We start from the raw sequence: 72,089 nt of genomic DNA on the forward strand, positions 1-72,089 counted from the left end.
TTTGATTGGCATTAGAAAAAAACATAATAATTTGATTGGCATCATTTTTATTGGAATTATAAATAAAACCATCATCATTTTGATTGGCATCATAAAAAAACATAATAATTTGATTGGCATCATTTTTATTGGAATTATAAATAAAACCATCATCATTTTGATTGGCATCATAAAAAAACATAATAATTTGATTGGCATCATTTTTATTTGAATTATAAATAAAACCATCATCATTTTGATTGGCATCATAAAAAAACATAATAATTTGATTGGCATCATTTTTATTTGAATTATAAATAAAACCATCATCATTTTGATTGGCATTAGAAAAAAACATAATAATTTGATTGGCATCATTTTTATTGGAATTATAAATAAAACCATCATCATTTTGATTGGCATTAGAAAAAAACATAATAATTTGATTGGCATCATTTTTATTTGAATTATAAATAAAACCATCATCATTTTGATTGGCATCATAAAAAAACATAATAATTTGATTGGCATCATTTTTATTGGAATTATAAATAAAACCATTATCATTTTGATTGGCATTAGAAAAAAACATAATAATTTGATTGGCATCATTTTTATTGGAATTATAAATAAAACCATCATCATTTTGATTGGCATTAGAAAAAAACATAATAATTTGATTGGCATCATTTTTATTGGAATTATAAATAAAACCATCATCATTTTGATTGGCATTAGAAAAAAACATAATAATTTGATTGGCATCATTTTTATTGGAATTATAAATAAAACCATCATCATTTTGATTGGCATTAGAAAAAAACATAATAATTTGATTGGCATCATTTTTATTGGAATTATAAATAAAACCATCATCATTTTGATTGGCATTAGAAAAAAACATAATAATTTGATTGGCATCATTTTTATTGGAATTATAAATAAAACCATCATCATTTTGATTGGCATTAGAAAAAAAACAATAATTTGATTGGCATCATTTTTCTTGGAATTATAAATAAAACCATCATCATTTTGATTGGCATTAGAAAAAAAACAATAATTTGATTGGCATCATTTTTCTTGGAATTATAAATAAAACCATCATCATTTTGATTGGCATTAGAAAAAAACATAATAATTTGATTGGCATCATTTTTATTGGAATTATAAATAAAACCATCATCATTTTGATTGGCATCATAAAAAAACATAATAATTTGATTGGCATCATTTTTATTGGAATTATAAATAAAACCATCATCATTTTGATTGGCATTAGAAAAAAACATAATAATTTGATTGGCATCATTTTTATTGGAATTATAAATAAAACCATCATCATTTTGATTGGCATCATAAAAAAACATAATAATTTGATTGGCATCATTTTTATTGGAATTATAAATAAAACCATCATCATTTTGATTGGCATCATAAAAAAACATAATAATTTGATTGGCATCATTTTTATTTGAATTATAAATAAAACCATCATCATTTTGATTGGCATCATAAAAAAACATAATAATTTGATTGGCATCATTTTTATTTGAATTATAAATAAAACCATCATCATTTTGATTGGCATTAGAAAAAAACATAATAATTTGATTGGCATCATTTTTATTGGAATTATAAATAAAACCATTATCATTTTGATTGGCATTAGAAAAAAACATAATAATTTGATTGGCATCATTTTTATTGGAATTATAAATAAAACCATCATCATTTTGATTGGCATTAGAAAAAAACATAATAATTTGATTGGCATCATTTTTCTTGGAATTATAAATAAAACCATCATCATTTTGATTGGCATTAGAAAAAAACATAATAATTTGATTGGCATCATTTTTATTGGAATTATAAATAAAACCATCATCATTTTGATTGGCATTAGAAAAAAACATAATTTTATTGGCATCATTTTTATTGGAATTATAAATAAAACCATCATCATTTTGATTGGCATTAGAAAAATACATAATAATTAGATTGGCATCATTTTTATTGGAATTATAAATAAAACCATCATCATTTTGATTGGCATTAGAAAAAAACATAATAATTTGATTGGCATCATTTTTATTGGAATTATAAATAAAACCATCATCATTTTGATTGGCATCATAAAAAAACATAATAATTTGATTGGCATCATTTTTATTGGAATTATAAATAAAACCATCATCATTTTGATTGGCATTAGAAAAAAACATAATAATTTGATTGGCATCATTTTTATTGGAATTATAAATAAAAGCATCATCATTTTGATTGGCATTAGAAAAAAACATAATAATTTTATTGGCATCATTTTTATTGGAATTATAAATAAAACCATCATCATTTTGATTGGCATTAGAAAAAAACATAATAATTTGATTGGCATCATTTTTATTGGAATTATAAATAAAACGATCATCATTTTGATTGGCATTAGAAAAAAACATAATAATTTGATTGGCATCATTTTTATTGGAATTATAAAAAAAACCATCATCATTTTGATTGGCATTAGAAAAAAACATAGCCAGTTGATTGGCATCATTTTTATTTGAATTATAAATAAAACCATCATCATTTTGATTGGCATTAGAAAAAAACATAATAATTTGATTGGCATCATTTTTATTGGAATTATAAATAAAACCATCATCATTTTGATTGGCATTAGAAAAAAACATAATAATTTGATTGGCATCATTTTTATTGGAATTATAAATAAAACCATCATCATTTTGATTGGCATTAGAAAAAAACATAATAATTTGATTGGCATCATTTTTATTGGAATTATAAATAAAACCATCATCATTTTGATTGGCATTAGAAAAAAACATAATAATTTGATTGGCATCATTTTTATTGGAATTATAAATAAAACCATTATAATTTTGATTGGCATTAGAAAAAACATAATAATTTGATTGGCATCATTTTTATTGGAATTATACATAAAACCATCATCATTTTGATTGGCATTAGAAAAAAACATAATAATTTGATTGGCATCATTTTTATTGGAATTATAAATAAAACCATCATCATTTTGATTGGCATTAGAAAAAACCATAATAATTTGATTGGCATCATTTTTATTGGAATTATAAATAAAACCATTATCATTTTGATTGGCATCATAAAAAAACATAATAATTTGATTGGCATCATTTTTATTGGAATTATAAATAAAACCATCATCATTTTGATTGGCATTAGAAAAAAACATAATAATTTGATTGGCATCATTTTTATTGGAATTATAAATAAAACCATCATCATTTTGATTGGCATTAGAAAAAAACATAATAATTTGATTGGCATCATTTTTATTAGAATTATAAATAAAACGATCATCATTTTGATTGGCATTAAAAAAAACATAATAATTTGATTGGCATCATTTTTATTGGAATTATAAATAAAACCATCATCATTTTGATTGGCATTAGAAAAAAACATAATAATTTGATTGGCATCATTTTTATTGGAATTATAAATAAAACCATCATCATTTTGATTGGCATTAGAAAAAAACATAATAATTTGATTGGCATCATTTTTATTGGAATTATAAATAAAACCATCATCATTTTGATTGGCATTAGAAAAAAACATAATAATTTGATTGGCATCATTTTTATTGGAATTATAAATAAAACCATCATAATTTTGATTGGCATTAGAAAAAAACATAATTGGATTGGCATCATAAAAAAACATAATAATTTGATTGGCATCATTTTTTTTGGAATTATAAATAAAACCATCATCATTTTGATTGGCATTAGAAAAAAACATAATTGGATTGGCATCATAAAAAAACATAATAATTTGATTGGCATCATTTTTATTGGAATTATAAATAAAACCATCATCATTTTGATTGGCATTAGAAAAAACCATAATAATTTGATTGGCATCATTTTTATTGGAATTATAAATAAAACCATCATCATTTTGATTGGCATTAGAAAAAAACATAATAATTTGATTGGCATCATTTTTATTGGAATTATAAATAAAACCATCATCATTTTGATTGGCATTAGAAAAAAACATAATAATTTGATTGGCATCATTTTTATTGGAATTATAAATAAAACCATCATCATTTTGATTGGCATTAGAAAAAAACATAATAATTTGATTGGCATCATTTTTATTGGAATTATAAATAAAACCATTATCATTTTGATTGGCATTAGAAAAAAACATAATAATTTGATTGGCATCATTTTTATTGGAATTATACATAAAACCATCATCATTTTGATTGGCATTAGAAAAAAACATAATAATTTGATTGGCATCATTTTTATTGGAATTATAAATAAAACCATCATCATTTTGATTGGCATTAGAAAAAACCATAATAATTTGATTGGCATCATTTTTATTGGAATAATAAATAAAACCATTATCATTTTGATTGGCATCATAAAAAAACATAATAATTTGATTGGCATCATTTTTATTGGAATTATAAATAAAACCATCATCATTTTGATTGGCATTAGAAAAAAACATAATAATTTGATTGGCATCATTTTTATTGGAATTATAAATAAAACCATCATCATTTTGATTGGCATTAGAAAAAAACATAATAATTTGATTGGCATCATTTTTATTAGAATTATAAATAAAACGATCATCATTTTGATTGGCATTAGAAAAAAACATAATAATTTGATTGGCATCATTTTTATTGGAATTATAAATAAAACCATCATCATTTTGATTGGCATTAGAAAAAAACATAATAATTTGATTGGCATCATTTTTATTGGAATTATAAATAAAACCATCATCATTTTGATTGGCATTAGAAAAAAACATAATAATTTGATTGGCATCATTTTTATTGGAATTATAAATAAAACCATCATCATTTTGATTGGCATTAGAAAAAAACATAATAATTTGATTGGCATCATTTTTATTGGAATTATAAATAAAACCATCATCATTTTGATTGGCATTAGAAAAAAACATAATAATTTGATTGGCATCATTTTTATTGGAATTATAAATAAAACCATTATCATTTTGATTGGCATTAGAAAAAAACATAATAATTTGATTGGCATCATTTTTATTGGAATTATAAATAAAACCATCATCATTTTGATTGGCATTAGAAAAAAACATAATAATTTGATTGGCATCATTTTTATTGGAATTATAAATAAAACCATCATCATTTTGATTGGCATTAGAAAAAACCATAATAATTTGATTGGCATCATTTTTATTGGAATTATAAATAAAACCATTATCATTTTGATTGGCATTAGAAAAAAACATAATAATTTGATTGGCATCATTTTTATTGGAATTATAAATAAAACCATCATCATTTTGATTGGCATTAGAAAAAAACATAATAATTAGATTAGCATCATTTTTATTTGAATTATAAATAAAACCATTATCATTTTGATTGGCATTAGAAAAAAACATAATAATTTGATTGGCATCATTTTTATTGGAATTATAAATAAAACCATCATAATTTTGATTGGCATTAGAAAAAACCATAATAATTTGATTGGCATCATTTTTATTGGAATTATAAATAAAACCATCATCATTTTGATTGGCATTAGAAAAAAACATAATAATTTGATTGGCATCATTTTTATTGGAATTATAAATAAAACCATCATCATTTTGATTGGCATTAGAAAAAAACATAATTGGATTGGCATCATAAAAAAACATAATAATTTGATTGGCATCATTTTTATTGGAATTATAAATAAAACCATCATCATTTTGATTGGCATTAGAAAAAAACATAATAATTTGATTGGCATCATTTTTATTGGAATTATAAATAAAACCATCATCATTTTGATTGGCATTAGAAAAAAACATAATAATTTGATTGGCATCATTTTTATTGGAATTATAAATAAAACCATCATCATTTTGATTGGCATTAGAAAAAAACATAATAATTTGATTGGCATCATTTTTATTGGAATTATAAATAAAACCATTATCATTTTGATTGGCATTAGAAAAAAACATAATAATTTGATTGGCATCATTTTTATTGGAATTATACATAAAACCATCATCATTTTGATTGGCATTAGAAAAAAACATAATAATTTGATTGGCATCATTTTTATTGGAATTATAAATAAAACCATCATCATTTTGATTGGCATTAGAAAAAACCATAATAATTTGATTGGCATCATTTTTATTGGAATAATAAATAAAACCATTATCATTTTGATTGGCATCATAAAAAAACATAATAATTTGATTGGCATCATTTTTATTGGAATTATAAATAAAACCATCATCATTTTGATTGGCATTAGAAAAAAACATAATAATTTGATTGGCATCATTTTTATTGGAATTATAAATAAAACCATCATCATTTTGATTGGCATTAGAAAAAAACATAATAATTTGATTGGCATCATTTTTATTAGAATTATAAATAAAACGATCATCATTTTGATTGGCATTAGAAAAAAACATAATAATTTGATTGGCATCATTTTTATTGGAATTATAAATAAAACCATCATCATTTTGATTGGCATTAGAAAAAAACATAATAATTTGATTGGCATCATTTTTATTGGAATTATAAATAAAACCATCATCATTTTGATTGGCATTAGAAAAAAACATAATAATTTGATTGGCATCATTTTTATTGGAATTATAAATAAAACCATCATCATTTTGATTGGCATTAGAAAAAAACATAATAATTTGATTGGCATCATTTTTATTGGAATTATAAATAAAACCATCATCATTTTGATTGGCATTAGAAAAAAACATAATAATTTGATTGGCATCATTTTTATTGGAATTATAAATAAAACCATTATCATTTTGATTGGCATTAGAAAAAAACATAATAATTTGATTGGCATCATTTTTATTGGAATTATAAATAAAACCATCATCATTTTGATTGGCATTAGAAAAAAACATAATAATTTGATTGGCATCATTTTTATTGGAATTATAAATAAAACCATCATCATTTTGATTGGCATTAGAAAAAACCATAATAATTTGATTGGCATCATTTTTATTGGAATTATAAATAAAACCATTATCATTTTGATTGGCATTAGAAAAAAACATAATAATTTGATTGGCATCATTTTTATTGGAATTATAAATAAAACCATCATCATTTTGATTGGCATTAGAAAAAAACATAATAATTAGATTAGCATCATTTTTATTTGAATTATAAATAAAACCATTATCATTTTGATTGGCATTAGAAAAAAACATAATAATTTGATTGGCATCATTTTTATTGGAATTATAAATAAAACCATCATAATTTTGATTGGCATTAGAAAAAACCATAATAATTTGATTGGCATCATTTTTATTGGAATTATAAATAAAACCATTATCATTTTGATTGGCATTAGAAAAAAACATAATAATTTGATTGGCATCATTTTTATTGGAATTATAAATAAAACCATCATCATTTTGATTGGCATTAGAAAAAAAACAATAATTTGATTGGCATCATTTTTCTTGGAATTATAAATAAAACCATCATAATTTTGATTGGCATTAGAAAAAAACATAATAATTCGATTGGCATCATTTGTATTGGAATTATAAATAAAACCATCATCATTTTGATTGGCATCATAAAAAAACATAATAATTTGATTGGCATCATTTTTATTGGAATTATAAATAAAACCATCATCATTTTGATTGGCATTAGAAAAAAACATAATAATTTGATTGGCATCATTTTTATTTGAATTATAAATAAAACCATCATCATTTTGATTGGCATCATAAAAAAACATAATAATTTGATTGGCATCATTTTTATTGGAATTATAAATAAAACCATCATCATTTTGATTGGCATCATAAAAAAACATAATAATTTGATTGGCATCATTTTAATTGGAATTATAAATAAAACCATCATCATTTTGATTGGCATTAGAAAAAAACATAATAATTTGATTGGCATCATTTTTATTGGAATTATAAATAAAACCATCATCATTTTGATTGGCATTAGAAAAAAACATAATAATTAGATTGGCATCATTTTTATTGGAATTATAAATAAAACCATCATCATTTTGATTGGCATTAGAAAAAAACATAATAATTTGATTGGCATCATTTTTATTGGAATTATAAATAAAACCATCATCATTTTGATTGGCATTAGAAAAAACCATAATAATTTGATTGGCATCATTTTTATTGGAATTATAAATAAAACCATTATCATTTTGATTGGCATTAGAAAAAAACATAATAATTTGATAGGCATCATTTTTATTGGAATTATAAATAAAACCATCATCATTTTGATTGGCATTAGAAAAAAACATAATAATTAGATTGGCATCATTTTTATTTGAATTATAAATAAAACCATTATCATTTTGATTGGCATTAGAAAAAAACATAATAATTTGATTGGCATCATTTTTATTGGAATTATAAATAAAACCATCATAATTTTGATTGGCATTAGAAAAAACCATAATAATTTGATTGGCATCATTTTTATTGGAATTATAAATAAAACCATTATCATTTTGATTGGCATTAGAAAAAAACATAATAATTTGATTGGCATCATTTTTATTGGAATTATAAATAAAACCATCATCATTTTGATTGGCATTAGAAAAAAAACAATAATTTGATTGGCATCATTTTTCTTGGAATTATAAATAAAACCATCATCATTTTGATTGGCATTAGAAAAAAACATAATAATTTGATTGGCATCATTTTTATTGGAATTATAAATAAAACCATCATCATTTTGATTGGCATCATAAAAAAACATAATAATTTGATTGGCATCATTTTTATTGGAATTATAAATAAAACCATCATCATTTTGATTGGCATTAGAAAAAAACATAATAATTTGATTGGCATCATTTTTATTGGAATTATAAATAAAACCATCATCATTTTGATTGGCATCATAAAAAAACATAATAATTTGATTGGCATCATTTTTATTGGAATTATAAATAAAACCATCATCATTTTGATTGGCATCATAAAAAAACATAATAATTTGATTGGCATCATTTTTATTGGAATTATAAATAAAACCATCATCATTTTGATTGGCATTAGAAAAAAACATAATAATTTGATTGGCATCATTTTTATTGGAATTATAAATAAAACCATCATCATTTTGATTGGCATCATAAAAAAACATAATAATTTGATTGGCATCATTTTTCTTGGAATTATAAATAAAACCATCATCATTTTGATTGGCATTAGAAAAAAACATAATAATTTGATTGGCATCATTTTTATTGGAATTATAAATAAAACCATCATCATTTTAATTGGCATCATAAAAAAACATAATAATTTGATTGGCATCATTTTTATTGGAATTATAAATAAAACCATCATCATTTTGATTGGCATTAGAAAAAAACATAATAATTTGATTGGCATCATTTTTATTGGAATTATAAATAAAACCATCATCATTTTGATTGGCATCATAAAAAAACATAATAATTTGATTGGCATCATTTTTATTGGAATTATAAATAAAACCATCATCATTTTGATTGGCATCATAAAAAAACATAATAATTTGATTGGCATCATTTTTATTGGAATTATAAATAAAACCATCATCATTTTGATTGGCATCATAAAAAAACATAATAATTTGATTGGCATCATTTTTATTGGAATTATAAATAAAACCATCATCATTTTGATTGGCATTAGAAAAAAACATAATAATTTGATTGGCATCATTTTTATTTGAATTATAAATAAAACCATCATCATTTTGATTGGCATCATAAAAAAACATAATAATTTGATTGGCATCATTTTTATTGGAATTATAAATAAAACCATCATCATTTTGATTGGCATTAGAAAAAAACATAATAATTTGATTGGCATCATTTTTATTTGAATTATAAATAAAACCATCATCATTTTGATTGGCATCATAAAAAAACATAATAATTTGATTGGCATCATTTTTATTGGAATTATAAATAAAACCATCATCATTTTGATTGGCATTAGAAAAAAACATAATAATTTGATTGGCATCATTTTTATTGGAATTATAAATAAAACCATCATCATTTTGATTGGCATCATAAAAAAACATAATAATTTGATTGGCATCATTTTTATTGGAATTATAAATAAAACCATCATCATTTTGATTGGCATTAGAAAAAAACATAATAATTTGATTGGCATCATTTTTATTTGAATTATAAATAAAACCATCATCATTTTGATTAGCATCATAAAAAAACATAATAATTTGATTGGCATCATTTTTATTGGAATTATAAATAAAACCATCATCATTTTTATTGGCATTAGAAAAAAACATAATAATTTGATTGGCATCATTTTTATTGGAATTATAAATAAAACCATCATCATTTTGATTGGCATTAGAAAAAAACATAATAATTTGATTGGCATCATTTTTATTGGAATTATAAATAAAACCATCATCATTTTGATTGGCATCATAAAAAAACATAATAATTTGATTGGCATCATTTTTATTGGAATTATAAATAAAACCATCATCATTTTGATTGGCATTAGAAAAAAACATAATTTGATTGGCATCATTTTTATTGGAATTATAAATAAAACCATCATCATTTTGATTGGCATCATAAAAAAACATAATAATTTGATTGGCATCATTTTTATTGGAATTATAAATAAAACCATCATCATTTTTATTGGCATTAGAAAAAAACATAATAATTTGATTGGCATCATTTTTATTGGAATTATAAATAAAACCATCATCATTTTGATTGGCATCATAAAAAAACATAATAATTTTATTGGCATCATTTTTATTGGAATTATAAATAAAACCATCATCATTTTGATTGGCATCATAAAAAAACATAATAATTTGATTGGCATCATTTTTATTGGCATTAGATAAGGCCATCATTTTGATGAGTATTAGATGAAATGCTTAACATTAGATAAAGTGGTCAATAAAACAAAGTGTTTTCTTTTCCATTGCAACCCCCTTTGCCTGTTATCGCATGGCACCCCCATAAGTGTCGCAAAGGAAGGTTTGGGTGCCACAGTGTGTGGGTTTCCTCCTTGCAAGTTGATGCCCACCCTAAACAAATTCATATGCCAAATGACTTTTCCTTCTTTCCTCTGGTTTGATTTTTTCTCTCTGCTACAACAAGATCAGCGGCGACAGGACAAGTGAACAGGTTTTGGCAAAACTCGGAGCTCCTAGTCTTGAACTGCAGGCTAGCGGTGAATGCGTGATGGTCGCCCTATATTGGAACTATGACTATCCGGAGGTTCCAACCTGCGTCTACGACAGGGCAGGCCTATTGAGGACAACTGTTCCCCACCCTGAATAGGGAAGGCTCTAGAAAATGTTGGCTAAAAATCGGAAGTCACAACTATGCCTGCCTGGAAAGTCGCATCCAGTGGGACACCCTATTTTGCAGCCGAAATCAGAAAAATTCAAAAAACAAATCCTTATATCTTACCTTTGGTGCATGGAACACAAGAACCCTGCTAGATCTCAATGACATGCACATATCAGCACGATGAACTGCCCTGGTTTTAAAGGAACTCGTGGCTCTTTACGTGGACATTGCTGCACTAAGCGAGATCCGACTCTCAGAGGAGGGTAAGCTGGAAGAAAAGGGCTCAGGATACACCTTCTTTTGGAAGGGAAGGGATAAAGATGAAAAAAGAATACACGGAGTTGGTTTTGCTATAAAGTCACATATCGTGCATGATCATCAGCTCACACCAACAGCTGCAAATGAGAGACTTATGTCTCTTAGAGTCCCACTGTCTTCTGGATATGACCTTAAACTATATTCGATGGTGAGACCCCAGCTTGCAGGCTTTGGGGAGTGTGGAGCCACCCTTTAATTGCCATTGCTCCCAGATCCACTTTGACTCGGAGTGGTAGTACCTGTTAGGGTCCCAACTATGGGTTAAATAGAAACCGACTTGAAAAAAACATATATTCTATTAAAAAATTGTTCTTCAAAATCACTGGATTCGGCATTAAATAACCTGAAAAGGGTTGATATACCATAAAACAAAAACAACTAACCAACCTTCTGATAACTTCATTACTGTTATCTCGGCATATGCACCAACTCTAGACGCCGACAGTGAACTGACACGAGAATTTTACCAGCAACTTGGACAGCCTTATAACCAGAGCCTCACCACGTGACAAATTAATGCTGCTGGGTGACTTTAATGTGAGAGTGGGGAAAACCCATACTCTGGAACTCTGTCATTGAGAAGCATGGATCTGGTAAATGCAACTCAAACGGCCGCCTATTGTTAGGACTTTGCTCAGAATTTGAGCTATTCATTACCAACACTCAGTTCCAGCTCCCAAATAGATTTAAAACCACGTGGAAACATCATAGATCTCAGCATTGGCACCTTATAGACTATGTCATCGTCTGTCAGAAAGATAAAAAGGATATCCATATCACTAAATCAGCACTCAGTGTAGATGACTGTTGGACTGACCACCGTTTGGTCATCACACGTGCTAAATATACAACCAGAAAGAAGCCCAAATTTGAATTAAAACAGCGACCTCGAAAAAAAAATATAACCTCTCAAAACTTCACCTAACGAGGTAAAAACAAATTACTAACACACCATCCAATAACAACTTTGTATAAACCCAGCCAATTCTTATGACCTGGAAGAAGAATGGTTGTCAATCAGTAAGATCATTAATGAATCAGCCAAAGTCACAATCGGTTTAAAGAAAAAAAAATCAAGACTGGTTTGATGAAAACTGTGCTGAAATTAATCAACTCATTCAAGAAAAGATAAACGCTCGCCATGCTCATGAACAAGACCCTCGAAGCTGGCATAAAACCAACATCTACAGAAACCACAAAAAACAGTGTCAATCAAGATTACGGGAACTAGAAAGCAAATGGTTGCAGCTGAAAGTTTTAGAATTGGAGGGTTTTGCAGAAGCATGTGATCTTAGAAATTTCCATGCCGATGTAAAACAAATGTTTGGTCCCATCAAATCCTCAACCAGAACACTCCTTGCAGCAGACATTGCCACCATCCTCAACGATCCACAATCAATTTTGGATCGTCGGAAGGAGCATTTTGCCACTCTACTCAATAAAGAATCTGCTGCTCAAAATGGTCTTACAGTACCCAGCGCAATTATGGATAAATGCGCCACCATCATTTACAGAATTTCTAATTGCAATGAAAGTAAATAAAGCCCCGGTGCCTTTGAACTTATCCACCATGGTTGACAAAATCTGAAAACAAGACCATTCACTCTTATTCTTAAGCTGTGGGAAGAACGTCAAGCACCAAAGGATCTGAAAGATGAGTAAAAGTAACTATCTTCAAAAAGAGTGACCGAAAATCATGCAATAATTATCGTGGGATGGCCATTTGTCCATAATGGGAAAAATCTTTTCCCACATACTACTGAATCGCTTGCTGCAAGTCGTGGAATCAGTCCTCCCAGAATCTGAGTGCGGCTTCCTATCAGGAAACAATAGATATGATTTTCTGTGCTAGACAGCTGCAGGAGAAAAGCATTCGATAGCGTTCCATGAGATGCAATGTGGAAAGTTCGCCTCGTTCGAGGAGGTGGCTAGGACTCTTATTTCACTGGATCTCGGCACATATTGTCTAGGCTCCTCGGAGGTTGTTACATAATCTGGTATGCTGAAAGCGAATATCGAAGTGGCAGGCAGGAAGAAAGACAATGATTGTAGTCTTTCTACAAAAGCTTAATTCTCATAAAATTATGTACAAATGTTTTTACAATTCTCATTCAGATTTTGTAAGTTCTTTTCAAAGTCTCAACTCTCTTCACAGACAGCGACCGATGGATGGATGAGTCACTTCTCTACTCTGATCTGAAACTCTCTCTGGCTCAACTCTTCTCGCTCTTCTGATTAATTTTCACACGACAGTCGTATTTATAGTAAGGTGTGTGGATGGGGTAGTACTTCTCCCCAGCCAATAAGATTTCGCCCCAGGGTTTCGCGTGGGTTCAATTCACACACTGAAATCTAAGTATGATTTTCAAGGACAATTCTGACATCCAACCCTGGGTTCATTTTAAGGCCAGACAAGGTTCTAAATGAAATTTCCTGTTATCAACTTTTAGCCGTAAAAATATATTTCTCTGGTTTTCAAACAATATCTATTTTGGTATGAAATAAAATATGTATATTAATCTTCTCTATCTTAAATCCTTGGGTTATCTGGCGTCACCCGGGAATACAAAGCTATCTCAGCGTAGTTCTAACGCTTCTTAATGGGGGATTACGTTACAGGCATCAGATAAAACCATCATTAATTTTGATTGGTATTAAATGAAACTATCATCATTTTGATTGGCATTAGATAAAACCATCATTACTTTCATAAGCATTAAATAAAATCATCGCTTATTTGATCGGCATTAAATGAAACCATCACTCTTTTCAGTGGCATTAGATAAAACCATCATTCATTTGATTGACATTTGATACAACTATCATGAATTGGGCTGGAATTAGATAAAACCATCATTTATTTGATTGGCATTAGAAAAAAACATCATTAATTTGATTGCTATTAGATAAAACCATCATTAATTTGATTGGCATTAAATGAAACCATAATCGATTTGATTGACATTTGATACAATCATCATTAATTTAATAGGCATTCGATAAAACCATCATTTATTTTGATTGACATTAGATAAAACCATAATGAATTTGATTGGCATTAGATGAAACCATCATTAATTTCTTTGGCATAAGATACACCTATTATTAATTTTGATTGGTATTATATAAAATAGTCATTAACTTTGATTAGCATTAGATAAAACCATCATTACTTTTTATTGGTATTAAATAAAACCATAATCGATTTGATTGACATTTGATAAAATCCTCTTTAATTTGATTAGCGTTAGATGCACCATCATACATTTGATTGGAATTAGATGAAACCATCATCAATTTAATTGGTATTAGATGAACCCATAATTAATTTGATTGGCATTAAATAAAACCATCATTAATTTGATTGGTATTAGATACAACCATCATTAATTTCCATTTGCATTAGATGAAACATCATTAATTTTTAAGCCATTATCAATTTGATTGACGTCCAATAAAAATTTGATTGGCATTAGATAAAACATCATTAATTTCATTGGCATTAGATAAACCATCATTATTTTTCGTTGGCATTAGATGAAACCTCATTAATTTTGATTGGTATTACAAACCCCATCATCATTTTGATCGGCATTAGATGAAACAATCATTAATTTTGATTGGTATTACATAAAACAATCATCAATTTGATTGACATTAGATAAAACCATCATTAATTTTCATTGGTATTTTATAAAACCATCATTTATTTGATTGACGTTAATTAAAACGATCATTAATTTGATTGGCATTAGATAAAATATTAAAATCATTGGCATTTGATAAAACTATCATATATTTTGAGTGGCATTAAATAAAACAATCATCATTTTAATTGGTTTAGGTAAAACCATTATTAATTTGATTGGTATTAAATAAAACCATCATCATTTTGATATACATTAATTAAAACAATTTGCACTTTGATGGCATTAGAAAAACCATCATTAATATTGATTGGTATTAAATAAAACCATCATAATTTTGATTGCCATTAGTTAAAAACCATCATTAATTTTGATTGGTGTAAAATAAAACCATCATTATTTTGATTCACATTTGATAAAACCATCATTAATGTGATTGGTATTAAATAAAACGATCATTTTGATTGATATTAATTAACACAATTTTCAATTTGATTGGCATTTGATAAACCATCATTAATTTTGATTAGTATAAAATATAACCATCATCATTTTATTGGAATTAGATAAAACCGTCATGAATTTGATTGGCATTAGATAAAACCATCATTAATTTGATTGGAATAAGATAACACGATCATAAATTGGATTTACATTAGATAAAACAACTATTTATTTGATTGACATTAAACTAAACCATCATAAATTTTGATTGGCATTAGATGAAACATCATTAATTTGATTGCCATTAGACAAAACCATCATTAATTTGATTGGCATTAGACAAAACCATCATTAATTTGATTGGCATTAGACAAAACCATCATTAATTTGATTGGCATTAGACAAAACCATCATTAATTTGATTGGCATTAGATTAAACCATAATTAATTTTGATTGGTATTAAATAAAAAATTTTGGGTTGACATTAATTAAAACCAGCATTAATTTGATTGACATTAGATAAAACCATCATTACTTTCATTTGCAGTAAATAAAATCATCATTAATTTGATTGGCATTAAATGAAACCATCATTCTTTTCAGTGGCATTAGATAAAACCATCATAAATTAGACTGACATTTGATACAACCATCATTAATTTGATTGGCATTCGTTAAAACCATCATTTATTTTGATTGGTATTAAATAAAACCATCACCAATTTGATTGACATTAGATAAAACCATAATGAATTTGATCAGCATTAGATGCCCCATCATACATTTGATTGGAATTAGATAAACAATCATAATTTTGATTGGTATTAAATAAAACCATCATCATTTTGATTGACATTATAAAAACCATCATTAATTTGATTGGCATTAGATACAACCATCATTTTTTATTAGTATTAGATAAAACCCTCATTTATTTTGATTGGTATTTAATCAAATCATAATCGATCCGATTGACATTACATAAAACCATAATTAATTTGATTGGCATGAGATAAAACCATCATTAATTTTTACCGGTATTAACAAAAACCATCATCAATTTTATTGACATTAGATGAAACCATCATTAATTCGATTGGCATTAGATAAAACCATCATTAATTTTGATTGGTATTAAATTGATATATCCTGCAGTGGGTGGCCGTAATAAAAGGATATTCAAGAAAGGTATTCCACCAGGGAAATAAATGGATAAAAAGGTTCTGAAGTTAATAAAGAAATAGAGAAATTGAGAATATTTACAGAGACAGCATGTTACGTTTTTAAGTGTTCCCGCCCAGGGAAGGCTCTCCCAACCGGTGACCGGTGATAACGTTCTTTCGATAAAAAGTTCCGGCGGTGAATTGCTCATCTAACTAAGTATAAGATGGTTCTGAGCACCTCAGAAACATCCCTGGACAAATCAAGCTTGACTTCGATAGCTCCTGCAATACTGCAGTAGGCTACATCAAGACAGATATTCACAAAATATTCAAAAACAATAACACCTGCATGTGACTCCAAAGCAGGAAGCGTTCTACTTAAAGGAGCAACTCCATGAAGGTTCTGCAAGGGTTCTCTGCACAACACATTCTACACTCTCATAGGAACTCGGAGAAGCTGAACTACACACAATGTAGTCAGCAAATACAACAGGATCCCTCATGGGATTCTTTATCGAGTTACACTCAACCTGAATCTGGACGCCCCAGTCCAACTTGAGTTCACGTAACTCTTCAAAAACCATTCTCCTCTTGGTTTTTACACCTTCACAGGTGGATATAGCGCTTTCTGCCCTATACCCTTGATGGAAAATTTCTCCCCCAGTGCTAACATTAGCACTTAAAGTGCACAAAACTTGCACTTTCACATAGGATAGACTCCTGTCCTTCAACCACTGACCATTGTCAGAACCACATGACCGGAGTAATATCCCACCGTCATGATTAAGTTCCTCGGTATTCTGACAAGGTTGTGGAAGATAACCACACATGCGAGTTTTCGAACTCACATGGTTAGAGGGCAAAACAATTCCAACATCCCATGGAAATCCCTCCATAAATTTCATAATATTCATGCCCACACTTACCAAGTCGTGGACACGAGTGGTATCATTCATGATACCTGGGAATCTCACTCCCAATACCTTTTTCTTTAGAATACTACAGGCAAACTTTTCTCCAAATAAAAGGGAGTTTCGTACAAACCGAAAATATACGAAACTAAAATCATAATGGATACAAAATACAAAAAATCATATATAAGAACCAGATAAACAAAAATAAATGTAAAAAGGGGAATGCACCATTATTGGTACAAAATAAATTCCAACAATATTGTCAAGATTCATTTTCTCCAGTAATATCGGTTTACCAAGTTTCTGGAAGTATTAATCTTTCCGGAAGACGTTCCCGGAAATAATAAATTCATTATTTCGCTTTCCGGAAGTAATCGCTCGGCCAGATAATGATATATCTCTTAAATTTTACTAGCAAGTGCGTGGAAAAAATGGTGTCTTCAATTTCGGCAATAAACTGAAGAAGCACCACTATTTTAAAGTCTAGTTTGGACATAAAAATACTGTTAGTTTCATTTCTATTTTTTACGTTAATATTTATTTATTTTATATATTTAATTTCTCATACATTTTTATTTTACAGAACAACTAAAACTGTACTATGAAAATTGATCATTTTAATTACTGACCTGCAATTTCACCATTTTATTTTTCTTCTTTTTCGATCAAAACAAACTTGTGGAGGTTGCCGATTTTCTGAAAAGATGCAAAAGTGTTTAAAACGAATTAGGAACGAATTCCTTAATAGTATGTGTCGAAGGTAACAATCAAAGAAAAGGAAAATAAACATTAAAAAAACTTCTAAAATCAAAACTTATGCAATTCGATATAAAATTAAATTTTCTTGCTTTGGTATAAGTTATTTTTTGTAATTTTTTTACAATTTTTCTTATTAATTACACTGCACATTTTAAAATTGGTTTTCAGTACTCCTTGGGCGTTGAGTTCCATGGCGACCAGCATAAAAAAAACAAGCGTCGCTCCATTCCTGACGCAAGCACCCGTAACATTTTTTTTATTTACTGGCGTTGCCGTAGTAACTAAACGATTATTTATCACATTATTTATTTATTTATTTATTTATTTTGAAAAAAAGTTTTACCCTTTATGAATATTTAAAAAAAAAGTTACTAAACATTTATTAATAATGTCTCACTTTTACAAACATTTGTTTCTAAATTTCTTTTTACATGACTACTTTTATCGACTTTTTTTTTAATAGCATTTACGGATGGATATGCTAACATTTGTTTTTAATTTCTTTTTAAATGGCGACTTTTTATCGACTATTTTTTTAAATAGCATTTACGGATGGATATGCTAACATTTGTTTTTTAATTTCTTTTTAAATGGCGACTTTTTATCGACTATTTTTTTAAATAGCATTTACGGATGGATATGCTAACATTTGTTTTTTAATTTCTTTTTAAATGGCGACTTTTTATCGACTATTTTTTTAAATAGCATTTACGGATGGATATGCTAACATTTGTTTTTTAATTTCTTTTTAAATGGCGACTTTTTATCGACTATTTTTTTAAATAGCATTTACGGATGGATATGCTAACATTTGTTTTTTAATTTCTTTTTAAATGGCGACTTTTTATCGACTATTTTTTTAAATAGCATTTACGGATGGATATGCTAACATTTGTTTTTTAATTTCTTTTTAAATGGCGACTTTTTATCGACTATTTTTTTAAATAGCATTTACGGATGGATATGCTAACATTTGTTTTTTAATTTCTTTTTAAATGGCGACTTTTTATCGACTATTTTTTTAAATAGCATTTACGGATGGATATGCTAACATTTGTTTTTTAATTTCTTTTTAAATGGCGACTTTTTATCGACTATTTTTTTAAATAGCATTTACGGATGGATATGCTAACATTTGTTTTTTAATTTCTTTTTAAATGGCGACTTTTTATCGACTATTTTTTTAAATAGCATTTACGGATGGATATGCTAACATTTGTTTTTTAATTTCTTTTTAAATGGCGACTTTTTATCGACTATTTTTTTAAATAGCATTTACGGATGGATATGCTAACATTTGTTTTTTAATTTCTTTTTAAATGGCGACTTTTTATCGACTATTTTTTTAAATAGCATTTACGGATGGATATGCTAACATTTGTTTTTTAATTTCTTTTTAAATGGCGACTTTTTATCGACTATTTTTTTTTAATACCATTTGCGAATGGGTAAAATACGAAAAAAAAAATAACTGTACTTGTGCATTTAACGAACCAGACGTAACTCAGCATTTGCTCGGCTTTGTCCGACGCATGACGTCAACAGCCGGATATAACCGAGCGTTGCCGATTAAGCAGACGAGAATTTCGCTATCAATTGGAAGAGTGTCACAACTCAAGAAACGCTTATTTGAAGAGAGTTAAAAAAAAAATTGTTTTAAAAAGATAACTGACGAAATAATAATGAATATTACAAATCTTGCGGACCACAGAGGTGCCATGCCGTGTTAAGCATGTATGTGTAATAATAAGACAGGAACACGTGTGTTTGGTTGTAAGAAAGGAACTGAATAATGGCGCCCGCTTTATTCATCGATTGCTATGCGCATGCGTGAGTGCCTACAAAAGTTGGATCAGGAAACCGAGATGAAAGGGTCCATATAAAAATAGCTGAAACGAAAGGCGATATCATTACATGTCCCTTTCTCTGAAACAAAGATGACTTAGGTATGCAAAACAAAACAAAGAAAATGGAGAGACTCGTTCAGGGTAGACTGCATGAACAGCTACAGCGAAGCAGGGGATTATTCTGCCCCATGAGATGTTTGCTGGGAGGTTATGAGTGTTTGCTTATCATAAACTCATTTTTGATGGTGGTCGTGTGTACCACCCTACCACTACGGGTACATTTTTGAGTGTCATTTGGTATGTTTGGGGATGCACACACAAGTGGATCCACAGACGTCGCACATTTTTGTGGAGCTGTGTTGGGGAGGTCTTGCGACATTTGTGGGGTAGGCGTCACTTGGAATACCTCTTATGTGTTGTTGTTGTCGGTTTCTTCGCAGCACATGCCGATTGACATTCTCCAGGAGATAGGAGCGGTGACCATCTACCTGGGATACTACAGTTGCTGGGTCCCAGCTTCCAGACACAGGATTCTGTACCCTTACCCGTTGACCATGGTATAGGGGTGGTAGATGTTCCTTAAGTGCATGTCGGTCAAAATACCTCTTTTGGTTCTGCTGGCATTGTTGGAATGCGCTGTATATCTGATCCTGATCATGGTTGTCGTTTCTGATTTTGGTGATCAGTGGAGATTGGATTCGTCTACCCATGAGTAGTTGTGCAGGGCTTGGGTATGACACTTGAAATTGGGGTGCAGCGCCAGTGCAGCAGTGCGATCTCAGGAGTTGTTCCCGACTGTTTGGCTTTCTTGAGAATATTCTTGATAGTCCTTATTTGACGTTCCATGAAGCCATTCCTTTGTGGTCTCCGAGGTGACGTGATCTCATGATGGAAGCCCCATTCTTTGGCAAATTCACAGTAGAGATGACTTGAAAAGTGTGGTCCGTTATCGCTGACTATCTTTGATGGTATGCCAAACTCTGAGAAGATTTGGCGTGTGATGCTCACTATGACACTGCTTGGTGAATGATCAGGTAAGCGTTTGACTATAGGATACTTTGAGTAATAGTCAGCTATGATCAACCATTGACTTCCGTGGAGATCAAACAGGTCTGTGCCAACTACGTCCCATGGCTTTGTTGGGATGTCATGTTGCATTAGCGGCTCTTGCATTTGGGAGGGCTGATACTATTGACAGGTACTGCAGGACTTTGTGAACTGTTCAATGTCTTTGTTTATGTTTACCCAATGAACAGTGTCCTTGTCAAGGAGTTTTGTTTTCTCTTGTCCTAAATGAACAGCATGTAGTTGTTCTAATATGTCTTTCTGAAGTGTCTGGGGGATGACGATTTGTTATCCTTTGAGGATAAGACTATCATCAATTGAGAGCTGATCTCTTAGGCCCCAGAACACTCTAATGTCAGTGGGCAGCTGCTTGATTGTCTCTGGCCATCCCGTGATGATGGTCTCTCTCAGCTGGTTAAGCAAAGGATCCGCTGTCGTACACTGTCTTAGCTGTTCGATGTAATTAGGGGAAAAACGAACTGTATCAACCCGGACATCAAGTTCGATAGGGTCTGCATTACAAGGTGGTGGTAGGCATGATAATCCATCAGCCAAGATGTTGTCAGATCCCTTGTTATATGTGAGCCTGAAGTTGTATCCTTGGAGTTTTACTAGCATTCTTTGCAGACGTGCCGGGGCTGAGGTGAGCGGTTTGTCGATGATCATAGTGAGGGGTTTGTGGTCAGTGACAACTTGGAAATTGTGGCCATTGTGTGGAACCTCTGTGTACCAAATACGATGGCCAGTAGCTCACGTTCAATACATGCGTATCTCTGTTCTGTCCGTGTGAGGCTCTTGCTTGCATAGGTGACCGGCGATATATTGCCATCCTCATCTGGTTGTAGCAGATCTGCACCGATTCCATGTAAACTCGCATTACAGTGCATGTATATCGGTTTTCTAGGGTCAAAATAGTGGAGCAGGGACGTTTCAGATACTTCACTTTTTATCTTTTTGAAAGCTTCCTGATGGTGTGGTTCCCACTGGAAAACAGAGTCCTTGCGTAATAGGGCATGCAACACTGCTGTCTTGGACCTGAAGTCCTTGACAAAACGAGACAGGTATGTCATCATACCCAAGAATTGTTGTAGTTCCGTCTTGTTATGTGGTTCAGGTATTTTCTGTAGGTCATGTACCTTCACTGGGTCTGGTTTTAGTCCGGTGTGTGTGTACAGGTTTCCAAAAAAAGATATTTCACGGCATTTGATCTTGCACTTCTCTGAGTTCAAGGTAAGGCCTTCTTCGGTAGCAACCTCCATGAAACGTCTTAGGTTTTTGTCATGTTCCTGCTCTGTCAAGCCATATATAGTGATATCGTCAGCTATACCACAAGCACCAGTGCACTTCTCGAGTATTCTGTCCATCTCGAGTTGGTAGATGTCCTGACTGACACACAAACCGAATGGCAGTCGTTCAAAACAATATCTTCCAAATGGTGTGTGGAAAGTTGTTAGTGGCTGACTTTCAGGGTCGAGCTTTATAGACCAGTACCCAGACTTAGCGTCAAACTTTGAGAAGAATTTTGCTCCTGCAAATCGGTGGTTGAGCTCCTCGACTGTTGGAATTTGGTGGTATGGCCGTATGAGAGCTTTGTTTAGTGCTCGTGGGTCTAAGCAAACCCTAATTGTGTTGTCACGTTTGGTGACATAAGTGAGAGAGCTTACCCAGTTTGTAGGTTTGTTGATGCGGCGAATGACTCCTTGCGATTCCATCTTGTCGAGTTCCGATTTGATTTTTTCGCACATGGCTATAGGTGTCATTCTCGGTGGGTCTATGTGGCATGGTACATTGGGGTTGACAACAAGCTTGTGGGTGTTCTGAAATTCACCAATACGGTCAAATCTCTTAGGGTATATGTGCATTAGGTCAGCTACACTATTGATGGATTGGTGTTGGGCTGAGATGGCACAATTCATTGTCACTACCCTAAGAGCCACAGATGTTGGCATGCCCAATATGGCTGCTCCTGGTACATCAACCACATAGAATTGGGTATCCAGCCATGGGGAATTTTTATACTTGCACCTAAAAGTTGTGGTGCCATAACAGTTTATCCTGGTATTGTTGTAGGCTGTTAACAGACATTGTGTTGAGGTGAGTGATCCGGGCATTGGGTTTCCAGCTTTGTCTATACTGCTAGGGTACATGTTGTGGAATATGTGGATAGGCAATGTATTTGCTTGTGCCCTGTATCTACTTTCAGCTTGAAGGTATGAGTGCCTGGGTGGTCCTTTATCTTGATGCTTAGATCAACAAATGCCTCATTTCGCGGATCTTCCATGTTTACTGGCTTTCCGCTGTTGGTTGTGATGGAGCTAAAGGTGAGGTTCTCCATTGCCGTGCCTGTGTCAGTCATGGCTTGGTCGTTGTGTTTGGCAACGCTGTTTATTTTCTTGCCAAACTCCCGTTGTTAGTTATGACTGTTATGTCAGGGCCTTCCTTGTTGTCTCTTGGTTTTGTGCTTCCCTGAGATGCAAACTGTAGCCCAGTGACCTGTTTTGCCACATGTGTGGCATATATCATTTTTGGCAGGGCAGTGTTCTTTGCCAAAACAGTGACTGCGTCCACAATTTTTGCAGGTTTGGCCGCGTTTTCGGTCAATCCCTTGCCACTGGTGTGTACCATGGCTTATTGCGGCTATCTGTGGTGATCCCCGTAACTGGTCGAGCTAGTTGACATAAACTGCTGAAGCCTCGTATGAATGGGCTAGTCTAACAGCTTCCTCGATTCTGTAACCCTTCGGTTTGTTTAACAGTTCCTTTTGCAGTTCGGGTATAGGTGTGCTGGCAATTAGTAACTCGACAAGGCGTTCATTTAATTCGTCGGCACTGAAATCACATTTCTTTGCTAACAGTCGACATCTGTTGATGAAGATGTCTGTTGTTTCATTTGGTCTCTGGTGGTATTTTCCGAGTTCCAGTCTACAAATGCGGTGATTTGTTGTCGGTTCTAGCTGCTTCAAAAATGCAGCAAATATTATTTGTGGATCCTTGCGATCGTCATCCGACATAGACAAACTATTATACCGGCGTAAACCTTCTTCGCCGGTCGCGAGAAGTATTAGAGGGACTTTATCCTCGTGTTTTGTTGCTTTGACGGTGAAGTAAAGTTCCATTTGTTGTCGGAATAGTTTGAATGATTCGGCGATACATGTTGAGCCCCAATCAAAACTAGGGACTTGTAATGAAATTGTGGCCATGATGATAAGAAAGTGTGATGAAAAAAAGGTACAGACAATTTGTGTAGCGTGGGAGGTTAGAAATTAGAAGAAAAAAAAAATTCGTTCAGTGTACGAGAAATTAAAAATAATCGTTTTTCTTTTTTTTTTTTCTACTGTCTGTGACGTTATAAGATTGTGTGTTGTTTGATAATACCGCTTGCCTAGCAGTATCAGAATTTTGGGGGAATTTTTGACACCCCTAACAGAAAACTGCGAATAAAATATAGAAAACTCGTAATTTCTCTTTCTAAAGTGGGTTATTTATTTTCTTTATAGAATATGCTTCCAAAATAAACTATTTAAGTTGTTTAAAAAATAATAGAAATATTATTTTTCATTGTTTAAAAAACAGTGTTTACAAAGTGCGTGCGTGCTCTCTGGGAGCCATTTTGTTACGTAATGAAATCAATTGATTTTTATGAGATGAATATTTTTCAATTTTTAAACTTTAAAAATCTATCAAAATTTTCCTATTCGTTCAATTGTTACGTTTTTTTCAGGGTGAATGTAAAATTTTATGCTCTTTCCGATAAACTGAATATAATATTTTAGACAAACGTTGTTTTATAAATTCACCCCCTCCCATTTTGAAATGTCTATGAGAATTTTAATAATTAATTTTGGTCGACACGTTTTATATATCACAAATTGAAGATAAAACATGAATAAATAAAATACTCAAATTTAAAACAACAAAAAAATATCACTTATCTGTAAATTTACCGGTAAAGTCCAAAATGTAAATCCTTCTTTTTCGATAACCACGTGTTTTTTTTGTTTTTTTTTTTCACGTGGAAGCTTAATTTTTGTTTAGAATTTTCCAGTCATTATTTTTCGATCAGTGCATATTTTTATATTTAATTCCTGGTTTCCTTTTTTTTCGATATAAAAAAAAAAAGACGAAACCCTATAATGCAGATTTATAGTATAATAAATAAAAAATTCAGGTATTTCTTTAAGATATTAAAAAAAAAAAAATACATTGCATATCTTCGTCATTACGTAATCCGTGTAAATCCAAAAAAGAAAAATCCCAGTTTTCATGTACGATAGCGTAAAGGCGCCCACATTAACAAAAAGGACGATGTTATCTCCCTTTATTCATATAGGGTCAATATGAAGCCACCCTCGAAAATTCCTTTAAAATTACGGCCAAATCTGTTCATTGCAATGTGGCCATAAAGTGGGTGCCCATTTGACGTCACATCATTATAGAAAAGTGACCCCCCACTTTGTGACCATTTGTAAAATTTTTTATCTTGGAAACTACTAGTTTCGTTTGCCGTATATATAAATGGTTATTTCCGTTTTCAGCGCCTCCGAAAACCTTTAAAAGTGGAAAATTTGAAGGAATATAATCCAATATCGAGATTATTAAGGTTTCTGAATTAGTGTTTTTTTTTACACTTATAGGCTTCCGTACATAAGTAAGTGATAATTTTAACATCCGGTGTCTTTACAACTTTCTTGAAAGACACGCGTTGTCGCGATATGTGTTGGAAAAATCCTTCCATTTAAAAAATACATGGATTATAATAAATAAATATGAATAAATTCTCATACAGGAAGATTAAAAGAAAGCATATCTTACTCATTAACCAGGTAAGTTCTTTATTTTGCCGTTAAAATAAAATATCGTAAGATTCAAGTAATGTTATTGTTCGACAATCCGTGTAATGTTAAGTGAAGAAATCGAAGGAAAAATAAATAAAATTGTTTATTTCTCTATTAAAGCTTTTATGATATTAAAATTTGATCTTTGCTCGTTTTATTGAAATAAAATTTACGGGTTTAAATTACGTTTTCATATTGTTATAATCTGATAGAAAGATAGGTGTCTATTCAAAATGGCGACTCGGCTGAAAATTCCCCCAAAATTCTGATACTGCTACCGCTTGCCACCATGCCATGTCGTGTTAAGCATGTATGTGCAATAATAAGACAGGAACACGTGTGTTTGGTTGTAAGAAAGGAACTGAATAATGGCGCCCGCTTTATTCATCGATTGCTATGCGCATGCGCATCCAAAAGTTGGATCAGGAAACCGAGATGAAAGGGTCCATATAAAAATAGCTGAAACGAAAGGCGAAATCATTACAGAAGGCTGCACTAAACTTTTGCCAACAACGGAAATTGTTGGCAGAAGAGAAAAAGTGTTTACATTTTGGCCAGGATTGTGTACTTGCAAAGAGAACAAGCCTTTCCGACGGTTACGGTTGGAGGTGTAGAAGTGTACATATCGTCGATAGACCTTGGACCTCCATTAGGAATTGGAACCTTCTTCTCAAAATCCTGACTAACCATCGCATGTATGATAAAAATAATATACTTTAAATAAAAAATAAATAAGTAAAACAGAAAGGCTCAGTAAAAAAGAAAAAATTGTAAAATTTATTTTAAAATGGATTTAAGATTTTTTCCAATATTTGTGAATTTGAGCGGTTTATTTGAATTCAGCAGACGACTTTTTTTAGCTTTCTCATTGGCTGTTTTGTGTCACGTGATGTAAACAAAAGAAAAACAGAGTTTTCGTTTTAAGCTAAATCAACAAATTTTATCAGATTGGAAAATATTTCTGAATTTTTTCTGCTCTCTAGAGAAAATATCGATACCCTTTTAAAATGCTTTCTTCGTTAAAATCTTTCTAGAAATGTAGCGAAGGGCCGAGACAAATTGTTCTCAAATAAATGATTGAATTTTGAATCTAGAATTCTCCGTAAAAAAAATTTAAATATTTTGACAAAGTCAAAATATTAAGAATTTGTTTTAAAATATTTGGGGAGAAATCCAAAATATTTCAGTGAATTTTGAAATAAGATTCCAGAGGAATTTTATTTTATTTTTCGGATAAAAAATCCGATATATATTTTGTAGTCTAAAATGACTAAATTGAAAAAAGAGAAATTTATCATTTTTCCCTGAGGGAAATATTTTTCGGATAGAGATCCGATATATATATTTTTAAGTCAGAGTGACTAGATTTAAAAAGAAGAAATATTAATTATTTATTGAAGAGATAAATAATAAATTAAAAAGAATTTAAGAGAATTGAAACAAGGATTGTTTCAGAATATTCTCTAAAAAAGAAAGTTACGGAGGCTTTCTTGAGTTCGAAAGAATTTTAATTTTTAAATATAATAAAAAGAATATTTAGGCTCTTTTTTTCAGCTATTTCCTTTTCAGATTCATAACCACATTTTTCCCGAGAAAAAGACGCCTTTGAATTTGTTTTTTCATAAAATTGCCGCTGTCTGGCAAGATTTCAAAAGAAGAATAATAAAAGAAAAAGAAACCAATGAACTTTTTTCTATAGACTTTTCTACAAATTTAAGAAGAAAAAAAAAGAACTCTCCATGAAAGAAATTGTTTCTTGCATTATTGTAGAGCTTATTTCCTTAAAAAGCACAGAAAGTCTTATGCTGTTAAAAAAAGAAAATGTCGTCTGCTTATTATAAAAAACGCGTGAAAACTCAAACTGTGAGTAATATATTTTTTTCCTTTTATGTGTTAAAAAGAAGTTTTTTTGAAAATCGCATATGGACAAGTATGCATTGTTAAATTTATTTTGTGTAAATTTGTTTTTTTTTTTGTCTTTAAAATAAATTTCTTGTTCCTCTTTTGCACGAATTATTTAATTATTTAAGCGATTTATATATTCATATTATTCCACTACAGAGAAGCAATAGATGGACTTGTTTGTTGCTTCTCCACGTTAAAAAAACGACCCTGGTGTCTAACTCTGTCGCGTGGGGAGGCATTGTAAATAGGTACAGCTTAAAAATGCTAAAATTTTAAAGTTTTCTTAGGGCGTTCGAGGTGGCATCTACAAAAAATCTCCATCGCAAATGTGGGTTACGTTCTCGCCACACAATTGTGGATTGGAAAATTTTCCTGCTTGATATACGCAGGGACTATTTTCTTAGGAATCCCCGGCAGATTGGAGGCCCAATCCATACGGTAGAAATCGACGAGTCTGTTTTTAACCGCAGAAAACACAACGTCGGCAGACTTCTGACACCGGTCTGGGTTTTCGGTGGATACGACCCCGCCGAAAAGGAGGGTTTCTTGGTCACTGTACCAAATAGGAATGCCGAAACCCTCCTTCCACTAATAAATAAAAAAAAAAATCCTTGTTTCTGGCAAAAAAAAAAAAAAATGTCCTTGTTTCTGGCAAAAAAAAAAAAAAAAAAGTCCTTGTTTCTTGCGAAAAAAATGTACACATAATCCTTGTTCCTGCCCCCTCCCAATGCTTTTTATTGCTCTTTTTTAGGCTTTTCCATTTATTTGACATGAGTTGCAAAAAAAAAAACAAAAAAAAAAATTAACTTTTACATGTGTTGCGGTTGGTGGTCGACGGTCTGGGAGGACAATCGACCCTACCAGCAAACTAAAGGATAGACACGGGCAATGAACAAAACAACACAAAGAAGAGATGACAAACACAAAGGGTTCAGTTTAAAGACATGAACACGCCTTCTATTGAAAATCAAAGAGATAATGTAAAAAAAAAAATAAAGATAAGAATATTTCGGCTGACTGGCGTAGATGACGTATCAGAAGGTGACAGCAAAAGGGAACTGGTGCAGCAGCAGGTCAAAAGCGGACCAGCGAAAGACAGGTACTGGCGACTGGGGTAGGTTGCAGACAGGGAGTCCTGGAGACCGCAGAAGGAAACAGTGAACTGTAAGCACTGGAGGCTGCAGTGGGAAAAAGGTTAGGTTCGTGGAAGGTTTGAATGTTTGTTGGAAAAAACTTAGGTGGCCCTGAAAAGGGCCGTTTGGAAAACACAGTGGTGTGCTGAAAGTCTGGAACCTGGAGACTGCTGAAAGGCCGCAGGAGAAAAGTCAGGAACCTGGAGACTGCAGGATGAAAGTCAGGAACCTGGAGGCCGCAGGATGAAAGCAGGTACCTGGAGAAGGCCGCAGGAGGAAAGGCTGGAACCTGGAGACTGCAGGATGAAAGCAGGAACCTGGAGAAAGCCGCAGGATGAAAAAATCAGGAACCTGGAGAAGGCTGCAGGATGAAAGTCAGGAACCTGGAGAAACTGGAGGCCGCAGGATGAAAGTCAGGAACCTGGAGAAACTGGAGGCCGCAGGATGAAAAATCAGGAACCTGGAGAAGGCCGCAGGATGAAAGTCAGGAACCTGGAGGCCGCAGGATGAAAGTCAGGAACCCGGAGAAGGCCGCAGGAGGAAAGGCTGGAACCTGGAGACTGCTGGAGGCCGCAGAAACCTGGAGACTGCTGGAGGCCGCAGGAACCTGGAGAAGGCCGCAGGATGAAAGGCTGGAACCTGGAGAAGCTGGAGGCCGCAGGATGAAAGTCAGGAACCCGGAGAAGGCAAACAGTTTTTTTTGTGTGTGTGGAAAAACTTAGGTGGCCCTGAAAAGGGCCGTTTGAACTGCTGCCGTTGTTCTTGTTGCTGTTGGTGCTGCTGCTGCAAGGGGAGGGACCTCTGCCAAAGGTGAGGTCGACTGAGTCGAGGTTCGGGAGTTCCCTACTCCCAGGCGCGTCAACAAAATAAACTTGCAAAAATGTGCCGTATACGTGACAACAGAGACGCATGAGACTGTCGCCGGCGCTGTCAAACACAAGTGTAACTTAAGAAAAATGTAGCAACTTAAGAAAAATGTGATGAGAGTTCTTTTGGCCGGTGACTGAACCTAAGAGTAAGAGTTTCGTATGAGAGGTTTTGTTAATTATTTAGAGTAACTGATAAAAATTTAAGTAGAACGCCATTTCTGTAGGGTTTTGAGAAGCTACGAATTTGCAAGGGTCGTCTGGGCATGCGCAGACGTTAGTTTTCTCGCTGTCCCTTAAGTGAAGAACTTTTTATTTTTCAAATAAAATGGAACTTTAACACAAATGCACACACACACACACACACACACAAAATGCATACACAAACACACAGACAAATGTTGATTAAAGTGTTCATACATTTTTTGAATCATAAACGCTGGGGATATACTAGTTAGATTAAGATCCACAGAGTGTTTGGTAAATGTTGCCAGTCAAGAGTAAGTCTTCATTATTCACAATATTAGATAGTCACAAAGACCCTGTACCCTCCCCCTCCCAATTTCTGATAGGGCCTTGTGCCTAATTTTATTGTCTTGAACTTTTAATTGTACTTTGTTGTATTTTTATTTTTTCTTGAACAATAAAATATATAAATAAGTGAAGGAAAGAAGAAAGGAAAACGACAGGGACGAATTCTCGTCAGCAGCAGTGGAGGCGGTGGATTTTTTCACACCGTGACGGCGCGACACGTGTTTAAGACAGACAATATGTTTTTTTACGTTAAAAATTGAAAAAAAAAACAAAAAAACAGTTCAGGCAAAAAAAAAAAAAAGTTTCCTATTATTTAACAAAAAAAAACACCGAATATATGTCAATTTATGTCACGGTAACATATATTGAGCGAATTTCTAACAATATTTTGTCTAGTTTATTATTTATAACACCTTTTCCCAAACTTACCGTGTTAAGGAGAAAGTCGGCGCCATTTTGAATTTTCCAATACATCGGTAAACACTGCATGCTTTTCGAGCTGAATAAACATGTTAAATTGAATAAAAACATGAAAATTATATCCAGTTTGGTAGAAAAGTAACTTATCTTGCCTTTGATAACATTTATTTGTTATATATTTGTTTTTTGACAACTTTTTCGAATCTATGTGTACAGTAATACAAACCCGTTCTTCTTATTCAACTTGATTTCCGGTGTCCAGTCGAATATATTTATTTTATTTTTTCTTAATATTAAAAAAATACATTTTTACTTTTTATAGTTATATAGGCACCGCCAAAACTGGGGGGGCAGGTCAGTACTTTTTGACGGACCGTCTTTTTAAAAATCTACCAAAAATCAGGTAATTATCCGATCAATACGAAATTTTCAGCGATTATTAGGAGAAGAATGAACTTTATAACAGTGTACTTATTTTTCATAAACGATATTTATATATATATATTTTTTTGCTTACAAAACCCCCCCTTGTTTTGAAGTGGGAACAAATATGCTTAAAATAATCATTTGAAACTGAACAAAACATATTGTGTTGTTGTAAGGGACAGAATTATAGATTAAAAAAAAAAAAAAAAAAAAAACTTGTTTGCATACCTTATTTTGACGTCTGAATATCAGAACTTCGATTGTGTTTAATTATCCCGCTTTTGAGTTTTGAAGTGTGAAATTCGGTGAATATGTTAAGTAAAATAATTAATTTAAGTTAAGCAAAACAAAAAAAAAAAATTTTTTATATTTATACGAAAAAAGCCATTTTAAAATTTTTGATAAATAAATTAACAATTTTTTTTTAGCGAGCCGAATAATGCATGACCATTATTAAACAGAGCATGCTTTGAATAATCGATACAAAAAAAAAAAATTCGATAAATATTGTGCCCTTTGTGTTAAAAATAGCATCATTTTTTTCGATCTCGTTTGAAAACGTTTGCCGCCTTTCGACTACGGTGGACCAAAAGCGCTGAAATAATTTTTTTTTATTCTGCTTTAAATTGCCCCCTCCCCCCCATTTTGGGGAGCCTGGCCCCCACACACATACACATTAAAAACCAAACTCATACAAATGGTCACCCATCTGGTACTGGCCAGCCTCAGCTTAATAATACATTGAAATTTTCGTCACTGAAAAATAAGTTTTTTTGGCCTGTTTAGTCTTCCATAGTTTTCGTCTCATCGAAAGAAAACGTAAACAGAGTCGATCTGAACTCTTCGGCGACGCGAAATATCTGGTTACATATATGAATAAGTGGAATTATTTGAAATTCAGGTACTTATATTATAATATTTTTGCATATTCTCTTAGAAAATCATCCTAAATCTTAGTTAGACAATAAATGAATAAATAAATTATTTCAAAAACCCTTTTTTTTTTAATATTTAAGTACGTTTTTTGTGCAAGACAAAAAATAACAATTGTTAACTTTTTGGGAAAATTTAACATTTAAAATTGAATTAAAAATAGTAGAAAAAGTTTTACATTATTCTGTTTTCTATATGATAAAATTCAGGGTTTTATCTTTCTGGAAAAAAAAAAGTTACTCAGAAATAATGGATTTTAATAAATGTAATTTAGTTTTAAAAAACAACAACAACTTGATTTTGCGGCCATTTTTGGCGGTGCCTATAGTTATATATAAAATATATATTTTTTTAATAAAAGAATGCGTGATGATGATGATGATGATGATGAAAGCAATATAAATATTAATAATATATAAATAATAAAATTATAAAACAAGAATAACAATAACTGAAAATAATTACTCATCAATTTTAGAATGGATTTAAAATATATTCAGATTTATAAAAGCGAAAAAAGATTGAAGTAAACAGACCCCCGCCCCCGGACAGCTAGCTATATCCGGCGTGGTCCGGGAGTCTGTTTACTTTCAATCTTTTTCGCTTTTTATTAAAAATTTTTTTAAAAATTTGATAAATAAATAAATAAATAATAATAATAATAATAATAATAATAATAATAATAATAATAATAATAATAATAATAATAAAGGAGAGAGAGAGAGGGGCGAATAATTTTAGTAGAAAGATTCGTTTGAGCTGATGACGCATGCGTCGACTACTTCAATCGGGCAACAAAGCCTTTGTCCTGCTTAACATGTAACTTATGAGAACGCAAGGCTAGATTTGCAGTCTTAAATTTAACAATAATAACAAAAAATCTACTAGCAACAATAGAACAAGCAGAAGAAAAGCAAATGTAAGAATTGTGTTTACAATAAATAATTATAATAAACTTATAAATGTCAGAGAAAAGAAAGACAGACGGGAGCAAGAATTGCAATAGAAAACTAAATTATGAGATTTGGTTAATTCTGTCTTTCCAAACCAAAAACACTGACGCAGACGCAATCTTCACAAAATCAACGAATGTTCCCATCACACGAGTCAAGCGAAAGAATATTCGATAAATGTAAGTATAATATTACTTGAATCGCCCTTTTCTAAATATGTTTTAAGTTTCCAAAGATATCATATCGAGAGGGAACGTAATTGGTTCTTTGTTATTGTAGCGAAATTCGAAAATGGAAATATTTAATTTCAAGTGAAACCAATGGTATCTACTGAATTGGCATGTCACAGTAATAAAAATATCCAAAAAATTACGAAAAACGATAAGATAGAAATTAATAATGAAAATAGTTTTCAGAAAAAATGTCAAGTTTGTATATAAATTAAGAGCATCAACTCTGGTGGAATTGCTCGGCCCGTTTTGTTACAATTAATGGTGGACGTCATGCAATCATCTATTTGTACAAAGTACATGTTTTATTTAATAATGCAGGAATAATGTAACTAATTGTGGCTTCACACAATTACATAACTTTGCATATTGTTGAAATTGACTGAAGTGAAACAAAACAGTAAGTAGTTATCATTGTTTTTATTAATGAAAACTCATTTTTTCGGCTGTTTGATTTCGTGACAATAACAAAGAAGAAGTAATTAATTTTTGTTTTAAAAATATTAATTAAAAATGAATTTATTATTTTGAAGATTGCATATTCGATAGATTTTAGTAAAACCTTATTTCCGTACTGAAACTTTATATACAAATAAGTGAATTCCAGAAAGTCACTTGATCACGACTTCGACTCTCGTTGATAGTCCCATAACAATCAAGATTGATAATAAGTACTCGTTCCATCGCTGTTGGTTAATACAATACAGCTTATAATTGGAAATGAATGTCTCTATCAGTTTTTTGTTTTTGTTTTTTTTTTGTTTTTTTGTACACAGGGATCACCACATTATCAAGGCCAAGAGGCCAATCGAGGATAAGGGTTGAAGAGTGTACAGTAGAAGTTGGTCAATATAGTAATCAATTCGGTAAATTTGTTAACTTATATGGAACGGCTCATCAAGAACTTGTTTACGTTAGACTTGAAGACAACCAACCATATTGCAGTCAGCCAGAAAGCAGGAAAACGGAAGAAAAGAAGCTTTGTTCATGGAATTTACATTTAGGTTTAGGCACAGATAAAGAGTGGGGGGAATTAGTGATAGTGTTTTCAGATAGACGAGTATTTCTTGTGAAAGTTTGGCGAGGGAGGACCATAGATTGAAGCTCAGTCGAACACTTTCCATGAAAATAACGATACATCCAAGACAAACTCGCAACATCTCTTCTGTGAGATAGAGGGAAGAGAAAAGGACATCTCCTACGAGGATACAAAGTCTATTTTGAACTCTATCAAGGCAGGACAAGTCCTTTTTAGCAGCTCCTGCCCAGATGTGGCAACAGTATTCTATTCTAGGACATACCTGACTCTTATATAGATAGAGAATAGCATCAGCAGTGAGATATCTACTGGATCGATAGAAAGATCTCACCATTTTTCCAACAGCCTTGGCAACAGATTTGATGTACGAGTTCCATTAAAGATCAGGAGTAATGGTCAAGCCCAGAAGCTTGTCAAAACTTGAGGCCTCCTGAAGATGAGAGCCATTCATTTCAATTGATGCCAGATGTGGATCAGAGTGTTGATGATGTAAAGAGAGAAGCTTGGTTTTAGATGCATTAAAAGAAACTAGCCACTCCTTTCCCCATTGTACCACATGCTTAAGATCAGAGGAGAGAGAATCGGAGAGAACTTGGTCGTTTACTGTCTTAGATGTGCTACCATAAATGGTAGTGTCGTCAGCATAAATGTCTACAAATGATGTAAGGATGTGATTTGGAAGATCATTAATGTAGATCAGGAAAAGAGTTGGGCCCAGGATGGACCCCTGAGGGACACCAGCATTAATACTGTGAGCTTCTGATTTTTGCCCCTCAACTACTACTGTTATGAACCTATCAAAAAGAAATGATTTAATAATTAAGAAGACATTTTCAGCTATACCATAGCTAGAGATCTTGTGAAGTAAACCTTTATGTTATACTCTATCAAAGGCCTTTGATATGTCAAGAGCAATTGCCTTAGAAAGGTTGCCTCCATCGAGAGATTTGCTAATCCTATGAGATATAACTGTAAGCACATCTGCTGTAGATCTAGCAGATCGGAAACCATATTTAGTATCACTAAGAAGGTTATTTTTGTTGAGATGGTTGATTACTTCTGTATTTAACACAGATTCTAGCAACTTACTCATGACGTACAGGAGACTTATTGGCCTGTACTGAGAGGGGGATGAGCGATCACCTGAATTCTTAAATACAGGGCATACTGATGAGATTTTCCAGAGTGATGTTCCCATCTAAACCAGGTGATAGCGAGTCGTATGGCTATATTTCACCACAAAAATATTGGGAAGTTCCTAGAAACGGTGGGATGAAAACTGTCATTTGGAAAAGTAGTGGAAATTACTTCAGGCTGCCATGTGTAGCGGGTTAGGAGATAAGTGAATCCTTGACTGATTGGCCATTGTTCAATCAGATCATCACTATGAACATGGCTGAACCAAACGTCTTGAGGACTGAATGTTCCTAGATTTGCCTAGACAACCCTACAATGAATAACTGGAATATATGAGTGAGGTGAATCTCTTGAACTGACATGAAATATTTGTGTATCTGAAGAGGGCATAGACAGGTGAGCAAATTCAAGTGACAACAAATCCAAAGCGTCCATGTGATTGGTCTAAGACCATTAGTTTAAGGCGATATCCTCAGCAGACACAGCAGAAAATGGATAGGCAGGTAGGACAAGGCATCTGTTGCAACATTCAACTCTTCACTGCAAATCTGTAGAATATCATTAATAAACTGCAAAACCAATCTGTAGAATATCATTAAGAAACAGCAAAACAAATCTGTAGAATATCATTAATAAACTGCAAAATAAAAAAACTGTAGAATATCATTAAACTGCAACAAAAATAAATCTGTAGAATATCATTAATAAACTGCAAAATAAATAAATCTGTAGAACATCATTACACTGCAAAATAAATAAATCTGTAGAGTATCATTAATAAACTGCAAAATAAATAAATCTGTAGAGTATCATTAATAAACTGCAAAATAAATAAATCTGTAGAATATCATTAATAAACTGCAAAATAAATAAATCTGTAGAATATCATTAATAAACTGCAAAATAAATAAATCTGTAGAATATCATTAATAAACTTACAAAATAAATAAATCTGTAGAATATCATTCATAAACTGCAAAATAAATAAATCTGAAGAATATCATTAATAAACTGCAAAATAAATAAATCTGTAGAGTATCATTAATAAACTGCAAAATAAATAAATCTGTAGAATATCATTAATAAACTGCAAAATAAATAAATCTGTAGAATATCATTAATAAACTGCAAAATAAATAAATCTGTAGAATATCATTAATAAACTGCAAAATAAATAAATCTGTAGAATATCATTAATAAACTGCAAAATAAATAAATCTGTAGAATATCATTAATAAACTGCAAAATAAATAAATCTGTAGAATATCATTAATAAACTGCAAAATAAATAAATCTGTAGCATATCATTAATAAACTGCAAAATAAATAAATCTGTAGAATATCATTAATAAACTGCAAAATAAATAAATCTGTAGAATATCATTAATAAACTGCAAAATAAATAAATCTGTAGAATATCATTAAACTGCAAAAAAAATAAATCTGTAGAATATCATTAATAAACTGCAAAATAAATAAATCTGTAGAATATAATTAAACTGCAAAATATATAAATCTGTAAAATATCATTAATAAACTGTAAAATATACAAATCTCTAGAATATCATTAGTAAACTGCAAAATAAATAAATCTGTAGAATATCATTAATAAACTGCAAAATAAATAAATCTGTAGAATATCATTAATAAACTACAAAATAAATAAATCTGTAGAATATCATTAATAAACTGCTAAATATACAAATCTGTAGAATATCATTAATAAACTACAAAATAAATAAATCTGTAGAATATCATTAATAAACTGTAAAATATACAAATCTGTAGAATATCATTAGTAAACTGCAAAATAAATAAATCTGTAGAATATCATTAATAAACTGCAAAATAAATAAATCTGTAGAATATCATAAAACTGCAAAATAAATAAATCTGTAGAGTATCATTAATAAACTGCAACATAAATAAATCTGTAGAATATCATTAATAAACTGCAAAATAAATAAATCTGTAGAATATCATTAATAAACTGCAAAATAAATAAATCTGTAGAATATCATTAATAAACTGCAAAATAAATAATTCTGTAGAGTATCATTAATAAACTGCAAAATAAATAAATCTGTAGAATATCATTAATAAACTGCAAAATAAATAAATCTGTAGAATATCATTAATAAACTGCAAAATAAATAAATCTGTAGAATATCATTAATAAACTGCAAAATAAATAAATCTGTAGAATATCATTAATAAACTGCAAAATAAATAAATCTGTAGAATATCATTAATAAACTGCAAAATAAATAAATCTGTAGAATATCATTAATAAACTGCAAAATAAATAAATCTGTAGAATATCATTAATAAACTACAAAATAAATAAATCTGTAGAATATCATTAATAAACTGCAAAATAAATAAATCTGTAGAATATCATTAATAAACTGCAAAATAAATAAATCTGTAGAATATCATTAATAAACTACAAAAGAAATAAATCTGTAGAATATCAATAATAAACTGCAAAATAAATAAATCTGTAGAATATCATTAATAAACTTCAAAATAAATAAATCTGTAGAGTATCATTAATAAACTACAAAAGAAATAAATCTGTAGAATATCATTAATAAACTGCAAAATAAATAAATCTGTAGAATATCATTAATAAACTACAAAATAAATAAATCTGTAGAATATCATTAATAAACTGCAAAATAAATAAATCTGTAGAATATAATTAATAAACTGCAAAATAAATAAATCTGTAGAGTATACTTCATAAACTGCAAAATAAATAAATCTGTAGAATATCATTAATAAACTGCAAAATAAATAAATCTGTAGAATATCATTAATAAACTGCAAAATAAATAAATCTGTAGAATATCATTAATAAACTGCAAAATAAATAAATCTGTAGAATATCATTAATAAACTACAAAATAAATAAATCTGTAGAATATCATTAATAAACTGCAAAATAAATAAATCTGTAGAATATCATTAATAAACTACAAAATAAATAAATCTGTAGAATATCATTAAAAAACTGCAAAATAAATAAATCTGTAGAATATCATTAATAAACTGCAAAATAAATAAATCTGTAGAATATCATTAATAAACTACAAAATAAATAAATCTGTAGAATATCATTAATAAACTGCAAAATATACAAATCTGTAGAATATCATTAGTAAACTGCAAAATAAATAAATCTGTAGAATATCATTAATAAACTGCAAAATAAATAAATCTGTAGAATATCATTAAACTGCAAAATAAATAAATCTGTAGAATATCATTAATAAACTGCAAAATAAATAAATCTGTAGAATATCATTAAACTGCAAAATAAATAAATCTGTAGAATATCATTAAACTGCAAAATAAATAAATCTGTAGAGTATCATTAATAAACTGCAAAATAAATAAATCTGTAGACTATCATTAATAAACTGCAAAATAAATAAATCTGTAGAATATCATTAATAAACTGCAAAATAAATAAATCTGTAGAATATCATTAATAAACTGCAAAATAAATAATTCTGTAGAGTATCATTAATAAACTGCAAAATAAATAAATCTGTAGAATATCATTAATAAACTGCAAAATAAATAAATCTGTAGAATATCATTAATAAACTGCAAAATAAATAAATCTGTAGAATATCATTCATAAACTGCAAAATAAATAAATCTGTAGAATATCATTAATAAACTGCAAAATAAATTAATCTGTAGAATATCATTAATAAACTGCAAAATAAATAAATCTGTAGAATATCATTAATAAACTGCAAAATAAATAAATCTGTAGAATATCATTAATAAACTACAAAATAAATAAATCTGTAGAATATCATTAATAAACTGCAAAATAAATAAATCTGTAGAATATCATTAATAAACTGCAAAATAAATAAATCTGTAGAATATCATTAATAAACTACAAAAGAAATAAATCTGTAGAATATCAATAATAAACTGCAAAATAAATAAATCTGTAGAATATCATTAATAAACTTCAAAATAAATAAATCTGTAGAGTATCATTAATAAACTACAAAAGAAATAAATCTGTAGAATATCATTAATAAACTGCAAAATAAATAAATCTGTAGAATATCATTAATAAACTACAAAATAAATAAATCTGTAGAATATCATTAATAAACTGCAAAATAAATAAATCTGTAGAATATAATTAATAAACTGCAAAATAAATAAATCTGTAGAATATCATTAATAAACTGCAAAATAAATAAATCTGTAGAATATCATTAATAAACTGCAAAATAAATAGATCTGTAGAGTATCATTAAACTGCAAAATAAATAAATCTGTAGAGTATCATTAATAAACTGCAAAATAAATAAATCTGTAGAATATCATTAATAAACTGCAAAATAAATAAATCTGTAGAATATCATTAATAAACTGCAAAATAAATAAATCTGTAGAGTATCATTAATAAACTACAAAAGAAATAAATCTGTAGAATATCATTAATAAACTGCAAAATAAATAAATCTGTAGAATATCATTAATAAACTGCAAAATAAATAAATCTGTAGAATATCATTAATAAACTACAAAATAAATAAATCTGTAGAATATCATTAATACACTGCAAAATAAATAAATCTGTAGAATATCATTAATAAACTGCAAAATAAATAAATCTGTAGAGTATCATTAATAAACTACAAAAGAAATAAATCTGTAGAATATCATTAATAAACTGCAAAATAAATAAATCTGTAGAATATCATTAATAAACTGCAAAATAAATAAATCTGTAGAATATCATTAATAAACTACAAAATAAATAAATCTGTAGAATATCATTAATAAACTGCAAAATAAATAAATCTGTAGAATATCATTAATAAACTGCAAAATAAATAAATCTGTAGAGTATACTTCATAAACTGCAAAATAAATAAATCTGTAGAATATCATTAATAAACTGCAAAATAAATAAATCTGTAGAATATCATTAATAAACTACAAAATAAATAAATCTGTAGAATATCATTAATAAACTGCAAAATAAATAAATCTGTAGAATATCATTAATAAACTGCAAAATAAATAAATCTGTAGAATATCATTAAAAAACTGCAAAATAAATAAATCTGTAGAATATCATTAATAAACTGCAAAATAAATAAATCTGTAGAATATCATTAATAAACTGCAAAATAAATAAATATGTAGAGTATCATTAATAAACTGCAAAATAAATAAATCTGTAGAATATCATCAATAAACTACAAAATAAATAAATCTGTAGAGTATCATTAATAAACTGCAAAATAAATAAATCTGTAGAGTATCATTAATAAACTGCAAAATAAATAAATCTGTAGAATATCATTAATAAACTGCAAAATAAATAAATCTGTAGAGTATCATTAATAAACTGCAAAATAAATAAATCTGTAGAATATCATTAATAACCTGCAAAATAAATAAATCTGTAGAGTATCATTAATAAACTGCAAAATAAATAAATCTGTAGAATATCATTAATAAACTGCAAAATAAATAAATCTGTAGAATATTAATAAACTGCAAAATAAATAAATCTGTAGAATATCATTAATAAACTACAAAATAAATAAATCTGTAGAATATCATTAATAAACTGCAAAATAAATAAATCTGTAGAGTATCATTAATAAACTACAAAATAAATAAATCTGTAGAATATCATTAATAAACTGCTAAATATACAAATCTGTAGAATATCATTAGTAAACTGCAAAATAAATAAATCTGTAGAGTATCATTAAACTGCAAAATAAATAAATCTGTAGAATATCATTAATAAACTGCAAAATAAATAAATCTGTAGAATATCATAAAACTGCAAAATAAATAAATCTGTAGAATATCATTAATAAACTGCAAAATAAATAAATCTGTAGAGTATCATTAATAAACTGCAAAATAAATAAATCTGTAGAATATCATTAATAAACTGCAAAATAAATAAATCTGTAGAATATCATTAATAAACTGCAAAATAAATAAATCTGTAGAATATCATTAATAAACTGCAAAATAAATAAATCTGTAGAATATCATTAATAAACTGCAAAATAAATCTGTAGAATATCATTAAACTGCAAAAAAAATAAATCTGTAGAATATCATTCATAAAGTGCAAAATAAATAAATCTGTAGAATATCATTAATAAACTGCAAAATAAATAAATCTGTAGAATATCCTTAATAAACTGCAAAATAAATAAATCTGTAGAATATCATTAAACTGCAAAAAAAATAAATCTGTAGAATATCATTCATAAACTGCAAAATAAATAAATCTGTAGAATATCATTAATAAACTGCAAAATAAATAAATCTGTAGAATATCATTAATAAACTGCAAAATAAATAAATCTGTAGAATATCATTAATAAACTGCCAAAGAAATAAATCTGTAGAATATAATTAAACTGCAAAATATATAAATCTGTAGAATATCATTAATAAACTGTAAAATATACAAATCTGTAGAATATCATTAGTAAACTGCAAAATAAATAAATCTGTAGAATATCATTAATAAACTGCAAAATAAATAAATCTGTAGAATATCATTAATAAACTACAAAATAAATAAATCTGTAGAATATCATTAATAAACTGCAAAATAAATAAATCTGTAGAATATCATTAATAAACTGCCAAAGAAATAAATCTGTAGAATATAATTAAACTGCAAAATATATAAATCTGTAGAATATCATTAATAAACTGTAAAATATACAAATCTGTAGAATATCATTAGTAAACTGCAAAATAAATAAATCTGTAGAATATCATTAATAAACTGCAAAATAAATAAATCTGTAGAATATCATTAATAAACTACAAAATAAATAAATCTGTAGAATATCATTAATAAACTGCTAAATATACAAATCTGTAGAATATTATTAGTAAACTGCAAAATAAATAAATCTGTAGAATATCATTAATAAACTGCAAAATAAATAAATCTGTAGAGTATCATTAATACACTGCAAAATAAATAAATCTGTAGAGTATCATTAATAAACTGCAAAATAAATAAATCTGTGGAATATCATTAATAAACTGCAAAATAAATAAATCTGTAGAATATCATTAATAAACTGCAAAATAAATAAATCAGTAGAGTATCATTAATAAACTGCAAAATAAATTAATCTGTAGAGTATCATTAATAAACTGCAAAATAAATAAATCTGTAGAGTATCATTAATAAACTGCAAAATAAATAAATCTGTAGAATATCATTAATAAACTACAAAATACATAAATCTGTAGAGTATCATTAATAAACTGCAAAATAAATAAATCTGTAGAGTATCATTAATAAACTGCAAAATAAATAAATCTGTAGAATATCATTAATAAACTGCAAAATAAATAAATCTGTAGAGTATCATTAATAAACTGCAAAATAAATAAATCTGTAGAATATCATTAATAAACTGCAAAATAAATAAATCTGTAGAGTATCATTAATAAACTGCAAAATAAATAAATCTGTAGAATATCATTAATAAACTGCAAAATAAATAAATCTGTAGAATATTAATAAACTGCAAAATAAATAAATCTGTAGAATATAATTAATAAACTACAAAATAAATAAATCTGTAGAATATCATTAATAAACTGCAAAATAAATAAATCTGTAGAGTATCATTAATAAACTACAAAATAAATAAATCTGTAGAATATCATTAATAAACTGCTAAATATACAAATCTGTAGAATATCATTAGTAAACTGCAAAATAAATAAATCTGTAGAATATCATTAAACTGCAAAATAAATAAATCTGTAGAATATCATTAATAAACTGCAAAAGAAATAAATCTGTAGAATATCATAAAACTGCAAAATAAATAAATCTGTAGAATATCATTAATAAACTGCAAAATAAATAAATCTGTAGAGTATAATTAATAAACTGCAAAATAAATAAATCTGTAGAATATCATTAATAAACTGCAAAATAAATAAATCTGTAGAATATCATTAAACTGCAAAAAAAAATAAATCTGTAGAATATCATTAATAAACTGCAAAATAAATAAATCTGTAGAATATAATTAAACTGCAAAATATATAAATCTGTAGAATATCATTAATAAACTGTAAAATATACAAATCTGTAGAATATCATTAGTAAACTGCAAAATAAATAAATCTGTAGAATATCATTAATAAACTGCAAAATAAATAAATCTGTAGAATATCATTAATAAACTACAAAATAAATAAATCTGTAGAATATCATTAATAAACTGCTAAATATACAAATCTGTAGGATATTATTAGTAAACTGCAAAATAAATAAATCTGTAGAATATCATTAATAAACTGCAAAATAAATAAATCTGTAGAATATCATCAATAAACTGCAAAATAAATAAATCTGTAGAATATCATTAATAAACTGCAAAATAAATAAATCTGTAGAATATCATTCATAAACTGCAAAATAAATAAATCTGTAGAATATCATTAATAAACTGCAAAATAAATAAATCTGTAGAATATAATTAATAAACTACAAAATAAATAAATCTGTAGAATATCATTAATAAACTGCAAAATATACAAATCTGTAGAATATCATTAGTAAACTGCAAAATAAATAAATCTGTAGAATATCATTAATAAACTGCAAAATAAATAAATCTGTAGAATATCATTAAACTGCAAAATAAATAAATCTGTAGAATATCATTAATAAACTACAAAATAAATAAATCTGTAGAATATCATTAATAAACTGCAAAATAAATAAATCTGTAGAATATCATTAATAAACTGCAAAATAAATAAATCTGTAGAATATCATTAATAAACTGCAAAATAAATAAATCTGTAGAGTATCATTAATAAACTACAAAATAAATAAATCTGTAGAATATCATTAATAAACTGCTAAATATACAAATCTGTAGAATATCATTAGTAAACTGCAAAATAAATAAATCTGTAGAATATCATTAATAAACTGCAAAATAAATAAATCTGTAGACTATCATTAAACTGCAAAATAAATAAATCTGTAGAATATCATTAATAAACTACAAAATAAATAAATCTGTAGAGTATCATTAATAAACTGCAAAATAAATAAATCTGTAGAATATCATTAATAAACTACAAAATAAATAAATCTGTAGAGTATCATTAATAAACTGCAAAATAAATAAATCTGTAGAGTATCATTAATAAACTGCAAAATAAATAAATCTGTAGAATATCATTAATAAACTGCAAAATAAATAAATCTGTAGAGTATCATTAATAAACTGCAAAATAAATAAATCTGTAGAATATCATTAATAAACTACAAAATAAATAAATCTGTAGAATATCATTAATAAACTGCAAAATAAATAAATCTGTAGAGTATCATTAATAAACTGCAAAATAAATAAATCTGTAGAGTATCATTAATAAACTGCAAAATAAATAAATCTGTAGAGTATCATTAATAAACTGCAAAATAAATAAATCTGTAGAATATCATTAATAAACTGCAAAATAAATAAATCTGTAGAGTATCATTAATAAACTGCAAAATAAATAAATCTGTAGAATATCATTAATAAACTGCAAAATAAATAAATCTGTAGAGTATCATTAATAAACTGCAAAATAAATAAATCTGTAGAATATCATTAATAAACTGCAAAATAAATAAATCTGTAGAATATCATTAATAAACTGCAAAATAAATAAATCTGTAGAGTATCATTAATAAACTGCAAAATAAACAAATCTGTAGAGTATCATTAATAAACTGCAAAATAAATAAATATGTAGAGTATCATTAATAAACTGCAAAATAAATAAATCTGTAGAATATCATTAATAAACTACAAAATACATAAATCTGTAGAGTATCATAAATAAACTCCAAAATAAATAAATCTGTAGAGTATCATTAATAAACTGCAAAATAAATAAATCTGTAGAATATCATTAATAAATTGCAAAATAAATAAATATGTAGAATATCATTAATAAACTGCAAAATAAATAAATCTGTAGAGTATCATTAATAAACTGCAAAATAAATAAATCTGTAGAGTATCATTAATAAACTGCAAAATAAATAAATCTGTAGAGTATCATTAATAAACTGCAAAATAAATAAATCTGTAGAATATCATTAATAAACTGCAAAATAAATAAATCTGTAGAATATCATCAATAAACTGCAAAATAAATAAATCTGTAGAATATCATTAATAAACTGCAAAATAAATAAATCTGTAGAATATCATTAATAAACTGCAAAATAAATAAATCTGTAGAATATCATTAATAAACTGCAAAATAAATAAATCTGTAGAATATCATTAATAAACTACAAAATAAATAAATCTGTAGAATATCATTAATAAACTGCAAAATAAATAAATCTGTAGAATATCATTAATAAACTGCAAAATAAATAAATCTGTAGAGTATCATTAATAAACTGCAAAATAAATAAATCTGTAGAATATCATTAATAAACTGCAAAATAAATAAATCTGTAGAATATCATTAATAAACTGCAAAATAAATAAATCTGTAGAATATCATTAATAAACTGCAAAATAAATAAATCTGTAGAGTATCATTAATAAACTGCAAAATAAATAAATCTGTAGAGTATCATTAATAAACTGCAAAATAAATAAATCTGTAGAATATCATTAATAAACTACAAAATACATAAATCTGTAGAGTATCATAAATAAACTGCAAAATAAATAAATCTGTAGAGTATCATTAATAAACTGCAAAATAAATAAATCTGTAGAGTATCATTAATAAATTGCAAAATAAATAAATATGTAGAATATCATTAATAAACTGCAAAATAAATAAATCTGTAGAATATCATTAATAAACTGCAAAATAAATAAATCTGTAGAGTATCATTAATAAACTGCAAAATAAATAAATCTGTAGAGTATCATTAATAAACTACAAAATAAATAAATCTGTAGAATATCATTAATAAACTGCAAAATAAATAAATCTGTAGAATATCATCAATAAACTGCAAAATAAATAAATCTGTAGAATATCATTAATAAACTGCAAAATAAATAAATCTGTAGAATATCATTAATAAACTGCAAAATAAATAAATCTGTAGAATATCATTAATAAACTGCAAAATAAATAAATGTGTAGAATATCATTAATAAACTACAAAATAAATAAATCTGTAGAATATCATTAATAAACTGCAAAATAAATAAATCTGTAGAATATCATTAATAAACTGCAAAATAAATAAATCTATAGAATATAATTAATAAACTACAAAATAAATAAATCTGTAGAATATCATTAATAAACTGCAAAATATACAAATCTGTAGAATATCATTAGTAAACTGCAAAATAAATAAATCTGTAGAATATCATTAATATCTCCAACGAACATGGACAGTGTGTGGGATAATTGTGGAGGAAGTTTCTCCACCCAAAGCTGCTGTAAGATATTGTTGTCCATTGTGCGTGTGCCGAGCAGACCACACATTTGTCTCAGAAGCTGAGAAGGCTTTCAGTCGCACAGGGTTAACTCGTTGAAGAGTTGTTTCAACCTGGCTGTTTCTGAAACACTGGTCCGTTCCAGAATGGCCCGCTTAAGCGCTGTATATGGATCTTCAGCAGGAGGTGCTCTAAAAATCCTCTACTTCCTCGGCAATATCTGCTGGCAATGCCTCAATTAAATAATAATATCTTTGCACTGGGGAAGTAATCTTCCTATTTGCAAAAATAGCCTCCGTCTGAAAAAACCATATGTGTGGTTTTCGAGAATTAAAGGCAGGCATCCTGAAAGAAACTAAGCCCTCCACAGCACTAGCAGCAGATTTATCCTCGGTCATGGTGGTGCACAAAAAAAAGGAGTAACAAAATACTATCCGATATTCTCAGTCTAAAGTTGTGTTTTAATGAGGGGAAAAAAATATGGAAAACTTTTTTTTAATTTTTTTATTATTATTCTTTTTTTTTAAAAAAGGAAAATATGAAACTTTTATTTATTTATTTTTTTTGATTGCTTGGATAATGTTGTTATTAGTAGTTGTGTTTTTCTGTGCGCATGTGGACTAAAAAAAATTAACAACAGACGAAAGACAGGTTAAGGGTTACAACACGTGGTTAGGCATGGGTGTTGAATCTTGGTGTATTTATCGCTCTCACAGAGGAATGCAAAGTATTTTGGTGTGGAAATGCTTCTCTTTTATTTGGCTTGATACTCGGTATAAGGAATGAAAAGTTTTGTAAGTCGAGGTCAAGGGTCACCAATTGTTGCGAGGCTATATAATGCATGTTCATGACTTAACAATAAAGAAAATCATTATACCAGTATATATATATAAAATACATTATTTATTTAGAACAAAACAAAGTAAAGTTTATACATCGGTGTAATAATTGGGTAGTCATACAGGATCGTGTGTTTGTGGCTTGTACGCGTTGACCTCTGTGGAAGTGTGCTTAAGTAGAGGTTATAGTTAATATTTTACTGAGTGATATATTGCTTAAATATGACAGTCTTGAATTGTTCATATTGTGTGCTCTATGTGTAAGCATCTTACAAGTAACAATATTTATGTGAAAAATATACAAGCCTACCTCATGTTTTTGCTGTCGCTCTCCGAGTGCATGCTTATGAAGCGCGTGGTTTATCGTGTGCATGGCTTGATGTCAAGCAAAAAAGAGAGAGAAAAGGGATGTAAACGGAAGGTTATGTCAAAGGTCACCGGAACTATACGCGTGTCAAAGTTATGTTATGTTTGCACGTGCTCTGCTCTATGCGTGTGTGCTACTGCACACAGCTTGCTCTGTGTCTGTGTGTTCGATGTAGACAAAGCAAATTTGGCAGGTCTAAACGGCTCACTATAAATCTGAGGATGAATTTTGTGATACTTCTGCTTTCATAAAAACAAAATCTACTTGCTATTACACTCCCCGCTGATCTGATGATCACGCAGAGTGCACTGTAAAGGGGCATATTCATAGGCTCTGGTTTTGGTTCTGACTCAGATTCAGGTTCTGATTCAGATTCTGGCTCTGGTTTCGGGTCTGGTTCTGATTCTGTTTTCTGCCACATCAGATAAACTATAATCATCACTCTCTGGTCTGTTGGTTTCGTTCATCAGTAGCTCATCACTTGAGGATTCATTGCTCTCCTCTGTAGTTGTATGATGCACCTCAGAAGCTGGGCGAAGATCGCACACATGGCGCAGGGTTCCGTCAACTAGGACCGACTGCTAGCTGATCACCCCAGAGATTCGTCCTTGCTTGAATTTGATAGTGTACCGGTTTCCAGGTTGTCTCACCCAAACTGGATCCCCTACCTCATATTAGCATGTCTTTTCTGGTTGACTGACTGTGCAGCATCAATTTCCTTTAGTCTAACACAATATGTGTATATGGCATTGACTGGCGCTGTTGTAGGTAATTTCCCATCCTTTGGCGTGACGTTATACCAATACGTGGCCTCCGAAATGGTACATTGCTTTCTGACAGCAATTCTCTTAATGCTACAATGGCTCCTCTCAGAAATACCATTCCATGATGGCACATGAGTGCATCGCAGCCGTAGTCGAACGCCCCATTCATCTAACAGCTGCCGGACTTGTTGGCTGCAAAAAGCAGCATCGTTATCCATCAAGATCTCTTCCGGTGCACACCGCTCAAAAGAGATGGATGACAAGATGCGAACAACACTTGCTGAGTCCTGTCTAATCATTTGTTGCCATACCACGAAACGTGTAGATCCACAATCGATAAGAATTTAAAAGGGTTTACCACTGTAATGGGTAATGTCCATCGCCACCCGCTGGCACACCTTCTTGACGTCCAATCGTCTTTTTCACCATTGCTCTGGTGCAGGATCAATAGACTAAAATGCCTCACAGTGTCTGACAATCTGCCTAACGTCTGCTTTTATTACTGCTGGGTTCACACGCCTCACAAAATACACTGTTCTCTTGACACCTGAATGTCTACTCTGTGCATGAATCTTCTGTATTTGAAATGGGCTAATCGTGCCAATTGTAACTGCATGAAATCGAGCAGTATGCTCCACACCTATCTTCACGGCTCCGTACTATCTGTGAGGTTAGTTGGTCGGCATGATTACAATGTGATGTTACCAGCGTTATCCCCACTGATAGTGCATACTTAGAGACCAGACTCTTCAGCATGTCTAGCCTTTGCCTGATCAACATCTCGCTGGCTGCCTTAGTGCAGATTCTTGTCCATCCTGAAAGTGTGTCAGACACCCAGTGGAAGATGCAGAGAGAATCCGTGTACAAGTGCAATTTCTTCGATTGCCATTGCAGTGCGAGCTTTATTCCCTTAACAACAGCGTCCAGCTCTACTAAGTTGATGTGCTGAGCATCACTCACAGGTCGCAGCCAACATGCATCTTCAAACACATTCCCTCCTTACTTTAATACAACTCCCAATGCCAATGAACTAGCGTCGACCCACACATTTATGTGGTCTGCATCAACATACCATTTTCCACAGGCAGGGTCCTCTTTATTGACTCTCTCCAGGGTCTCAGTTACCATCAGAGTTAGAAGAGCATCGTCAAGCACATCGTTCTAACCTGTGGTTTCCAAATTCGCTCTGCGTTTTATGACACCCACATCTACATGGAGCCAGCTATAGACTGGTAAGTGTCCAACAAGTTTCCCACACCAGGAAAAAACGGTCCGCCTCGTAACAACGTCAGGGATGCCTAGAATCCCACTGTCATGCCTCCATCGTAGAGTGCTGTCTTCCTCACAGATGTCTAATCCCAATACGCATGCTCTATCCCTCAGACGTTCAGGATTCTTGCACTGCAGACCAAACTGAGCCAATTTTCCCTGACACACGATGCAGATTTTATGTCCTCATTGATGTACACATCATCAATGTAGGCTGATGTTGCGTCATCAATGGTCTTTTCTTGAGACAACACCGCATTCACAATGGTCTTCATGATCTGCGGTGCCACATTCAGACCAAAGCTGAGTCGTGTTAGGTAGTACTTTTGAATCCGAAATCACACTGTCTGGAATGGCCACAGTGTCTCATCTACTCGCACCTGCAAATAGGCCTTCCGCAGGTCTAATATTGACACATTGGAGCCCTTCTGGCGCCATTCCCTCAGTTTGCTGGCGTGCACGTCAACATCGGCAGTGTAAGCCTCAATGTACTGGTTGAGCTCACGATAATCCAGCACTGGTCTTATTTTTGACTTGTTATGCTGGATAACCGCCATTGAAGGTATCAGACCCTTGAGCAGACCAAGCTTCTCGGGGTAGGGGATCAGCCATCCATCTCAGATCCACGCTTCAAGCTCTTTCTCATACTCATCACAAGCCTCGTCAGGTATAGTTTATTCTGCGATGCAATTCTTTAATTCAGTTGCTGCCCTTCCCTCAGTCCACTTCCATGACGCAGTCTAGGCCTGCTGGCTATAGTCATAGCTAATGTTCTCTCCGACACTCCATTGCCAAACAGAACAGCAAGTTTCTTCAATTGCATGACTTTAAAGTCAGTGCAGCACATGTCGGGTTTTTTAAAAAGCACACGCTCTTGTCTCTTTCGATGATCACTCCCCCCAGTGTCTTGATAGCATTGTATTCCAGCAGTACATTGAACCCCAACAAATCCCCTCACTTCACCAACACATTAATTTCCGTGGCCACACCAGAGTCTGTGTGGACCTTCCTGGTTCCGGCTTCACAGCATGCTTGTGTTTCGCCGCCTATTGTGGTGACTTTAATGTTCCTTTTAGTCCAGGTCTGACACAATCTGGCACTCATGATGGTATGTGAGCAGCCGGAGTTGAGAAGAGCTGAGCAGCGCACTCAGTTCACGTACACAGTTATCGTAGGTTGCGCATCACTTAGATCTTGTCTGGGGAGTTGGGCGACGCTGACATCCTGCCCCCTGACGCATTTCCAGCACAGTTTTGGGCTAGGTGCCCTATGCGGCCACATTGGAAACAGTGCAGTCGCCCCCGCGCTTTGTCAGTGCAGCTTCTTGCAAAATGATCTCACCGACCACAACGGTAACATCTTCCATTAGTCATGGGGCTCAGACTGAGAATCTCCCCACCCTTATTCTGAGCTGCCTTTGTCGCCATCACAACTGGTTCCCCCAGGTTCTCCTCATCTCTGATGATAGTCCAGGCGCGTTCCATCAAGTGCTCCATAGGTATTGTGGAGACACTGGTAGAGGCTCTCAACAATTGCTTAACACGGGTGGGAAGGCCGGTCACAAATGCATATGCCAATGTGCTCTCCAACACTCTATTGTCCAACAGAACAGCAAGTTTCTTCAATTCCGCAAAGAACACATCCACGGTTTCTCTCGGCATGAGCTTCCTGGAGGTGAATCTTTCATAAGCCACGCAAGGAACCATTCCGAATGCCTTGTACAGCGCATTTTTTATAGTGGTCACATCCGCCTTCTCAGTGGTACTAAGTTGTTGATACACACTCAGAGTGCCCCCAGCCAATCTCACGGGAATCACAGTATGCACTCTCTTTACCTCACGGAGATTGCAGGTCAACTCGACCCTCTCAACCCAGTCAACGATAGATGTGAACCCATCAAACTCTGGAATCAGTTTCAGATCAAACTTTGAGTCGGTCATTTTTCACAGCAATAGCCGGAATAGCTTGTATCAAATTCAACTTCAATCGTCACCAACGCTCACAATAGTAAAACAAGAACCTCGTGACTATAAACGACATTGCTCTCACTCAAGCTTTTTATGCAGTTTTTCACCTTGTCTCATTTGCATGTGTGTCCTCTGTTGTCTCGTGATATCGCAATCTCACGAGACCACAGTTTATAAAACACCAGGCGTCATCTTTTTTCTCTTTTCTCACCCAACACTTCCCTGTGGCAAGTCCACCCCTCCTTCATCACGCCACTGCTCGCACACACATCCACACAGTGCACAAATACGTGGACGCTTGCCACTCTGGTGAGTATTACATAATAAATCTGAGGATGAATTTTGTGATTCTTCTGCTTTCATAAAAACTAAATCTACTTGCTATTTTTGTGGGTATTCTAGACATGATCGGAAATTTTGTCCAGCAAGATCCGCTGTTTGTAAAAAATGTCATGTTAAAGGTTATTTTGTGAGGACGTGTCAAAATTCTCAGAAATCTACATCTGCTTCCATTCAATCTCAAGCCACATCAGCATCTACACAATCACACAAGCTAATATTCATATTGTCTGATCCCCAAACAAACAAAAACAATTTTTTTGAAAATACATCTGCTTCTTCTTCAGGTAGTTTAGAACCAACTTCTGTATACATTCTAGTCGGGAAAACTGAAGCAACAGCTATGATAGACACTGGAAGCTCTGGATCCTTCATTTCGGAAGACTTTGTTAAGAAAAATAAATTGAAAGTACAACCAGCTACTGGAAGGGTACATATGGCCTCCTCGTCACTTAATGCTCCAGTGAAAGGACAGTGTACCATCAACAGCAATTTACAAGGTGAGTGGTACGCTAACACAAAATTAAAAATTTTACCATATCTTTGCAGTGATGTCATTCTCAGCTTAGACTTCATGAAGCAGTATTCTAGTGTTTCTTTTAACTTTGGTGGTCATAAGAGAAGTCTCCAAATCCCTAGCTCTGTTTCCTGCAGTGTGCAGTCTGCTTTAGTAGAAACACCATCTCTTTTTACAAACCTTTCTCCAGACTGTAAACCTTTTACCACTAAATTTAGGAGGTTTGGAAATCAAGATAAACAATTTATACGGTCAGAAATTGAGAAAATGCTCCAGGAAGGAGTAATTGAAGAAAATACCTCACCTTGGAGAGCCCAAGTTTAAATAGTTACTGGTGAGCGTCACAGAAAAAGATCGGTTGTTGATTACAGTCGAACAATCAATAGATTCACATCATTAGACGTTTACCCTCTACCAAGGATGGATGATCTTGCTGCTGAAATTTCCAGATATAAAATTTACAGCTCCCTGGATTTAAAGAGTGTGTATCACCAGATACCCATTCGAGAGGAAGAGACAATCTACACTGCCTTTGAGCTGAACGGAAAATTATATCAGTTTTGTAGAGTTCTGTTTGGCGTCGCTAATGGTGTCGCTTGTTTCCAAAGAATGATGGACAGCATCATCAAGCAACATAAGTTGCAGGGAGTTCATGCATATGTTGACAATATAGTTATAGTCGGGAATACCCAAAAGAAGCAGAACTAAAATCTTGCCAATTTTCGGAAAGCTTCTCAGATCCATAACATGACTTTCAACAAAGCAAAGTCTATATTGTCAACTACCTCAATAGATTTCCTTGGTTCCACAATAACACATGGAACAATTAAGCCAGATGGTGAATGACTATGACTACTCAACCTTTTCCGAAAGACAAGGCTGCTATGCACTAAGTCATTGGATTCTTTTCATATTATTCGCAATGGATATCTAAATTCTCTGAGAAAATAAAACCTCTTGTTACCAATGACTCTTTCCCCTTCAACACAGAATCTAAGAAGGCCTTTAATAACATGAAAGATGAAATCAGAAAGGCTCTGCTCCATTCAATAAATGAAGATCCTCCCATAGTGGTTGAAACTGATGCCTTAGATACCGCTATAGTGGCCACTCTCAATCAAGCTGGTTGACCAGTTGCTTTTTCTCAAGGTTTCTTACTCATGCTAAGTGCAAACACGCTTCCATCGAAAAAGAAGCATATGCTGTTGTGGAAGTAATCAAAAAGTGGTCAAACTACGTTTGGCGTTTCATAACAGTTACTGACCAAGAAGCAGTGAACTACATGTTCAATTCAGAAAGACCCGGAAAAATTAAAAACAATAAAATTCACAGGTGGAGAATGGAATTGGGATGCTACGAAATATAATTTCTGCTGACGCACTTTCACAAGCTTATTGTGGAGCCATCAACAACAAAGCTAAACTATCAGATATCCACATGTCTCTCTGCCACCCGGGAATCACACAAATGGCACATTTTGTGAAAGTTTGAAATCTTCCTTATTCAATATAAGAAATCAAGAAAGTGTGTACCGAATGCCGCATATGTGCACGATGGAAACTGAGGTTCCACTCTTCAAACTCAACCCCTCTTATCAAAGCTACTCAGGCAATGGAAAGACAACATAGATTTCAAAGTACCGTTCCCATCTACATCGAAGAACCGGTACCTACTAGTAGTAGTGGATGCGTACTCACGTTTTTTATTTGCTGCATTTGTATTTGTGCAAATATAACTACTAATGTAGTAATCGGATGTTTATTCCAAATTTTTACAATGTTTGGGACCCCCTCATCCATCCACTCTAATCGAGGAACTTCATTTGTACCCAAAGACCTATGGGAGTATCTCACAAGTTTAGGCATAGCGAGTAGCTGGACTACTCCTTACAACCCTTGAGAAAATGGATAATGTGAGCGACACAATGGCATTATATGAAAAACTATACCCATGGCATTAGCTTCTAGTAACCTCAAAGAGTCACATGGCATTCGCTTCTTAAAGAGTCACAGTGGGAGACTATACTTCCCAAAGTATCACACTCAATCAGATCTCTACTGTGTACTGCATCTAATGCCACTTCCCATGAGAGACTGTTTTCCTATCAACGGAAGTCACTTAGTGGTCATTCTCTACCCTCTTGGCTAACTGTACCAGGACCTGTATTACTGCATCGTCATATTCAGCATAGTAAATATGAACCCTTGGTCAATGAGGTACAACTTTTAGAAGCAAATCCTCAGTACACCCACGTGCAGTTTAATGACGAGCAAGAGTCTATGGTCTCTCTACGTGACCTAGCTCCTATTGGAAACTTGACTCTATCTAAAAAGCTGACCCCAACTGAAACCTTAGAACAATCCTTGCGCTGAGAATAACGTAGCTAATCCAATTTCTACCGAAGAACAAAATACAACGCCTGAAATATCTTCTCCAATGTCCATTGATGCTGATGCTGATTTTTCCATTTCTGAACCTAAACCTTCCCCCACGGTACCTATGGACGGAGGAATTATCACCTTTCACCGATTAAAATAGTTATTAAGGGGTCAAAAATGGGTCGAAATTGAAAAAAATCGTGATACATTATGTTAGTCTTAGTTTATTTTTAATCAGTTCATATGAATGTCACGTTGCTGCAACAGTAACATCACCAGCTTTGAATGTCGCAACTTTCGGTTCCGATTCTAACGGATGGCACCCAAATACTTTTTTTTTACTTTGGAAATTATGACTATAATATTATATACGAAATCAGGAAAAATTTTAAATATCATATTTAAGCGTATTTTACGACCCGGAAAAGTCGGCCCCCACGGTAATGCTTAATAGTTTTACTTTCATAGAACGTGTAAAATTTAATATCTGTTTTGTTTTTTGTTTTTTTTTAATGGTTTTTGATTTTGTAGAATATCTATCATTCATAAGAAAAATAAATTTCATTGGATTAGCAAGTTGAAATATGGAAAACTATTTTGAAATCTCATGATGTAAATTGTCTAAAACTAAAAGTCTGATATGAATAAAATCTGTTTTCTTCTTATTTTATTTAATAAAACTTTAGTTGGAATATTTCTTCAAAATTTATATGACTAATGCATGCAGTGACGTTTTAATGAATGTAAAATTCCAGACAGTGAAAAAACTAGACAAAAATGCATAGTTTTTTATGCAATAATAGAAATAACAGCATGATTATGTAAGTAAGAATAGTTTTAAGAGTTATGTAATAAAATATAAAAAAGTCATACTCGACCGAATTCTGTCAATCATTTTTGTTTACATTGCTTTAAAATACCACCTGAGGAAGTTGTATAAAAATTAATTTATCATTTATAAGGTTCGTTTACTATGTAATGTCTCCTGTTTTCTCTGCCTGAATAGATAAAAAAAGGATTGCTTATTGCATTTTATGATGACTGAACTTATGCATTCATGACCTGAAAGTCTCATTTCTCTGTTACAGGTGTTGATGTTGTGAAACTGTACCAAAGTACCTCATGTTCTGCATGTGCATCAGAAGCAGAGATGCGTCAATGAATTTTCCTGTTGTGAAAAAAATGAACTGGTTAACACTCATCAGCACCCATTGCATGTTTTGAAATTTGAGGAGAGTAATATCAACACAGGAGATGGGTTTGTCGATTTCAGAATAGCCACAAGGATGTGAGTTACAAAGCACTCTCAAGACTTTTATTACTGATGCATTAAAAAGGCTGGTGGAAAGTGCATAGAGAATGGTTATTTGGTGGTTATTAGAAAATGAATTCTGGAGCACAAAAGTTTGTTTTTATAATATCACTCGTATCATACATCGTTAACGTTTTAATTTTTCAGTTAAAAAAATTGAGGTCTTATTTTTGTACCAGTATGTTCTGTTTTCACTGATCTACATAGCTAAATGGTTAGTCTTATCGATTTAAATCAAGCCTAATAGTGAGATAGACTACAAGCAACGCAAGTTTTATATAAATATATATTGTTAATTATAATGTAACACAGAAATGTTCCCAATGAAACGTCAGTAAAACATCACTAATAAATACCCTTCAACCAATTACTTTAATTTCAAATCTTTTAGAAAATTAAAACAAACTAATCCTTCATAATTAAGTTCGTTTCTTGCAGAAAGCACAGAACAATTACAGAGAAAAGGTGTACTAAAATATCAAGCATTTAAACTTTAAAAATGAACTATAAATCTGAAACTATCGGGAAGCCATATTCTTGTGAATTTTGTGGTTCTTCCTTTACACAGAAACACAGTTTATTGGAGCATATACGAAGACATACTGGAGAAAGGCCACACTCTTGTGAAGTATGTGGCTCTTCTTTTTTAACTAAAGCATATTTGCTAAGGCATATGCGAATACATACTGGAGAGAAACCACATTCTTGTGACGTATGTGGTGTTTCTTTTGCACAGAAAAATCACATGCTGAAACATATGTTAAGGCATACTGGTGAAAAACCATATTCATGTGAAGTATGCAGCGATTCTTTTGCCAGGAAAGAAAGTTTGGTACGACATATGCGCACACATACAAGGGAGAAACCATACTCTTGTGAAGTATGTGGCTCTTCGTTCACATTAAGAGAAAATATGATTCACCACATGCGAACACATACTGGAGAGAAACCATATTCTTGTGAAGTATGTGGTTCTTCTTTTAGACAGAAACAACATATGTCGCAACATATGAAAACGCATACTGGAGAAAAACCATATTCATGTGGCGTATGTGGCACTTCTTTTACAAGGAAAGAGACTATGTTTCAACACATGCGAACACATAGTGGAGAGAAACCATATTCTTGTGAAGTATGTGACTCTTCTTTTACACAAAAAGGTAGTATGTTGCAACATATGCGAACACATACAGGGGAGAAACCATATTCTTGTGAAATATGTGGCTCTTTTTTTACATTTAAACATAATATGTTAAAACATATGCGAACACATACTGGAGAGAAACCATATTCTTGTGAAGTATGTGGCCTTTCATTTAAACAGAAACGATCTTTATTGCATCACACGCAAAAACATACTTGTGAGAAATCATATTCTCTTTAATTGTGTCTTTTTAAAAGAAATATACTGTTATATGCGAACATATACTCTAAACAAAACTATATTCTCAAGAAATATATCGCTGTTACTTTTTACACATATTGAAGCATATTTGAAGACATACTGCAAGGCAAACATGTGCTGCAGATACATAGTACTGTGACAAATAATTAATCACAACTTCGATAATGAGAGTCTTTTAAATAAACTAAGAGAACTCTGGTAACTAAGAGAAAAGTTATAAATTATCTGGCAAATATAACCAGTAAAATAACCTGTTTGAATGAGAAAATTATTTTTCAGAGTAAAATATTTGGACCAGAAATAAAAATGTGTTGCTTTATGTGTTAAAACGCCTCAAAAGAAGATAGTGCAAATGATTAAAAATAATGTTAAAATAAAAGATGTGTTAAATATTTGAAAAAATTTCAATAACAAGAACATAAAGTAACTTTTTAGCATCTTATAAAATGTGAGCATGATTATTGGATCATGATTAAAAAAAACTTTTTAAATTACCTGGTGATTAAGAGAAAAGTGAAGATTACAAACTAATCCTTCATAATTAAGTTCGTTTCTTGCAGAAAGCATAGAACAATTATAGAGAAAAGCTGTACTGAAATGATTGAGAAAAGTGAAGATTACACTAAAAGATCCGTTTCAATCATCACTTGTTGATTTACATGTTAAAACACAAAAGGCAAAATCGATATAAGATGGCATACATAACCAATTACGATTTTGACAACCATTCGTGCAAACCTGAAAACTATGTTTAGGAAGTGTGGGCATGATTACTTGACTTCTAAAATCTGAATATAATTTTACGACTTCCCACAAAAAGTAATTTCTCCAAAAATGCATAGAGAAACTGTGCATGAATTTGTGTATTAATTCCTTTACAAACATTTCTACTATTACTAAAGTCTAATGTCATATTCTTGAATAAAATTTACAATTCATACAATATACTGAAAAAATTGGATAATTGTACACAAATTTGTACATTATTGATATTGAATAAAAAATGAATAAAAGTTTATTTTATTCGTTTTTCATTTATTAATAGTTGTTTTATTCTCTTTAAGTGAATAAACTTTTTTTTTGAAATGTTGAATTTGCTTTGCTTACTACAATTTGAATATCTACCTCTATCTCTAATTTCTGAAATTTGAATATCTACCTCTATCTCTAATTTCTGAAATTTGAATATCTACCTCTATCTCTAATTTCTGAAAATTGAATTTTCATTAGTTTTTACAAATATTACATCAGTGATAGTTGAAAATATTTTTCTATTATAATAAATTTAGTGAAAGTAACATTTATCTTAAAAAAATTGAGCATATTGATTTTTGTATTGATTTTTTGCATTGATTTTTTTTGTATTGATTTTTTTTGTAAAATATAAAGAATACATCTTTTTATCTTTAAAAAAATATGCAAAATAAAATGTTTTTTCATAAATTTTTAAAATAAAATCTTCTTTTCTCAAATTTGGAAAATAAATGGGTTTTTTTTTTTCATAAATTTGGAAATGAATGGTTTTTCAAAAATAATGTAAACTAAAAAATGTTTTTCAAAAATTTTGTAAAATAAAAAATGTTTGGTTCAAAAATTATGTAAAAGAAAAAAAGTTATTATCCCATGTTGTGATGGGGTTAATGAGAGCTGAATTAGAGCTATGGTTGAAAATTACCCCAAAAGAGGGATAGCGGGAGATGAATTAGAGCGTTTTTATTATTTTATGAAGGATAGCAGCGAGAAAAAAGATGATTTTGTCGCCGATGTGAAATACATTTTCTTTGTAACATAAAAACAAAGTCAAAAATATGAAACAATATTGCAGTAAAGGTGATTATTTGGAGGTATCTGGTGGATTGTTTGAGTAAAAGGGTTGACCTGGGGTCAAGGCCGAAGTCATTAGGTGCATGGTAAAATTGTTAATGAGAACGTTTGTTCTGTGGAAAGTTACCTGGTTGAGATGTATGGGGGAGGTGGCTGATTATCCAATCAGGGTGAACCAGAGTGTGACATAGCAAACAAGGGTTGGTTGGATGTCTGCTCCAACGTACATCACCTCTCCGTACATAAGGCACTGAAGACTGAAAAAACTGTCTGGAGTTAGTTTGAAGCTCAAGTATAAAAGTTTGTTGAACTCCGAGGATGTTCGAGCCAAACTACTTAGGAATCCACTTGTAACTGTGTGGTCACTGTGGGCTTCTTCGTGTTGCATCTTAAACGAGGGGGTCGGGTTTTTGCACATGCTATATTGGTGCCATGACCAGGATTTGACCCAGGGAAACGTCCATACTAGACAAACTTAAAAAACGAAAATCGCTCAGGAAATATCCTGAAAGAAATAAAAATGAGAAATTCATGGCACAACAACAAATTTATTGAAATTTTACTAACTTTTTGAGTGACTGAACACAGAATTAAGGTTCGAGTATATCTGCTGAGACACATTTTAGTGTATAGATCTATACGCTAATGAGAAGGTATATAACTGGAATGATGATTAGTGGTTGCAGGTCTGGGGTTTAGACGTCCACTTGAAGTAGGCATTTTTGGACCCCCATCGATCGTGCCGCCATCAGTAGTGGTTGGGGGTGGATCGAGTTCTGGATGTCTCCTCTGTTGATCATTCTCGAATTCAGTTTATCACCAGTAGGTGGTGTTGGTAGACCACCCGAGAGAGATTATAAACAAGAGAAATCTAACAGCTGTGAAACAAATGAGCAGAGGCTGAAATGACGTGGGATACTGTGTGGCTTGGGTAGAGCTAACGCCCTAACAGTAAAATTCTGTTGGAAAGCCCTACTGTCACCAGAGTACCACATTCATTCTGCTCACTTAACAGGTGAGATATTGTCGATGACTTGGAAGAAATTTTTGAGATTTTGATTGTCATTCATAAGACGATGTAGAGAATTAAACTTGGGATGAAGACAAGGGAAGAAAATTTTCCAGATCATGATGGAGAGGCCCGTGATCATGCTGGTTTCCTAATGCAGTTGGTATAGATGACATGAGCCTTGAGAGTGAAAAAATGGTGCCGTCCTTAGAAAAACTAGTGATGTGATAATCACATGTTCACGCCATCAGTGACTTGGTGAGTGATTGAAACCTGTGTGATATTGATTGGAGAATATCTAGATGGAATCAACATGTTCAATGAGGCTAGGCAGCCTTTTAACTAAGACTAGTAAGGTGATAATCACGCCAGCCCACCAGTCTTACCTTAGTGAGTGATTGAATCCTGTGTGATATTGATTGGAGAATATCTAGATGGAATCAACATGTTCAATGAGGCTAGGCAGCCTTTTAACTAAGACTAGTAAGGTGATAATCACGCCAGCCCACCAGTCTTACTTTAGTGAGTGATTGAATCCTGTGGGATATTGATTGGAGAATATCTAGATGGAATCAATATGTTCACTGAGGCTAGGCAGCCTTTTAACTAAGACTAGTAAGGTGATAATCACGCCAGCCCACCAGTCTTACTTTAGTGAGTGATTGAATCCTGTGGGATATTGATTGGAGAATATCTAGATGGAATCAACATGTTCAATGAGGCTAGGCAGCCTTTTAACTAAGACTAGTAAGGTGATAATCACGCCAGCCCACCAGTCTTACCTTAGTGAGTGATTGAATCCTGTGGGATATTGATTGGAGAATATCTAGATGGAATCAACATGTTCAATGAGGCTAGGCAGCCTTTTAACTAAGACTAGTAAGGTGATAATCACGCCAGCCCACCAGTCTTACCTTAGTGAGTGATTGAATCCTGTGGGATATTGATTGGAGAATATCTAGATGGAATCAACATGTTCAATGAGGCTAGGCAGCCTTTTAACTAAGACTAGTAAGGTGATAATCACGCCAGCCCACCAGTCTTACCTTAGTGAGTGATTGAATCCTGTGGGATATTGATTAGCAAATATCTAGATGGAATCAACATGTTCAATGAGGCTAGGCAGCCTTTTAACTAAGACTAGTAAGGTGATAATCACGCCAGCCCACCAGTCTTACCTTAGTGAGTGATTGAATCCTGTGGGATATTGATTGGAGAATATCTAGATGGAATCAACATGTTCAATGAGGCTAGGCAGCCTTTTAACTAAGACTAGTAAGGTGATAATCACGCCAGCCCACCAGTCTTACCTTAGTGAGTGATTGAATCCTGTGGGATATTGATTGGAGAATATCTAGATGGAATCAACATGTTCAATGAGGCTAGGCAGCCTTTTAACTAAGACTAGTAAGGTGATAATCACGCCAGCCCACCAGTCTTACCTTAGTGAGTGATTGAATCCTGTGGGATATTGATTAGCCAATATCTAGATGGAATCAACATGTTCAATGAGGCTAGGCAGCCTTTTAACTAAGACTAGTAAGGTGATAATCACGCCAGCCCACCAGTCTTACCTTAGTGAGTGATTGAATCCTGTGGGATATTGATTGGAGAATATCTAGATGGAATCAACATGTTCAATGAGGCTAGGCAGCCTTTTAACTAAGACTAGTAAGGTGATAATCACGCCAGCCCACCAGTCTTACCTTAGTGAGTGATTGAATCCTGTGTGATATTGATTGGAGAATATCTAGATGGAATCAACATGTTCAATGAGGCTAGGCAGCCTTTTAACTAAGACTAGTAAGGTGATAATCACGCCAGCCCACCAGTCTTACCTTAGTGAGTGATTGAATCCTGTGTGATATTGATTGGAGAATATCTAGATGGAATCAACATGTTCAATGAGGCTAGGCAGCCTTTTAACTAAGACTAGTAAGGTGATAATCACGCCAGCCCACCAGTCTTACCTTAGTGAGTGATTGAATCCTGTGTGATATTGATTGGAGAATATCTAGATGGAATCAACATGTTCAATGAGGCTAGGCAGCCTTTTAACTAAGACTAGTAAGGTGATAATCACGCCAGCCCACCAGTCTTACCTTAGTGAGTGATTGAATCCTGTGGGATATTGATTAGCCAATATCAAGGAGCAATTAACAAGTGCGATGGGGCTATACAGCCTTCTAACTAGTACTAGTGATGCAGAAGTATTAAGCAGAAGTATTAAGATCCTTGCAGTTATTATGACAGTGGTGGGTCATACAACGCAATTATCTAGGAAGGTTGGAAAACAGATCATCCAGATCAAATCCAATATAACAAAATATGTACTGTCTCCCATAAGGTAGAGATGGGGATATTCAGAGAAGAAAGATCGTTGAAGAAATCCAGTGTGAAGAATTATTAAAACGTCTCTGGTACAGCAGAGATGGAAATATCCAAAGAATAAGTAAGTAAACTACAACTAAAGGATTTAGAAAAGGGGCAGAGACCTTGGTCCATGTAAATCCGGAGAGATTTTTTATATCAACTGATTCAAACGTTAGGGGTATTGTCGCTGATAAGTGAGAGACTTGAGGTTATGGACAGTCGAGAGTGAGGGTTAATTCTATAATTGCCCATTATAGATCCTGAGGAGGAATATGAAACGTCTTGGGTAAAGTGGAGACGGGTGCACCCAACTCTAATTTTTTTTCAATTACGGGAGCAAAGACCAAAATTTTTTAAAAAATAACAGGTTTAATAGCAAATTATGCAATATTTTTTAAAATCGGTTTTCTTTAAAAAAGATTTGAAGAAAATAAACGAAATTTAACTTACGTTGATTATAAAAAATCGATATAAATTCCAAAAAATCACTTTCCTATAAAAATTCAATGTGTAGTTTCATTCTTAAGAATTTATCCATATTTATATTTTAAAATCAATTTATTTTTTAAATAAAATAATTTTTTAAACGCCTATTTGAAAAAGGCGCCATGACACAAGAATTTTACGTTTTTATCGAAAACTGGGAGTAGTTTTTTTTATTGCTTTGAAGTACGGATGGACAGAAGGAAGTAAAAACCACACGTTCGCGTTAGTCGTCTAGCCTTGTCCGGGAAGAAATATGTGTTCCCATAGTTTAAAAATAGTCAAATTTTACTTATAAGATTTTGCCTTAAAAAAAAGACACTCAAGGAATTTTTTTTTCTTTTCTCAAAGAAATACATAATTTTTTTATTTATTATATTTTCATTCTTTTTTGACGAATGAAAATTTTTTTAATATCTAAAAAAAGAAAACATTGAATGAAATAGAAAAAAGTGTTGTTATCGTTCATTACTTACTAGACAATATAAGCAAAACATAGGCTTCCAATTAAAAATAATTTTTTTTTAAATCAACATGGTTTTAAAAAAAGGTTTTAGACTTTGGACTTTACAGGTATTGATCTTTTATCTTCAACTTGTGATATATAAAACTTTGGTACATAAACTAATTATTAAAATTTTAATAGAGATCTCAAAATTTATTTGAAAAAAAAATTTTGTCTAAAATTGTCTAAAATATTCGGTTTATTGGAAAGACCATAAAATTTCACATTGACCCTGAAAATATCGTAAACATTTAACCAATAGAAAAATTTGGATAGATTTTTAAAGCTTAAAAATTGAAAAAATTTAACTCGTAAAATTCAAGTGATTTCATTATGTAAAAAAAAAAATGGCTGCATGAAGGCGCGCTGGCAACACTATTTTTTATTAATAAAAATATTTTTAAACAACTTTAATAGTTTATTTTGGAAGTATATTCCATAAAGAAAATAAACAACCCACTTTTAAAAAAGAAACTACGAGTTTTTTATATTTTATTCGCAGTTTTGTGTTAGGGGTGTACAAAATTTCCCCCAAAATTCTGATACATGTTGCCGACCAGGATATAATAATTCTAACTCGCTACAAAAGAAAATAATGAAACGAATGGAATGAAGGAAACAAAACTCAATTGCTGAATAAAATAAACATTTTGTTTATTTTCAGTTGAAAATAAATGGTGTAGGTGGAACACGTGTTCAGTTCAGTCATTGATGACTATGCGCGTGGAAAAAGTGGAATAAAGTAGGGGAAAGAGAAATGGCAGTCCAGCATGTAGAAAAAGAAAGAGAGAGAGGGCTGACCTCAGTAAAGCCACACGTGCATGATAGCAGTCGGCCACGTGGAAGTGTCTTCAGGCCACAAGCTGTGGACGCGAACTTGTCTGGTTGATGAACCAAGGCAAAAGGGAAGAAAAAGGAAGTTGAATGTTGTTGTTGACTTTTATACCGAGGTCAGTGTTCTGACTGCGCATGTCAGGATTTCACTTAAAAGGAAGTGACGTCACCAATGTGTGCATGTTTGCATGTGCGTGAACCTGCATGTGTGTGTACGTGGATGAGTATATATGTGTGTGTGTGTGTGCGTATGTGCGTGCGTACATGTGGGTGTGTGTATATGAGGAAAAAAACATGTTCGAACAAGACTCCCCCACCTGAGGAGAAAAAAATATATATATACAAGAGAAACGTATTTTGTTTTTGTTTTTGTTTTTTATGTATATTTTTTATGTATGCATATATTTTTTTAATAAGTTATGTATTGTTTGAAATGTTTTGGCCAATGAACTTTTCAACCTGTTTTTGCTGTTGTTTGTGGTGTGTTGTTTTTTGTAATTTCTTTGTCAGTTTGTGAGTGTGTATATTCTTGTATTGGACTAGGAGAAATGTGTAATTGTTTGTCTATGAATGCAAGTCTGTATATTGCAATAGTGACATTTTTATCTCTTTTTAAAATGGTAAAGTACTTTTCACTTCTGTCAAGAACTAAATAAGGTCTGGAATAATTTGGACGGAGTGGTTTTTTGACTGCGTCGTTCCTGATAAAATAAAATTGGAATGAAAATGTTCGTGTCTGGCTTTTTGGTTGGGGTGAATTTTAATTATGACATTTTATGTTTTAAATCCGTTACAAAAGTTGTCGTTGGGGAAACGTCTGTATTGTTTTCGCAGAATTGTCACGGTAAAATCAGTGCTGAACCGAAAACTAATTCTGCAGGTGTACTCTGCAAATCTTCCTTCAAAATGTTGCGAATTGCTAGGAGAATTAGTGGCAAATTGTCTGACCAGTTCGCTTTGTTTTCGTTCATAGCCAAAGATGCTTTTAATTGCCTGTGAAACCGTTCCACCATACCATTTGCATAAGGGTGGTAGGCAGTAGTTTTAATGTGCTTTGCTCCCAATAAATGGTTGAATTCAGCGAAAAGAGTTGATTGAAACTGTGAGACCCTGTCCGTTGTGATTACGGAGGGCACTCCTAAAATCGCTATCCAATCTTGTAAAATCGCTCTGGCTATTGTTGCAGCTGATATTGCTGCTTGTTTCACTGGTATTGCTGTCGGCCATCTGCTGAATCTACCGTGAGTATGTCCTTTTGAAGTGGGCAAGGGTTCAACCAAGTCGATATGCACATGAGTAAACCTAGCGTCTGGTACACTGAAAGTTCCTGAAGGTGATTTTGTGTGCCTGTGAACTTTGTTTTTGTTTTTTTTGGTAAGGAATGCAAGTTTTAGTCCAACTACGGATGTCCATATTCATATTTGGCCAAACAAAATGTTCCCCTATTAATTTCACGGTGGCACGTTTTCCTGGGTGGGACAAATTGTGGATGTGCTGGAAAACTTGTCGTCTGAGGCTGGGTGAAATACAAGGGCGAGGGTGTTTTTGTGAAACATCGCAATAGAAATTTGTTGTTCCGAATGGTATTGGCATTTCTTTTAGCTTCAGTGAAGTTTTGTCGATTATAGCTGGGAGCGTGGTATCAGTTAATTGCTCTTATGCTATTAATTCCATACTTAGTGGAGTGGAATTTAAAGAAGCAATTGTTGCGCGAGATAAAGCTACAACGTTTTCTTGTCCTTTTACGTACCGTATATCGGTAGAATATTGGGCTATAAAGTCCAGATGTTGAATTTCTCGTGGACCATATTTGTTGACGTGTGTGTGTAGAGCAAATGTTAGAGGTTTATGATCCGTATAAAAGGAAAATTTTCTGTCACCGAGGAGATGTTTAAAGTGCTTAATTGCAAGGTAAATTGCAAGGAACTCTCTCGAGAAAGTGCTATATTTAGTCTGCGCTTTGTTTAACTTGGTAGAGAAGAATGAAATAGGGGTCATTTTTTTGTCAGAAATTTGGTGAATGACAGCTCCTACTGCTATTTTCGATGCGTCCATCATAAGCGTAAGTTCCGTTGTATCGCTATCTTGGATATATGTAAGTTTGGTGAAGTTTGCCAAAGCAGTTTTTGATTGTTCGAAGGCCTGTAGTGCAGGTCCTTCCAAAACTAACTGTTGGTTTTTGGTTTGGTTTTTTAACAAGTCCGTTAAAGGTGCGAGTAACAGGGAACAGTTAAGCAAAAAGCGTCGGTAATAGTTAATTATGCCTACAAAATGGCGTACTTGTCTGACAGATGTCGGTAGAGGGAAATTTTAAATGGCACTTACTTTTTCAGGCAAAGCGGAGATTCCATCCTTGTCGATTAAATGTCTGAGAAATTGAACTTCCTGGTGGCCAAAAACACATTTATCGGTGTTTAGTTTCAGACTGAAATGTAACAGTCTTTCGAAAGTTTGTCCCAGGTGTAGCCGGTGTTCTTCGAGGTTTCTGCTGGCCAAATGGTGTGATCAGTGCAGTTTCATGAATGTTTTTTTCTGCGACTAGAATTTGAAAATATGCCTTTACGAGGTCCAGCTTGGAGAAAATTGTGACGCCTTGGAGTCTATTGGCGAAGTCATGGATATGGAGAATAGGATATCTATCCGGAACTGTTTTCGTGTTTAAGCGTCTAAAATCTCTTCACAGACGCTATGTGGTGTTGTCAGCTTCCTGCACCATGTGGATTGGTGATGACCAAGCATTTTTTTTGGAGTAACCAGCAGATGTGTAAATCTTCAGGTAGGGCAGCGCTGATTCTGGTGGTTAAAAATTTCGAGGTAGTTCCTCTCACTGAAATCTTTGTTTCGTTGCCTGTCAATGTGTGATGAGACATGTCGACAGACAGGTTGAAATGGGCTAAAAAGTTTGCCCCCAAAATTGGAGTGGTCACGCTGGCTATGGTGAAATTCCAGAAAAAATTCCTGATTTCCACTCCAGTGTCTATTAAAAAGTTATATCCGTGAATTTTATCTCGGATATAAAACAGACAATTTTTTTGTGTGCTCCAGTTACAGTCGTCATCGTTACTAGCTGGAGGGTTCATTTCCATGCACTGGTTTTTTGAATGCGCAGGGTGTAGTGCATTTTCTCATGTCGACGCCGAATCTCGTGTGGTAGGAGCAAACATCTTGTCCATCTCGTGACGTGGACCGGTTCCTGCTTAAACTTCTTTGCCTGTAACTTTGTCGCGTGTCGTTGTTGTTGTATAATGTCGACGCGTTTGAAGTACGTTGGCTAGCTGCTTTGAAAGCTTTTCAACTGTAGACATTAATTTGGCTAATTCTTCATCTCGTTTTTGGTCAGGTTGCCGTTGGTGGGCGTATATTTGTCGGCTCCGGGAACTTTCATGAATTCTGCCGGCAAACTTTTCTGTGTCGTCTCCTCCGACATTGGATTTGCTTGGTAGTTGGGGGTAATTTACCCAACCAGAGACTCCTCATGATGCTGTCAAACATTTTGTTGTCTCCCAGCAAGGATTTCATATGGCGAAGTAGTTGAGAAGGCCTCCTAACTCAACTTGCGTGAATAAGTTACAAAGCATCGTTTCGTTGGAAACACTGGTTGCAGGATTGCTTGTCAGTCTCTCCACAGGTACATTTTCGAGAAAATCTGTGGCTTCTTCTACCACCTCCAACGGCAGTTTTTCCACTAGGTAACAATAATGTAAAATATGGCCTGTAATTCGACGAACCATATTTTTGTATTTGTCGGGTTGAAGGGTGGAATATTTAATGCCATGGAGGAGTCCGTCTGTTGAAGTTCCATTTTGTTTTGTTTTTTTTTTTTAGAGAAAAATTATTTTTCGTGTGTGCCGTGGATGTGTGTGGAAGAGTTTAGTTTACACCGCGAGTTTCTTTCAAACACATTCATTTCATTTTAAATTAAGGGGTCACCATCGTTTTTTGTTTTTTTGTTTTTTACACAGTGATCACCACTTATCAAGGCCCGGAAGCCACTCAGGGATAAGGGTTATTGCAAGTACATTACGTTTGTTGCGAACCAGGATATAACAATCCTAACTCGCTACAAAAGAAAATAATTAATTGAATTGAAGGAAGGAAAAAAACAATTCAATTGCTGAATAAAATAAACATGTTGTTTATTTTCTGTTGAAAATGAATGGTTTAGATGAACACGTGTTCAGTTCAGTTGTTGACGACTATGCGCGTAGAAAAAATGGAATAAAGTAGGGGAAAGAGAAATGGCAGTCCAACATGTAGAAAAAGAAAGAGAGAGAGGGCTGACCTCAGTAAAGCCGTGTGTGCATGGTAGCAGTCGGCCACGTGGAAGTATCTTCAGGCCACAAGCTGTGGACGCAAACTTGTCTGGTTGATGAACCAAGGCAAAAGGGAAGAAAAAGGAAGTTGAATGTTGTTGTTGATTTTTATACCTTCGGGTCAGTGTTCTGACTGTGCATGTCTGCATTTCACTTAAAAGGAAGTGACGTCACCAATGTGTGCATGTTTTCATGCACGCGTGTACATGTGTGTACAAGGATGTGTATATACATGTGTGTGCGTATGTGCGTGCGTACACGTGGGTGTGTGTATGTGAGGAGAAAAACATGTTCGAACATACACGTAGAGTAGCTCTTATTAAAATTCACTTAAAATCGATGTGACTGGTGCATCTGCAGACCTTAATGCTACTCAAGTGAAAGAAGGCACAAGGATCCAGAGATGAATCGTTGAAATACTTAAAATTAATCTTTAAAATTTCTTTTATGATTTCTTTTATAGGCGAAGAAATCGAGAGACAGTCTGGTGTGGACTTTGACTCCAGAGGGAGACCATAGAACCAAGTTAAGGTAATTAAAAACAAATTTAAAAAAAAAAAGAGATAATAAAAAATTAAGAAAGTGGATGCCCGCCTCTAGACTAAATATATGAATTAGAAGAACATTTTCATCATGAAAAAGAGTATGTTAACCCCTGAAAGAGACAATGGGGAGATAATTAAAGGGAAGAAATATGTAGTTAGTCAGATTACATGTTTGTTTTACAGGGACAATGAATTAGAAGAACTTTTGATAATGAAAAAAAAATGTGTTAACATCAAAACCGACACTGGTCCAAAAGGAAATAATCTCTTAAAAATAGGGAAAAACTATAGTACAAGATTAGTGCTCGCCCTTGATTAAAACTAATTATTTTATTTTGCTTTTATGATAAACCATAAGGACATATAACCTTTTCTGCTTATATAGAAATGCATATAATATATTTGTGCTTTTGTAGTGAACTATAACCAAGGACATACATAACTTTTCTTGCATGAATATCCACCTTTAGTAGAATTAGTACATGTTGCATGATTTGGATTCTTTTGTAGATGAACTGGTACTTGAAGCGTCGCTTCAAGTACCAGTTCATCTGTTCATATTGTTGCTTCAAGTACCAGTTCATTGACGCTTCAAGTACCAGTTCATTGTCGCTTCAAGTACCAGTTCATCTGTTCATATTAACCAACTAGTATAAATATCGCTTGGCATTGATTATCATGGACCTAATGAGATATGAAACCTGTTCCATGAGGAACTAATAAGAGTTTTCACCATCTCGAGTTGCGTCCCTTACCGGTGTACGTTTTGCTTTGTTTTTACAATGATAATAGAGACACCATTATGTAAAAGCTGATCGATCATTCTGTCTTTTCTAATCCATTAACATCCTCAATAAGATATTTACATATGGCGGCAGCGGTGAGATGGAAAGAGTCCAACTAATATGTACAAAAGAGTAAGAAGTGGAAAGTTATTTGCAGAAACAGATAAGTAACTTATTTCAACTTGTAATGTCGGAAGCAGACATGGAAGAAACAAACAGACCAATGACTGGTATAAGGCCTCCAGCGCCCCTATGTATGGAAGACAATTTAGTGGCGAATTGAAAGTTGTTTAAACTGAAATGGTATAACTACACCATTATTACGTGTTTGACGAAACAGTTATTACAATATCAGAGGGCGCTTTTGCTTCATACGTTGGGAGACGATGCATTAAAAGTTTACTACGGGTTTCAATTTTCAACACCTGAGGACGAAAGAACACCCACCGAAATTATTCAGACATTTGATAAATATGCTATGGGAGAAACAAATGAAACCTACGAGCGTTACGTATTTAATTCTAGAAAGAAAAGAGAATCAGAGACTGTGGAATCCTTCATTACGGCAATTCGGACGTTGATAAAAACATGCAATTTTTGCGACAATTGCGTTTCATCAGTACTAAGAGATCAGGTAGTACTGGGAATACACAACCCCTAGACACAAGCTGAGTTATTGAAAATAAGACAGACTTACAAAAATGTATTGATATCTGTAAGCTGTCTGAAAATGCTACAATCCAGTCCAGAATCCTAAGGCCTGAAGTAGTGA

The 72,089-nt window shown here is 31.8% G+C and overlaps 1 protein-coding gene across 2 annotated transcripts; it reads left to right on the plus strand.

Moving 5' to 3' along the window:
* The first annotated feature begins 33,368 nt into the window (after positions 1-33,368).
* Positions 33,369-59,664, plus strand: LOC145270944 (uncharacterized). Of its 2 annotated transcripts, none has more exons than XM_080126491.1 (3): positions 33,369-33,770; positions 53,355-53,534; positions 57,018-59,664. In XM_080126491.1, the coding sequence occupies exons 1-3, from the start codon at positions 33,728-33,730 to the stop codon at positions 57,089-57,091; spliced, it is 297 nt and encodes a 98-aa protein (XP_079982617.1). In that variant the 5' UTR covers positions 33,369-33,727; the 3' UTR covers positions 57,092-59,664. The 2 variants fall into 2 exon arrangements, with proteins under 2 accessions (XP_079982617.1, XP_079982616.1); XM_080126490.1 differs by having other exon boundaries at positions 33,370-33,770; positions 53,322-53,534.
* The last annotated feature ends 12,425 nt before the right edge of the window (positions 59,665-72,089 follow it).

The sequence above is a fragment of the Euprymna scolopes genome, chromosome 46 (assembly GCF_053919585.1).
Source record: "Euprymna scolopes isolate OS-2025 chromosome 46, ASM5391958v1, whole genome shotgun sequence".
Lineage (NCBI taxonomy): Eukaryota > Metazoa > Mollusca > Cephalopoda > Sepiida > Sepiolidae > Euprymna > Euprymna scolopes.

What these genes read in the sequence shown, in the direction of transcription:
- LOC145270944 (XM_080126490.1), top strand. Translation starts at nt 33,728, where the DNA reads ATGTTCCCATCACACGAGTCAAGCGAAAGAATATTCGATAAAT. An exon ending in CGAAAGAATATTCGATAAAT is followed by an intron (nt 33,771 to 53,321) that starts GTAAGTATAATA and finishes CTTCTTCTTCAG; the next exon opens with GTAGTTTAGAACCAACTTCT. An exon ending in CATCAACAGCAATTTACAAG is followed by an intron (nt 53,535 to 57,017) that starts GTGAGTGGTACG and finishes TCTCTGTTACAG; the next exon opens with GTGTTGATGTTGTGAAACTG.